Raw genomic sequence first — 72,089 nt, forward strand, 5'->3', positions numbered from 1 at the left:
TTTTTTATTTGTTTATTGTAGATAAAATATTGTATGAAACTGTGCGTGAAGTACTTTTTGCGAACTTACGCGATGTATAGCACTCGCTCCGTTGTCGCTCGTGCTTTAAAAATCGCGTGCGTTCGCAAAAAGCATACTTCACGAACTGTTTCATAAATAACTATTATCTACTCTACCATAAACAAATAAAAAAAATGTAACTCTTTATGTAGTTTATGTAGTAAAAATGTAAATAATTTATCTAACAGGGCCGACCATACAGCCTGGACTATACAACCGCGACCAATTCAAAATAATCGGAAATCATTCGGTCATTACGAACCATTACGAACTTGGGTCTCCAGTTACGTCATGACTCCCTTCTGTTGGAGATGCGCAATATATTATCTTGTTATTTATATTATCATGGCTCTCTACGCCTTCGAGCTAATAGGTTTTTTATCAGTAATTTTGCGGCACTCATACTAGTCACAGTTTGATGGGCTTTCACATTGGCATGCAACAATCATCTCTTCTATGTTAATAAGTCCAAAAATATAATATGAAAACTATTTGAAAAGGCAGTATAACCATTAACTAACTTTTTGTTTGTTGTTTCTCTTCCTACAAATTTTAAAACGCAACAACCATACATAACCAAACCACAGTCCCACAGCTGTGCCACAGCTGCCATATTGGATAATTTTTGTCATGTCATTTGAACATCCAATCAGAACAAAGTTGTAATGCGACTGCGCCGGGATCAAAGGTTTTAATCCTATTAAAATTCACCCTCATATCGCGCGTAAAGAAGTATAACTTCAAAAACTAACTCTTCGTCACTGGAATTCATTTCTATTCTACAATTTTTAGAACTTTGACATTTAAAAATTCTAACTTCTTTTAAACCACAAAATTGTCAAAACTTTTGTCGTAATTTATTGCTCATTATGTCATCACCATGACATCATATTTGATTATATGAAAGTGTGTTAAAAACAGTTCGAAAAAAAGTAAGAGTCATTTAAAATACATTGTTACTTCACGCACACTTTAAACACTTCACGCACTGCTATATCTATAATGACAGTTTTCACAAACTAAAAACTTACCCATAATATGACATAGAGTAGATAAAATTAATTTTTAATGAAGTAGTTCAAACGCAATTGATTCAATCCTACACAGAATTAAAAACGGAAAAAAATAAACGCTTCTTTAAAAAAAATTTGAATGGAAAAGTAATATAGAGGTACAAAATGAAAACTGCACTATCAACAGTGATAAAATACAGAAAAACCCGTAAGTTTGAAAGAAAATTCAGTAATAAAAAAAATTTCTGACCGCATAAGAAACATAATTTAGGGCATCTTAGAATCTAAAATAAACAGTAGAGTATGCCCTGAGAAAAATTGTGCAACCAAAAATAAAATAACAAAACAAAAAATATTCTTATGTAATAAGTACATTAAAGAATTTATCACTTCCTCAATTCCCTAGTCTTTTCTTTACAGGTCAATTTTACAAATCAGGCGTCGACAGCTGCAGCATTTATAGATGTAACTTCAGCGTTTGATAACATCAATTTAGACATTCTTTATAAAAAATTAGTAGATCTTGGAATGCCAGTTCAAATTTCAAATTTCATTGTATCCTTGTACAAGAATAGATGGACTTACTTAAAAATAAACGAGAACCTTTTACCAACAAGGTTAACGAGTATAGGTATACCACAGGGTAGTATTTTAAGTCCACTTCTCTTTTCATTGTACAATATAGATTTAGAACACATGGTACCTCCACACTCTAATATTTTACAATTTGCAGATGATGTTGTGTTGTACACCTCCGATTCTTCTCTAGACATTTGTAGACGTCAACTTGAATTTACATTAGATTATGTAAAAAATGATTACCATTCTCTAGGTTTATCCATATCAACGACAAAGACTGAAATTTGTTTTTTCTCCAAAAAACGCCAAATTCCTCAAGGCACCTTCAAATTAGGTAGAATAGAATTTCCGATAAAAAACTGTGTTAAATATCTTGGGACATATTTGGATCGTAAATTGTTATCGAAGGATCAAATTCATTATATTATAAAGAAATCAGAAAATTCTATGAATAACCTTACAGCTTTTTGTAGAACCGGTTGGGGAGCTGACCCGAATATTGCATTGCTATTCTATCGCTCAATGATTCGACCAATTTTCGACTATAGTTGTCATTTATATGGGTCTGCGTCAACAGGATATCTTAATAAAGTTGAAATCCAAAGGAATAAATGTTTGAGACTCTGTCTCGGTTACTTAAAATCTACTCCTATTACTATTATTGAGATTGAAGCTAAGGAACCACCACTTACTCTACGTAGACAGTTTTGTACAGATAAGTTTGTAGCTAGAGCTATCTCAAAAAGCGTCAGCTACTTAAGGACTATTCGTAACTTGAATATATTAGATTTAAGCCACAAATATTGGTGTAACTACTAAAAGAACCCCCATATACGTTGAAAGCTATAGGAAATTGACAATGTATGAAGACCAAATGTACAAAAATAAAATACCTCCAATTTACACTAAACCTCCTGAAACTCTCTTTTCCAAGGTAATACAAACAAATTACATGGATTCAAACCTTCCAGGCAGTATTATCAACAAAATAATTAAAGGCAGGTGGCCTATGTTTCAATATATTTTTACTGACGGCTCCAAAATTCAAAATAAAAGCGGAAGTGCAATATATCACTGGAATTCTGAATACAAAGAATCATGCCGATTGCCTAATGAAGCTTCAATATATACTGCCGAATTATCAGCTTCATTACTTGCGTTAAAATATATAGCCTCTCTTGGTATGGACAATTATATCATTTTCACCGATTGTAGAAATATTGTGGACAAACTCACTTCTATCCAATCGACAAAAAATCTAAACCGCATTGAGATAGAAATTAAGAGTCTATATTATGATATTACTTCAAAATTATTATGATATTACTTCCTCGGGAAGTTCAATTATTATTTGTTGGGTTAGAGGACATTCTGGAATATTTGGAAATGAAGAAATCGACAAATTAGCTAAATCTGCAGCTTTAACCAAACGAAACATAAACAACATACTTCTACCAGTAACCGATATAGATAATATCAGTAAAAACCATTGCAAACAAAATTGGCAACGTGTATATAACCAAAGTACAACGGGAATAAATTTTAGAAATTGCCAACCACTAATTCCCAATGAGAGATGGTTTAAACAAGAATCAAATAGGCTATTTATAAAAACAATAAACAGAATGAGGTCAAATCACGCACTAACCCCAGCATACAAACACAGCATAGGTATCAGTGATAACCCATATTGCTCCTGTGGTGGAATGGGAGATCTACAGCACCTCATATTGGAGTGTGGACAGTACAGACAAAATATTAAAGTAATGTATGAAAAGTTAATTGATCTAAATTGTCCTTTACCTGTCGATTTAAACGAAATTCTTTTTCCAAAAAATAAGCAGACGTTACAATGTCTTTACGAATATGTAACGTCCTGTAAATTTAAATTTTAAATAGGCTTAGATAATAAAATTAAAAATTGTAAAAATATCACACAAAATTGAAAAATGTATCAATTAATATATTATAACACCCTGTAAATTTAGATAATAAGTAGGCTTAGATATTAACTTAAAATTGTTATTGTAATACCATACAAAAAACAAACAAATAGTCTGGCTAATTGAATATGTCAAAGCCATTAATAAAAAAAAAATAAAAAAAAAGAATTTATATAAATAATTTATTCGTCTCAACCCCCAAAATTAAAGTAAGTTACAGTTTTTTTGTCTTTCACGTCCATTTTGGATTAAGCAAATGAGAGTAACTGACAGAGATACTTGTAAATGTGTAACTCATGCAAATATGGATCTTCTAGCTAGATCATGGCCTTTACCAGAATGATCTAATTTTTGGAAAAAAGACCGATGACGTAATTAAAGATATGTGTTGCTCAGTTCAAAGTGAGAGTTGTCTTTTACGTAAATGTGTAATGTGCAAAGACTCAAAGCCGTTGTATAAAGAGTACCACCAAGACATACTTCTTTTATATTTTCAGTGGATTCGTGTTAAGGAAAATTATTTTGATAAGAAAACTAAGCAGATAAAACAAACTAAGTGGTGGACGACCATGTAATCGAACAGGTAATGGATTGTAGATACTTGGGTGTGGAAATATCTAGAAACAGGCATCTGTGGCCAGAAACAAAACAGCAGGCAACGAAAGCAGCGAGAATATCTGGTTTCCTGAGAGATATAATCTGGCGGAATAAATATATGAGCACCGAAAGCAAAGTCCGCATTTATAACACATGTGTTAGACCCGTACTGACATACCCAACTGACACAAGGGCCGAGACAACAAAGACCAAACAAATAATGAGAACAACAGAGATGAAAACCCTAAGATCCATAAGAAGTATCACACTCAGAGATAGAATACGAAAAGAAGACACATTAAGAGAGCTATGCGACCAAGACGTAGTGAGATGGAAAAGAGCACGACGACGCATGTGAAGAGACCACGTAGGTCGGAATGTATGGCGGAATGGGCGAAGACACAGAAGCCCAACACCAAGCGACTAATAGCAAGACCCCAAAACCGATGGTACGAGAGCTGGAGCTCCGGATCGCAGCAGAGACTGTAACAGAAGAAGAAGAAGAAGGAGAAGAAGAAGAAGAAGAAGAAAAAGAAGAAGAAGAATTACTGGAGGGTTTTCTGAGGTCGCTAAACACGAATATTCCACCAGAACCGACTCACGGAGCACTTCCAAGGTCAATGAAAGGGGCTCCTGGAATTTCGAGGGTCTTCGGTACTACATTGATGCAAAAGGATTACTCATAGGTTTTTGGAGTTGCTGAACACGAATACCCCATCAGAACAGACATTGGAGTACCTGGTGCCTAAGACACGTCATGCTTTGGGGATTCGAGAGCTTTCGGTAGTAACTTAATGTAAACTGAATACTCACAGGTTTTTGGGGTTGCTGAACGTGAATACGCCATCAGATCCGACCCACGGAGCATCTGGTGCCTAAGGCAGGTCTTCTTCTGGAGTTGCGACAGGTTTCGGCACTAAATTGATGCAGATGGGTATTACTGAATTGAGGTTTTTGTGGCTGCTGAACACAAATACGCCAGCAGAACAGGCGCCGAGTTCCTGGTGTCTAAGGTACGGAATCTTCTGGGGTTTCGAAAGTTTTTAGTATTAATTTGGTGCAAGCGGATCATTCTTGTGTTTTTGGGGTTGCTGAACACGAATATGACTTAGATAAAAGACTCTGGATTATCTAGTGCTGGTGACCACGATGAATAACACTATCAAAATAGATAGTAGTAAATCCATATTTAAATAAATGAAGGAAAAACATTGTCAGACATAGATTGAGTTTATATTTATAAATAATTAAAACAATTGAATAGCACAACATAGTTATTTTAATTAAAAAACCAACAAATAGCAAAAACAAACTTTCACCAATTTGTACGCTTTCTTTGAACAGCAACTCAGAAAACGTCCGAGTACTCGGTGTGTACCCATCTGTTTGCATCAATTTAGTACCGAAAACTCTCGAAATTCCAGAAGATGACGTGCTTTAGGCGATAGGTGCTCCGGTGTCTGTTCTGATAGCGTATTCGTGTTCAGCAACTCCAAAAAGCCATGAGTAATCCATTCGTATCAATTTAATGCCGAAAACTCTCGAAACTCGAGAAAATAAATAACCTTAGGCACCAGGTGCTTTGTGAGTCGGATCTGATGTCGTATTAGCGTTCAGCGACCCCAAAATGCCTCGAGTAATGTGTTTTTATCAATTTAATGCCGAAAACCCTCGAAACTCCAGCAGATAACGTGCCGTAAGCACAATGTGATTCGTGGGTCGGATCTAATAGTGTATGCAAGTTCAGCAAAAACCAAAAACCTAAGAGTAATCCATTTGATTTCTCCATTTGATTCCTCCGAAACTCCAGAAGATAACCTGTCTTAGACACCAGGTGCTCCTGTGTCTGTGCTGATCACGTATTCGTGTTCAGCTACCCTAAAAACCTGTAACATCCGTTTGCATTAATTTGCATTAATATAGTACCGAAGATCCTCGAAACTCCAGGAGCCTCTTTTATTGACCTTGGAAACCAGGTGCTCCGGGAGTCGGTTCTGGTTGCATATTCGTCTTTAGCGGCCTCAAAAAACTCTCCAGTAATTCATTTGCATCAATTAAATACTGAGAACCATCGAAACTCTAGAAGATGACGTCCCTTGCAGTGACCCTGGCCACCACGTGCTCCGGAGGTCAATTCTGATGGCATATTCGTGTTTAGCGATACCAAAATCCCATGAGTAATCTGTTTATATCAATTTAATGCCGAAAACCCTCGAAACTCTAGAAGATGACGTCCGTTGAAAGTCAAGGTCAAAGTAAAGGTCGCCGTTGGATAGCCAGGAAAAAATCCTAGACTACTAGTACTTTTCTTTGATCCAAATTTCTACATGTTGCCAGATAACCAGTAACTCAGGGAATTGGAATACCAAGTAAATCTTATAATTTTCCGAGTTTGTGCCTTTATATCTTGAAAACCCTCCATATGATCAAGTTGTGCCCACAAGAACTTTTCATCACAATGCTTTAAAGAGTTTTTTCCCAAAGTATGAACTAAATCCACTGGGACCTATTTTCCATAAGGTTTGTGCGGGGCACTTTAAAGAAAAGAAGAAATCCCTTTAATAATGCATGCAGAACAAAACAAACACAACAAGCATACAACCATTATAAACGGATCAGAAATGAAACGAATTCATTAGTCAGACAAAATAAGAAGGGAACACTGTCACAGCTTCTCAAAAAAGATGGAACACGACTTCTACAGAACACAAAAAAAAAGTATGAAGAATGATCAGAGGACAAAGCAAAGAGATGAACGAACTAATAAAAACGAAACACATTCAAAAGGAAATATGGGCAGACTACTTCCGCTTCCGATCTCTATTTGCTAAAAGTGACGATAATGCACCACCAACACCTGAGAAAGAGGTAAAGAAAGCATTAAGGAAATTAAAAAATAGAAAATCACCAGGAGAGGACGGAATTTCGAACAAATTCCTAAAGTACAGAGGACAAAATCTGACCAAACAACTATTGAAATTAATCTAAAAAGTAATAGAACAAAACAGAATACCACAAAAATGGAAATCAAGCATCCTAATACCTTTCTTCAAAATGGAAGACAAATCGGACCCGAAGAATTGCATAGGAATTAACTTATTAAACACAAACATAAAAATTAGCACCAAAGCACAGATTAACCCAACGCAGATGCGAAACCCTGGCGATAACTCTGGTACCGAGTTTTGGTAAACTCCTCCTACTTTGAGTTACCAAAAGCGTAGTCGCTTGGTATCTCGCTTAGTATGTAGGCTTAAGCTTATTGTCAGTTCCTGAATAACCTCGACAGTACATGCGCTTGTTGTAGTGTTAAATTGACGGGCTGATTATTGGGAATTTTTTCTATTTATCAAGTGTGTTTAAATAGTTTTGTTATATTTTTAAAAATGGTTGGATATACGTGTATTTGTGAAGGGTGTTCATCTAAGACGGGTCAAGGAATATCATTTTTTAGATTGCCAAAGGATAAAATAAGGTATGTAGTGTCATTAATAAATTGATTTACTTTCTAAATACTGATTAAGCGGCATATTACTTATATCATATTAATTATATTAATCTCGAAACACACATAAAATGGTTACTCAAGCTATGTGTGTTAGAAATAGTTCCAATAGTATTTTTTCAAGAAATATTTTGATACGTCTGAAAAAAATCCTGTCTTGAAAACAGTAAATTTTAGTTACTAGTAAGAATTAATAACGCCCTGTTATTGAAGATAGTCAAAATAATCTTAAAAAATAAAAGAGATATTAACAAGACATTAAATTTTTATTAAAAAACATCTTATGTTATAGGAGTGAGCTATGGTTAAAAGCTACTAAAAGACAAGATTTGTTAGAGGAGAATTTAACTAGATACAGATTTTGCGAAAAGTATTTTGAAAATAAATTTTTATGCACATCTTCAAGACGAAAACTCTTGTATGACAATGCTTTGCCGTCAATTTTTACCGAATCTAAAGATATCTGCGCGAATACGTCTGAGGAGCCGCCGAAAAAAGTTCAAATATTGTCAGGTAAAAAATTAGGTAAATATCAATAATTTCAATAATAAAAAGATATGATTTTTCAGATAATAGAATAACGCCTGCGGCAGAAAATTTACAGTTAATATCCTCTGAACAAGTTTCTATCAGCCCCAATAAAAAAAACATGGACACATTACTACAAGAATTACAAAAGATGTTTCCCAGTCCCATCTTTTATGTATAACTTGCCACGTGAATCTAAACTGAAATATAAAATCAGGTTTTTAAAAAGAAAACTTTTGAATAGAAAAATATGTAAAAAACAAAACGGTACAAAACAAGAGAGAGCAGTTTAAAAAATTATGTGACAAATTTCTTAATAAATCATTGGCCGAAATTGTAAAAACTTAGGCACTGTTGCAGAAAAAAGTCCCAAAGGCCAGAAGATATTCTCAGGAATACAAACAATTCGCTCATTATACTTTTTTGGACCCAAAACTTATCACTTTCTGAAAAAAAAATCTTTATTTACCAACTAAACGTTGTTTATATAAGTAAATTTGATTATATAATTATTTGGAATTACCTGGAACTTGAAAATTATTATATTAGCAACACTTTATCTGGTTTTTTTCTGGAAGGTCATACCTGGAATTCACAAATTACTGTCACCAAACGACTGTCACTTTTCTAATACCTAGTTTACTTTCTCTTGTTTTATTAAGGAAAAACTTTGTTTTGTTTTGTTTTGCAGCTAGTTTACTTTCTCTTGTTTTGTACCTACCTAGAATTCCCAAATTACCCTATTATATTTATATCGTGTTCAATTCCAAGCAACTTTTTATTATTTTTCAATATACACAGAAATTTAATAAATGAACATTTATATATAAATCTTTAACGATTGTCATTTTTCTAACAGTTAGTTAACTTTCTCTTGTTTTGTTAAGGACATATGTACCTAGAATTTCCAAATTACCTATTGTATTTTTATTTCCTTTTTCGTTTAACACATAAATTTATTAAATGACCAATGTTTTGTTAAGTTTTGTTTGTCTTAATTTTAAGTGTAAATATAGTAAACATCAAATCAGGTGTAAAAGTAAGTATTATAGACCAAATGAACTATTTTGTAAGTTATCAATCGTATTGGTGCAAACACCGGCACAACAACTGTGCTCCTTAGTTTCAAGGTTACCAATTTTTGTACCGGCATCATAGCATAGCTTTCGCATCTGTGTTGGGTTAATCTGTGACCAAAGTGATAACAAACCAAGTGAAGAAAATTATAAAATTAGCAGAAGAACAACAAGGTTTTAGTTCGGGAATATTATTATATGCCATGCATATAATATATGCACCGACGCTATACAGTACAACCTGCCATATCCGGACCTGTCATATCCGGACTTCCCCATATCCGGACGGTTCTGCGCCGTCCGGATCTACCGAAATCTACCGAGAAAGGCAGTCCTGCTGTTGGACAACGCACTAAAAGAAGAACTAAAAGATGGCGAAATAATGTATTATAGAATCTATAAAACGTATCTATCGACGAAAGTTATTGACGGCGTTGATTACTGGAATGTACGAAGGAGAAAACATTTCAGAGACTATAAAAGAAGTAGTGGTCTTTATATCCGGATTTTTTCATATTCGGATCAGTATGTCGCCACATTGATCTGGATATGGCAGGTTTGACTGATTTATAATGAAATAAGTTCAAGAGAAATTATTAGAATACAACAAACCGCCATATTTTTGTTTCGTGGACATTAAGAAGGCATTTGACAGGGTCAAATTAAAGGACGTTATCCATTTGTTGTTCTCAACATAGGAACATATTTGTAGAGATACATCTAGTAATAATTAAAACGATCGAAAATATCTACCAGAACAACTAAATAGGTAAAAGTAAAAGTAGAAAAATGACCTAACTGACCTAATTTAAGCTGACAATGGGGTAAGACAAAGTGATTCCCTAAGTCTCTTATTGTTCAAGCTGATCATGGATGAAAATAGGTAAATAATTCTTCATTTTATGACCATGAAATTTGTCCGCCTATTCTTAACAAATTGTAATGAAATTCGTCCGAAAGAGTATAAAATAGTATAAATTAGAACAAATTTCATGAAATATGTACCTAGTACACGCACATTATAAAAAATATGAATATTTTATTGTACATACATAATATGTTATAAACATAGAAATACATATTATATGACATATTCTACACTTTATATCTAAGTATATGCTAATACATATTGTAACAAATTCCTTTCTGGTTTTGTTTACCGGCGTTATGCAAATCTATTTGTTTCTGTATATAATCAGAAATTTTAAGGATATCTGCTCTAATTGTAATAGAAGTTCTAACACTTTGAATTTTGATATAATAGGGGAGTGCAATTAGAACGAAAATATGCATTGTTTCGGAAAAATTCAAACAAGCTTATATTTTTCTAAAACTTTTTTTGTTAGTTTATATACATGTTAAAGTAAAAAGTTCTACTCGCGAACTTGGCCGCTAATGGTTTATTAATTGTTTAAACAATAGCGATTGTTTTCTATTAATAATTTTAAAAATATCGTTAAATTCATCATTTTACTTTGATCAAATATGTTTCTATTTTGTTTTTGATCATACTAAATCCGAATATGGCATTGCAAATTGAAAATTCTTATACAGAAGCTCTTATACAGTATGTCTGCGTAGCTGGGAACCACATGAAAAACTTTTTTATTATCAATTTTACGCAAAAAAGTTATTCTTCATAAAATGCTCTGGATAGTCCAAAATCTAAAACTCAACCATCAAATATAAAATTTTATCAATTTTATACGAGTTATGCCAAAAATATGAATTTCGTTAAAGAGTAAAGTACCTTTATATTTCAGAATATAAAAAAATGCTATTATGAAAAGTTGTTTGAAATTAAAAACTATGTTTAAATATACAGTTACATTATTGTAATCGAAAATTTTTTTTCAATTTTTTCTCAAATTACGGATACTCATCATCATTTTATTACAATTATGATAACTATTTTATTATCTTTTTTACGAAAAAAAGTTATCCTTCATAAAATGCTCTCCCTGGACTAAAATCTAAGATACAATCATCAGATATTAAACTTTTTTAATTTTATACGAGGTATGTAAAAAATATGAATTTTTCTTAGGAGTTAAGTGCCTTTATTATTCACAATATTTTAATTAGAAGGATGTAATTGAACACTAAAACAAATGTTTTAATTCCAAACAACTTTTCTTAATAACAATTTTCGATATTATGAAATTTAACGATACTTTACTCTTGAGTGAAATTCATATTTTTTGACATACCTCGTATAAAATTCATTAAATGTGATATTTGATGATTGAATCTTAGATTATATACGATACAGAGTATTTTATAAAGAATTACTTTTTTTCGTAAAACTGATAATAAAAAAGTTATCAATAGGTTCCAAGTTACGCAGACATACTGTATAAGAGCTAAAAAATTTTTTTTTGCTGAACATTTGTTATTGTTGAAGTTTATTATTAAATGCATTTTGGGTAAGTTTTACAGAAAAAAGTTTTGATCACTTTATATAAACATTTTTTTAGCTGGTAATTTTCGGTTTTTGTATTACATTTTTGTTATCTTTCTTAATTTTCTCAAAAATAAATAGTCTATTTCATTTTTAAAGTAAAATAATTTAGTGCATTTTAAAGATTACATCCTAAGCCTTAAAAAAGCACTTAGAAAACTGTAATAGATCTGTTCAAACTTGAGTAATACCGTCTAAAATTGGTGGTAATTCTATAATACTACGAAGATTTCAAAAATTACATTTTTTAAGATGTCTTATCATTTGAATTAAATTTTTGAGATTTTTTTTGAATGAATCATCATTTAGTACGATACTTGAAAGGTAAGTTGTGCAAAATTGAGGGTTTTATAAGAAAAATTGTATTAGTTACAGATTTTTAAATCATTTTTAAATAAAATTCATGTAAGGCTCACTTTCCGCCCCCACCGTACTTATGCCCATACCAGTGGCGTGCGGTGACTTTTTCGGAAGGGGAAGCGATTCAATAAGGATATAAAAATATTTTCTTAAGGGTCGAGGGTCGAGCCACTTCCCACCTGATAACACTCTGATGCGCTATAGGGGCTCTTTATCAGCAAAGTGCTTATGTGAGACGTCCTGGGTACAAGGACTTACACACTAAATCCTACCCTGATCAATGCGTGAGGCACTCTATTCCCGCTATTTCTAGTGACTAGTGACCTATCATTGATCTATATTGCTAGCTCGGGCCTTGAGTCCTCGCGCCGAGCTTTGTTTCCTAAAGAAGAGTTCTATTTAAAAAAATTATATTCCGAGGCATTTTCCACAACACACAACTTTCAACAATATGACACTTATTTATACTTGAGGTCTATTCTCCTATCAACTTCGGATAATTGTTGAATGCAGTCTTTTTCAATGGATAATAGGGCTAAATTTCGCTTGTTGAATTTCTTTTAAACTCTTAATTTGAAACTTTTAATGCATTTTAATAATGAAAAACTTCGTTCAACTGATGCAGTTGTGGCTGGGATAGTTAGTACCTACTATTTCACACAGTGACTTGTTTAAACCAGTAGTTATAAAGAATATAAAAACACCCAGATTTCTGGGTATTTCTTTATCACTAATGTCAGTTGTTTCATAAACGACACTTAACTGAGAATGCAAAGCTGGGATATCAAAAGATTTTCATTATTTAATCGTAGTGAAATAAATTCCTGTGGGAAATTTTGATGAATTATAATTAGAAATATTAACATTATTCTGAAGCTATTTTCTTGTGGCATTTTTACAATTTTAAATATTTATAATGGGAAATAAGTCACAATATTATTAAAAAATGATTTTATTAACGTTTCGACGCCCAAATCGGGTGCCGTTGTCAAAATACAAAATACTACTAACATAAACAAAAATGTTGTTGCTTAGTAAAAAAAATTCTTCTAATAATTTATTTAATCTGACTCATTTATATCGGCAATTCAGATACATATTATACATCTTAAAGTAGAAGACTTTAAAATGATATTGCCAATATTTATGAGTTGCGTTCCTGGGACGACTTTACTGAAAGATAATTAATTGGATTGCATGAAATCAACCCCAACTCAAGAATATCCGTCACAAAAAAAATATCATAGCATGTGATCTGTCTTTAAAAAGACAACCACATGCAACGGTGACATTAAAATTCTCGCGTTAGAGATCTCATAGTAAATCACGAGGGAAAACCAGGAAAAACCTCGTGATACTATCCCGACATCGTAAGTATTTGGTCTCACATTTAATTTACTCTCAAAATGAATACCAAATTCTGACTTTACTATAATTTTGTTTAAATTATAAATAATATTAATAATATATGGATATATAAGTAATACTAAAATATAAAATATGTACTAACTCGACTATTGACTTACTAATTGTGGTATTTTCTTTTTATTGACTTCCTCTTTCAGTATGGGTATCCACATCCTACTGCATTCTACCGAGGAATTTGCGAAATTCGTCGAAACGTTAATAAAACCATTTTTTAATAATATTGTGGCTTATTTCCCATTATAAATAGTTAAAATTAAGATTATATATAAATTCTACAAATTTTAAATCGTTAAAATTTTGAAAGTTAGAATTCATTTGTTATAGAATATTATCAAAAAGTCTCTCTGTTGCCGATATTATCAATCTTCATTATTTTTCTTTCATGTTCAAACCTCATATTTTCAGTTTTATCCCAAATATTTTTAAACTGCTCTCGTTTTTTAATTATCGTATTAATAAAGGCATCAATTTGTCTTATACAAAATGCAATGTCATTTGACTTCATCTGTAAAATGTCAAATAAAAGATCAATAAAAGGAAAAATATCTGCAAAAAATTTAAATCGAAATACATATTCTTTAAGCGAATGTACATGTACGTACCTAACCACCGCTGCAGCAGTAACAGTCGGAAGGAGCTAGGATGCGCTAGGACGATCGCTTCCAGAATACCAAAATTCGTGCGACTAGTGGGTTGCGGTCATTGAACCCGGACCAATTTTTAAACCGGACAACTGCTTGACAAGCGGCGATTTTAAGATGCGCTTCTGTCAGGAGTGGACCGAATATGTAGTTGAATTGTGTGCATATTGATTTCGTTCGTACGCGATTAATTTTTAATATTTTTCAATGCGTATGCCTAGGTAATATGTAGATTACTTGGATTAGGGAAAAATTTTTGTTATTAAATAGGTATTAATTAATAATAGATATATTTTCTTATATCGAAGTAGGTATAGGGAAGCGGCGCTTCTTCCGCTTCCATGGACCACACGCCACTGGCCCATACATTTCATTTCTTTTTATTATAACCATAAGATAGCTTAATTATTCTTCTTTTAGGTTCAATTTGTAAAATTTCATTGGATCCATTAGTTAAAGAATTACATTAACATAACTCAACCTTGCACTTCGCCGTACGCTAGTTTACAGTGCGCCAATGTTTGTGAGAAGGGTGACTTTAGCGTTATAAATAAAAAATTATAGAAGATACAAATTTAATTTTAGAAAATTCTTTATAAAAGTTTTTTTTGTAAAATTTTCTGAATTTTTCAATGGTTTTGTTCTAGAATTTATATTTTCGTAGTTATTTAAAAAAAACATCAAACTTCGTAGTTCATTTGTTTAATAAAAAATGAAGCACCCACTTCTCGAGTAGAACTTTTTGATATGTTGTTTATTAAACATTTCTTAGTGAAATTACAAAAAGTTCTATCTTGTTTGATTTTTTCCGAAGTGAAAATCTATATGCACTCCCCTATAAGTTTCTACCTGAAGTTAACGCGTCAACAAAATTAAAGATAGAGTGATGAACCCGATAAAAATAATTATTGTTAGAATGTGAATGAAAAGACTTACAATTATGTGTTGTATTTTGAAGCGACGAACATTTTTCTGCACAAAATGAAAGAGAAAATGAAGCATGTATATTTACCAATATATGTATCTACTATCTTTCTCTTAGGTCTTGGGAAAATTCTGCATTTTATTCACTTCAATTTACCTGTATAGGGTGGGGCAGATAATGGGCCTATTAGAAATATCTCGAGAACTAAATACAACAGAATAATGAACATTGGAATGAAGGAGTTTTGAAGAGTGATCTATTTAATGAAAATATTTTCATCTATTTGCTACTTCCGGTTATACCGGAAGATGCTTATAACTTCGTCGTTGTAAAAGGTATATTTTTACATTTTTAGATTCTACTCGATGTATCCTTTCTTAAAATATAGGGTTTTGTAATGTTATACAGGGTGGTTTAAAAAATAATTACGTTTTTTTTTATTAATTTCGTAGCAAATTTCACACTCTGTAGAATTGTAGTAGGTTGAGATCAAAAACTCTATTTATGTTCTAATGATTTTTAATATAGTCTACTAATGTTATAGTATAAGAGCTGTGAGACATTTTTGAGTAGGTATTTTAGGCAACCTGAAAATTTTTTAGGTGACTCTTCCATGATAGCCTAATACAAAAATGCCGGTCTGGCTGGAGGGTAGCGGTTATTTTCCCCAAAAATCCCCCCCAAAGTTAAAAAAAGGGTAAAAATTGTTATTACAAAAAATATCATTGACGTGACTTTAAAGTAAATTTAAATATTCAAATATAAAGAAAATAAACAGGCCAGGCGATTTGAGGGCGATTTTTAACTCTGCAAGATACTTGCATGGGCGCCCCAGGATTATTTTCAGGGGATGCATCTGAACTTCAGAAGATTTCATCTGAATCTGTACATACTATTAACGAGTATAAAATATACAACTATACATGAAAAGCTATGTACATTCCTTCCGGACAGGGAAGTACAATTATTATTTTGACAGGGTATTTTTTAATATTACAAATAATTATTCTAAAAAGACAGGTTTTTTTTGGTGAAATTTTCCAACTGCCATGTGATCGAACAAATTACGCGTGCATATAAATTAAAAGCGCTATAGGTAAGCAGGAGTGTGAGAAAGAGCGTATACCGATAGCTGTTTGCATCCTCTGTTGTACCTGAGCGAGTCCGTTCACTCGAGAAAAATCACGTGACCTGGCGATCCCATGTTGTTGTGCCTCGAAACGTCAGAGTAACTATTATATATTATAGTTTTTTAAGTAACTTTTTCTTAATTAAAGGAAAATAATAGGTACTATACAATAGATTTTGCAAATATGATAGAAAAAGACAGATATATTATTAAAAAAGTTATAGGTAGAAAAGTATAAAAGTATAAACTAAATTAATTCTGTGTGCGAATCTTGTACTTCTTCTTCAAACTCCTCATCTGAGCTTAAATATTCACTGTCTTCTTCTTCGTCAAACTCCCCTCGAAACTCAAATTCCTCTTCTACATGATCTGTAAATAGTTGTAATATGTATTTATAATTAATTAAAAATTAATTACTGATTAATTAATTGAGTTGCTACGTATTCTCTGTCCTTTTATACGAAGTCGAAGCCTGGACAATCACGGGCGCATCTGAAGATAGACTTGCCATTGTTGAGATGTGGTGTTATCGAATAATGTAAAAAAATATCATGGACGCAACACGTAACAAACACGGAAACATTAAGAAAGATAAAAAAAGGCAAAACAAACACTCAACACTATGAAAGAAAGAAAAATGAGCTACTTTATAATATAAGGAAAAGTATTAAGTATTAGTTATATAAGTAAGAATACGCAGCAACTCAATTAATTAATCACTAATTAATTTTTAATTAATTCTAAATACATATTTACAACTATTTACAGATCAGGTAGAAGAGGAATCTGAGTCTCGAGGGGAGACGAACGAAGAAGAAGAGAATGAATATTTATTTTGGCTCATTTTTCTTTCCTTTATAGTGTTGAGTATTTCTTTTGCGTTTTTCATCTTTCTTAATGTTTCCGTGTTTGTTACGTGTTGTGTTCATGATATTTTTTACATTATTCAATAACAGCACATCTTAACAATGGCAAGTCTTTCTTCAGATGCGCCCGTGATTGTCCAGGCTTCGACTCCGTATAAAAGGACAGAGAATACGTAGTAATTTAATTAAATTGTCGTTAATTAATTTTTAATTAATTCTAAATACATATTACAACTATTTACAGATCATGTAGAAGAGGAATCTGAGTCTCGAGGGGAGTCTGACGAAGAAGAAGACAGTGAATATTTAAGCTCAGATGAGGAGTTTGAAGAAGAAGTACAAGATTGGCACACAGAATTAATTTAGTTTATACTTTTATACTTTTCTACCTATATATTTATAATAATAAATCTGTCTTTTTCTATCATATTTGCAAAATCTATTGTATAGTACGTATTATTTTCCTTTGATTAAGAAAAAGTTACTTAAAAAATTATAATATATAATAATTACTCTAAAGTTTCGAGGCACAACAACATGGGATCGCCAGGTCACGTGATTTTTCTCGAGCGAACGGACTCGCTCAGGTACAACAGAGGACGCAAACAGCTATCGGTATAAGCTCTTTCTCACACTGCTGCTTACCTATAGCGCTTTTCATTTATATGTACGCGTAATTTGTTCGATCACATGGCAGTTGGAAAATTTCACCAAAAAAAAACCTGTCTTTTTTAGAATATTTATTTTTAATATTAAAAAATACCCTGTCAAAATAATAATTGTACTTCCCTGTCCGGAAGGAATGTACATAGATTTGCATGTAAAGTTGCATATTTTATACTCGTTAATAGTATGTACAGATTCAGATGAAATCTTCTGAAGTTCAGATGCATCCCCTGAAAATAATCCTGGGGCGCCCATGCAAGTATCTTGCAGAGTTAAAATCGCCCTCAAATCGCCTGGCCTGTTTATTTTCTTTATATTTGAATATTTAAATTTACGTTAAAGTCACGTCAATGATATTTTTTGTAATAACAATTTTTACCCCTTTTTTTAACTTTGGGGGGGATTTTTGGGGAAAATAACCGCTACCCTCCAGCCAGACCGGCATTTTTGTATTAGGCTATCATGGAAGAGTCACCTGAAAAATTTTCAGGTTGCCTAAAATACCTACTCAAAAATGTCTCACAGCTCTTGGACCATTAAAAATTATTAGTACAGCTTAATCTTAAATTTAAGTATACAGGGTAAAACACCCTGTATTTTAATATTGTAATGAAATGATATTTTATGGTACTTTTTCATTTCTTAAGCATTCCCTATATCTAACTGCTCTAATTTGGGCTTAATTGTTAATCGCACCAACAATCTTAACTACGTAGGTATTTTGACAACTAAACCATTATTGGTAATTTTAAGGATCAATCTAGATTAATATGTATTTATTTCCGAAAAATTATTTGTGATTGAATATTTTCACGGCCAACCTAATAAAATTTCACGTATTTTTTGTTGCAATTAATTTTTGTTTTGAATTACCAATAACTCACAAATTAAATCAGTTAGGTATAGGGAATGCTTAAGAAATAAAAAAGTACCAAAAAAGATCATTTCACTACAATGCTAAAATACAGGGTGTTCTATTTAAGAAAACTCAGAAAATACTCATGCCGACGTTCGACCAACTCTGTATACTAAAATTAAAAATTTAGCTATACATACTAACAATTCTTAACGATAGTAGACTATATTAAAAATCATTTAAACATAAACACAGTTTTTGTTGTCAAACTACTACATTTCTACAGGGTGTGAAAGTTGTTACGAAATTAATAAAAAAAACCTAATTATCTTTTAAACTACCCTGTATAACATTACAAAACCATATTTTAAGAAAGAAGACATCGAGGAGAATCCAAAAATGTTAAAATGTATAGGGTGTCCCATTTAACAAAACGTAGTTATAAGCAACTTCCGGTATAACCGGAAGTAGCAAATAGATAAAAATATTTTCAATAAATAGACCACTCTTCAAAACCCCTTCATTCCAATTTTCATGATTATGTTACCTTCAGTTCTCGAGATATTTCTAATAGGCCCTTTATTTGCCTCACCCTATATTAGTATACTACCCCCATAAAAACATTAATAGTTCAAAACAACAAATTAATACGTAGAGGTACTTTGCGACAACTAGCGCCATGAATGGTAACAATGAAGATTACAAACAAAGAACAATGAAGATTAATTTTACCTGGCAAAAGTAAACAATCAAATTTAAACAAAACCTCGGTTTTTCTAATAATTTTTTAATGCATTCATCTCTATTACATGATATATTATTAGATTATAAATACCGATAATAAAGATTTGGTTAAAATGAACAAAATTAAAATCGGACGAATTTCATGGTGGCATCGGACGAATTTCATGGTTACTCTTGAGGGCTAAAATAAATTCGGACCAATTTCATGATGTCATAAAATGAACCGGACGAATTTCATTTCGCCGCTTACTACACCTGTGAGGGTGATAATGAGATTCGAGAAAAAATAAGAAGCATATTTTTCTTAAAAAAATACAACCTATTTGGGATCAGTATTTCTAGAAATTTTATATTGATTTCGGCAGCAATAATATTCCTATCATTAGAACAATGTGCAAAACTAAATACTTTTTTTACACATTTATGTACTACTACATTTATGACTACCATTTACAAAAAAATTCCATAACAAAAGAAGTTTCTAATCTATTAGATTTCTATTAGATATCTATTTACCTGTATCAGCATATCCCTTATCATTAAAACCGGGTTTTCCAATAAAACAATAGTGGAATGTTTGTGCTTTAGATATTTGGAAACCCCCATGATAATCAATCCCCATATTTATGCAACTTAAAGAGATACCACCTCTTTGTCTTGTTTCCTCAAGGTACAAATTATTATGTCCAAAACTTTCGCCGCGGTTAGTCTATATAAAACACACAAAGAAACAAAGTTTAAGTGAACAATGTACTATAATATTTTAAATATTTCTGTGATAATTATATTAGTGGTAAACCATACTAAAACAGGTTGGTGTATTTTTGATTAGTTTTTGTTTAGGATAATTTGGATATGTAAATGTTTTAAAATTTTCAGTTGTTGACTAGAGAGTCATATTATTTTGTTTAAATAGTTGACAATATTAATTTTTGAAAGTTTTTTTTAATTTAAAATTGCTTATTTTTCCTATTAATCTAGATAATATTATTTTGTTATTTTTAAAAATTGGAGCATTTCCGACTTGTGAATCTCTATTCTCAACGTGTTGCTAAAGCTTTAATTTTAATAAAGAATTTTTTTGTGTGTAGAGCTCCATTTCTCTTTCGCGTTCTATAACCGTTTTAGTTGCTATCCAGCTCTATTATTTAATATTAAGATACAGTGATGAGCGCGCTAATAACCGGTAAAATAACGCAACAGATGGAAAACATAATACATTGTAAAGTAAAAAGAGATGAAACTAGTAGAGGTGGAAAATAACGATATGCACGTATAAATTAACATTATAATACATACATAGTTTCCCACCTTTAGACCATGATACAATAACCCAAGATACGACACGTAGCGTTCCTAATTTCGTTCAGGTCGCGCATGACGTCACGTTGTGAGTAGATCCTTTACATTTCGAATGCATTGCCATTATGATTTGGGGATTTTAACTTTTAATATCAGTTGTGAAATTTTCGAGATGTGCTGTTTTGTTTAGTATGATTAAATATAATTATTGAGAACATAATCTAATCATAGAAATCAATTACAAACAGGATTTTTTATTATTAGGCAAGATACGTCTCATTATATATTATACTGTATAATACACAGCGTTGCTCTCTACTGTTGTTCTGAAGCTATTTTCTTGTGGCATTTTTGTAATGAACTATTTTTAATGGGAAATAAGCCACAATTTTATCAAAAAAAAAAGATTTTATTAACGTTTCGACGTCCAAATCGGATGTCGTTCTTAAAATACAAAAAATATTAATGAATTAAACAAAAATGTTGTTGCTTAGCAAAAAATTCTTATAATAATTTATTTAATCTGGCTCATTTATATCGGCAATTCAGACATACCTTATACATTTTAAAGTAGAAAACTTTAAAATGATATTGCCAATTGTTCATTCGATTACATGAAATCAACCCCAACTCAAGAATATCCGTCACAAAAAAATCATAGCATGTGATCTGTCTTTAAAAAGACAACCAGATGCAACAGTGGCAGTAAAATTCTCGCATTAGAGATTCCATAGTAAATCACGAGGGAAAACCAGGAAAAAACCTCGTAATACTATCATGACATCGTAAGTATTAGGTCTTACTATTATTATCGTAAGTATTATATTAGAATCTGGTATTAGTTTTGAGAGTAAACTAAAGTAAGACCTAATAATGACGATGTCGGGATAGTATCACGAGGTTTTTTCCTGGTTTTCCCTCGTGATTTACTATGGAATCTCTAACGCGAGAATTTTACTGTCACCATTGCATGTGGTTGTATTTTTAAAGACAGATTACATGCTATGATTTTTTTCTGTGACGGATATTCTTGAGTTGGGGTTGATTTCATGTAATCAAATGAACAATAATTGGCAATATCATTTTAAGGTCTTCTACTTTAAAATGTATAATATATGTCTGAATTGTCGATATAAATGAGTCAGATTAAATAAATTATTAGAATAATTTTTTACTAAGTAACAACATTTTTCTTTAATTTATTAATATTTTTTGTATTTTCACAACGGCATCCGATTTAGACGTTCGAAACATTAATAAAATCATTTTTTAGTAAAATTGTGGCTTATTTCTCATTAAAAATAGTTAGTTGCTCTCTACCAGAATCCACTTTGCCTTTTCCCGCTTTCGCTAAATTTTGGGAGTCCTTTTTATCGAAAATTTTTAGGAGAATATCCAATCAGCTTGTGTTTGAGATTGCGTTCATAATCGTCGCTGTGACAATGTGTTGAACAGATACGAGCGTTGTTAACGTTAATATTGTCTGCACGTTTACGTTTACATAACTGTTTTCACACAAATCGCACTTTTTTGTCTTTTGGGAAACTAAAAAACTTGATATTCGTATCGAAACCTTGTGATTGATTGTCCACATTACAACCAAACACGGCACACCTCATTTTTAATAAAAGTTTAACAAATTATAAGTTAAATTCACCTTAAACAAAAAAATAAACACCGTTTACTATACGACAACACGGAATTTTATGCTGTTCTACTCACAGAGTGACGCAGTTGCATAGGCCCTGCCCACCGACTCCATGTCATATCTTCAGTTATTGTATCATGCCTTTAGACGTATCGGAGAAGTATGACAACTGTCACTGTGATAGGAGAATTTTATAAAATACTCCTGTTGCAGGCGTTTAAAGGTGGGAAACTATGTAATGGTAATTTATATGTTTATATCGATAATTTCCCCCTTTACTAGTTTCATCTCTTTTTATTTAATATTGCATTATGTTTTCCCTATTTTGCGTTATATTGTCGGTTATTAGCGCGCTCATAACTGTATTAGCTTAGTTCCATATTTTTATTGTTCCTCTTTTTTCTCTCTTCTTATCCATCTCTTATTCTTTGATCCTGCTTGTGGAATTTTAGATGCTTCTTCAATTCTATAATCAGTTATGTAAGGGGGACCATTAGTTTTATTATAGGTCAGTAATGTAAGGGGCTAAATGGAGTATGTATGTACATCTTCGTTTTAGTTTATGCTATGTATGTATTATAATCTCTGTCGAATTTTTTTCGTTCTGCTCTATTTCTTGATAATTTAATCCCTAATTTAATTCGTGATCATGATTGTGGTTAGCTTTTAGCAACCCTGCTCTCCTGAATTCTTCGATAGGCATATAAATATCGATTTTAACATTTCTTGGGTAATGATTCATGGGCAGATTTGATTGAATAACCCACCAAAATATCCAGAATATATTAATATATTAGCTTTAACTTTGTATATTTGGCCTAGCCCAGGCGATTTATTTTATTTACCTATTTATTTATTTAACAGGTCTTGTAGTCCGAGGGCTGAAACGTTTACATTTTATTTTACTCTTATAAATTTGATTTAATTTCACTTCAGTTTTTTATACACTCTTTCATCACTTCTCTCCATCTCTTATGTCTAATGTTAGTTCTTTCCATCTTTCAATGTTACTTTTCTTCCGGTCTTCGTACACATTGTCCTTCCATCTTTTTCTTGGTCTGCCCTTCCTTCTCTTTTGTATTGATCTTCGTAAGTGTCTCATTTTTTGGCATTCTTTTATTTCCCATTCTTTCGATGTTCCCCAAATATTGTCTTGTCTGTGCTTTAATTGTCGTCATATCGTTGACTCTTTATACAGTTCTTCTAATTTTTTATTTGTTCTTCTTCTACTCCTCCTCTATCTGTTCTCCTTCGTAAGGATGTAGTGGCGTCATGTAAGTCGTTTGACTATTTCTGTCCAATTCTCTCTCTCTCTCCTGTGCGTGTTATTTTGCTTCGAAGAATGAGTAACCAGTCATGTCCTTTATTTGGTCCGACCATCGTAATGGAGATCTTTCTCTGGATCTTCTACCCTCTACGTTGCCTTCAACTATCATTCGTTCCATGCCTTCTCTTCTTGTACTTATATGTCCAAAATATCTCAGTATATTTTGGTTGATAGTTGTGCTGAGTCTAGTTTTTATGTTAAGTTCGGCTAATATTGAATTATTTGTGCGATGTGCGGTCCATGGTATGAGCAACATTCTCTGGTAGACCCACATTTCAAATGCACTTCTTCTTCTACACTGACCATTTATTTTCAGTCCTCCATATATTGCTTTTTGGATTTTCCTCTCCCATTTTTTAAAAGGTCTCCTTCTGACTTTTTCAGCACCCATGCATGTTTCGATGTTTCGCATTCGTACCTTACTGTATGATAACTGTCTTGTAAATTCTGATTTTTGTTCTTCTGGAGACGTATTTGGATTTCATTAATGTTCGTAATGCTCCATACATTTTATTTCCTTTGACTATTCTTGCCTGTATCTTCTGCTCATGACCATTTTCATCTATTTTGTTTATCAGTTTACCAACTCTTACCTCGCTGTTCTGTTTATGTTTGAGTCTATTTCCAATTTTTTTTGTCACAGTAGAACAGAACGTCTTCGCTTTTATAATTTACGTTGCGCACTTGTTTTGTATTAAAATTTCTCTACACCACGCGATATTTTTGTGGAAAATGTAGGAGTAAAATCAAACACTTTATTTACGTTCGAATGCCACGTTGCCACCCAGTGCCGGATTAACCATTAGGCAAAGTAGGCAGTTGCCTAGGGGCCTCGAAAAGGAAAAATAATAATTAGAATTACCCATTAGAATTACAATTAGAATACAATTAGAATACCATAAAAGTGATGGTGGACGTATAAAATTACATTACAATTAACACTTTTGTTCACATAGAAAGTCGATGTTGTGAGAATAAATCTCTAATGAATGCCCTTTGGTAAAAGGAACGCTACTACAAATGAAAATAAGAAAAAAGGTTCGAGAGTGGAGCAGAAAAACACAAGAAAAAGCAGGAGAAAGAAAAGATTCTTAAGCAAGGTCTAAAGCAGAAGCAAAACTTATTTGAGTTTAAACTGAGTTTCACATGGAAATCCATAGCTAGTGAAGCTGCAACCAATGAAAATGCACATGATGAAATAGAAATAACTGCGGAAAACATAGCTTCCGTAACTGAAGTAGATGAAAAAATATATAACGACAGTTCTATTCCATTTCAAGAAGTTGGAACCAGAAACCAATAAAGAACCAGAAACAAAATCTAAGTTAGAAATTAAAGTTAAAAATAAATTGGGTCCTAAATTCGGAAAACGACATAGGATTTCGGAATACAATAACTAAAGAAGTAAGAAAATTTTGAATTGGGAAAGGTCTTCAGAATGTAAAAACCTTCATGAAAGTGTTTCAGCATCAAAAAGAAATTTTGAAGGCATTACAAGATTTTTACACAATCTATGGTTTTTCGAAAATAAATAAGTGGAACAAAAATTAAAAGAGATTGGCTGACGTATTCTCCCTCATATAATATCGTATTTTGGGTTTGTTTAGTCCGTGTACAACTTTTTTTCAGCCGCAACTCACCGCTGGGAAGTTATGATCAAATGCTTAAATGAAGCTCCACTAAGCGATCTCATTCGCCACGATCTAGTTCTTAAAAGAACAAGCAGCACAAGATGGACTGCAAGGGCACGTGCAACAAGACCTTTGTCTAAACATTACAACGCTTTCAAATCTATTCTTCATACTTTTGATGAAGACACAAATTAGAAAGCTGAAAGAGTTCATGAGGCTAAGTGTTTGTTGAAAGAAATGTCAAAATAAGAAACATTCATAATGAACGAGTTTTGGGCAACAATTTAAGAACGCATCAACACTGTCAGGGAATCATTACAGAGATACAGAGAGAAGAAATTGAACATCAAACTGCAGTTCAGCTTCTAAATTCATTTTTGGAGTTCTTAAAATTCCAAAGAGATCATTTAGCTTACTACGAGCAAGCAGAAGACCTGCGATCTAGAATACTCTTAATATTCCGACGCGAATAAACGACAACGAGCAAGAAAACTGCATTTTGATGATGCTAATTCCAATGAAGTTTTTCTACAGAGTGGACAAAAGTTAAGGTTATAACGTATCTACCAATGTTCGATAAGCTATACTGAGCTGAATCGTCGGTTGACAGTGTACGGGTCAGTGAACTCAATATTTGGTCTTTGATGTGTTTTTACAAAATTGAGTGATACTCAAATAAAGGAGTGTGCTTCAAAACTACATGAAAACTATCGGGATAATATTGAATCTGAAGTTAAAGATGAACTAGAGGAGTTCAAATATTTTATAGCCCAGCTTCAAGACTTGCAGAGAAAACAATTTATTCCTGCTTCACAGTCATTTTGGAATATTTCCCAACAGGCGAACGGATATTTTCAAAAATGAAAATTATTAAAAACATGGAAAGCCTAGGTTTCTTAAGGGGCTTTATAACTTGGGTTGCCTAGGGGTCTCAAAATTCTTAATCCGGGACTGTTGCCATCCCAGGAGATTTATTGGTTTTCATTAATCTAATTGCATGAATAACCTCGGCTTTAGTAATCTGTGGTAATAGGTTTCCGATTATTATGTTCATAAAAAATTTCCTTGTTTATGGTCTTGAAGTAATTCTTCTGTGCATTCCTTTTTTGTTTGATTTTTGATCTGTTTTCATAGAAATGTTTTCTATCTGTTTAGAAGTATATTTGTAATATTTCGTATTTTTTGTGTTGCTTATTCTTCTTAATACAGTCGAACCCGCTTATTAGAATACCTGTTAAAGGAATATCCCGCTTTAAGGAATAGAAATTTGAGGTCCCGAAACGTTTCTTCTAGCCACCCATGATCGGTTATTAGAATATCCCGGTTGTAGGAATACTTTTGCTTTGCACGAAGGCTATTCCAATAAACGGGTTCGACTGTATGCCTATTCATGACAAATATTGGAGATCATTATGGCAATTTTTGTCTTATCTGCAGCTTTGCGGAAAAGCTGCACATATGCTGTGTTGAATTCGATTCTGAAGTCCCCATCCGGTAAAAGGTGGATCTATCTTTACCGATGTTCGCTCTTATCTCTTGGGTGTTTTGTTCCATTCTTCAATTTAATCGGAGTAACCTAGTTGAGTCCCAGAATTTATAATCCGTATTTCTAATAGCCGAGTTGAGTCCCGAAGATGGGTAAATTGAGTCCCGTGTCTACCTGGGGCTTAGTCGGTGTACGTAATGATTTCTAGGAATTAGAAAACAATAATTTATTTTAGAGCATATAATTTTATTACAAAAATGTATACCTACAATATTTACAAAAAACAATATAAGCTAGAATTACATGCTAATTCATTTATTTAACTATTCTAAATTTTTCACCTACACTTTTGATGTAATCAAATTTTGATATTAATCTATTATTTAATTTTAAAATTTGTTCATCTACAAATTTTTTTGATGTAAGGGTTTGTACAGAATAATTTATTTTTTATTTTTTTGTACCCTTCTAATTTTAACATACGTTTCACTTTGAAAGTCTATTAAACCTGTTAAAAATTGGAAAAAATGAATATGAGCAAAATAAAATGACGAGTTAAACCTGGAATGAAAACTCTCACATGCGTTCGTCGTTCGTTGTAAACTGCTTGACATCTCCGCCCATATTTCTGGCGGAAACTTAGCCGATTCTGAGACATAATTATCGACCAGATAGTCCACAAATTCTACTATTCTATGATTTTGTTGCTGCATTGATGATAAAGCTTCAACAAAACAATCTCCTACATCTTCTGGGTTGAGAAATGGCATTCCAAAGCAGTATGTTAAATATTTTCCTACATCACTCTCTTTGTCTTTGTATAAGGATGTTAAACCTAGTGCCTGAATTTTGCGCCACCTGAAAAAAGAAAAAAACATCATTAGAATTACAACAGTATGACATATATGGAAAATAAGTAAAAACACCGGAAAACAAAAAGCATATATACACATCATCATATCATCATCAAAAATACAATTCAAATACTCGTATGTTGAATATGACTACTTATCAGGACCAGGAAAATTACAACAACGTGGCATATGGGAAATCAGTAAAAAACACCAAAAAACAAAAAGTTTACATACACATCATCATCACCATCATAAAAAAAAATTGAAATATGTCAAATATGACTCCTACTTATCAGGACCAGGAAAATTACAACAGCGTGGCATATGGGAAATCAGTACAAAAAAAAACAAAAAACAAAAAGCACACATACACATCATCATCATTCAAAAAAAGGATTCAAATATGACTACTTACCAGGATTGTCCTAAATGGAATCGGCAGGCAGCCCTTCAATGAAACATTAGTCCAAACTTCAGTGACACTTTGCTGAATTGCTGAATTTAAGTGCCAGTGTATATGTATGTTTTTGTTTATTTTGCAATAAGAAGAAAACCAAAGGTATATAATGATCTTCTTTTAGACCATGGATGGAGAACATTTGCTTAAAAAACTTTGGGCAATATTCAAAAGTTCCATCTATATAAATGGTGTCCAAATCTGCTAAAAATTCTAAATTGCTGCTACAGAAAAACATAATAATTTGGTTTTCTATGTCGTTCACCATTAGAAAATCCTCGTTTTTGTTGGTTTTCACTGGAAATGTTTTTAATATATCATGAGTTTCCTCCATACTTTTTGGTAATTTAGGCAGAAGAGATCGTCGGGCGTTATACATATTTTTTCGAACCAATGCCACGTCTTTGGTAGTCAAGGTACTAATATCTCCATTTCGTAATTCCTTTTGCAAAATTTTCATAGGTCTTTCACCGATGTCTTCTACGGCCTTTCGTTTTAAGGAGTTACTTAACATTTGACGGTTATGTAAGTGCATCTTCGTTTAATTCGCTATGGTTGTGTTCATCCCGAATTTCCGTCACTACGTTGTCACCTTGGGTTTTTAAAAATGCTTTACATTTTTCCCTCCACTGCGCACAACACATCCAACGCTTGTCGTTATTCTTTAAAGATTTGTAAAAACGATATTTGAAGCCATTTAACACAATCAATTGTTTTCCTTTTTCATTAAGAACAATTTTCACTGAACTCATTTTGGCAATCAACTTAACACCGTATCATATACAGATAGATCGCACCATACTAAATATTTTGTAGGATATTGCTTTTTTATATTTGATTACCATAAATGCATAACCAATAAAATCATTTCATTCCTCTATTGTTATTCCAGGTAATAACAATATTTCTAAATATGCTTAAGTACAAATTAGAAAGTATCATAATACTTACAAATTAGAAAGTATCATAATACTTACAAATTAGAAAGCTATTAAAAGGTAATTAGAAGGATTACGATGCCCGGGACTCAATTCGACCATCTAAATATTTTGACCCTTCTTAATTCAGGTATATGGGACTCAATTTACCTATGCCCTATTTAATATAGTGTTCAGATAGTTGTCTTCTTTACTTTTATATTGAGTCCATATTGTTGACTGTAATACGTCATTTTGTTCATAGGTACTTAGAGGTCTTCTAGGTTGTCCACAAATACTAAACTGCATATCTTATCTGGTTTAGTCGATACCTACCCGTTTAGTAGAATTCCTTTTTCAGTTTCGTGCAAAGCTTCGATAAATATTCTTTAAAAGTAGAGATTGACGATTAGAGGAGGCAAAATACAGCCTTGCCTCACTCCACGCATAGTTTTCACATATTCCTTGTGTCATCTTCAACTCTGAGATTTGCGGTCTGATTCCAGCATAGGTTAGGTTTTTAATTATTGATCTTAGCCCAAGTAGTTCCTTAATTTTTTTTATGCAAATTAACGTTGTGATATTTATTTTGCAAGTCTTTTTATTTCCTTCTATCTTTTTCAATATTCCGCATCCCTTGCACCGATTATTTTTCTGTTTATTTTATACTTTAGAACTTTTGGTATCACATCTTTTTATTCTTGAATTTTTTTCTTTTATTCATTAGCTTCAAAATCAAGCTTCAAGTTTTCCATCCTTTTTCCTTGTATCTTGTCGCCAAAAGTATTTTTTAACTAGGCTTCAATGTCCCTTATTTTAACAATTCGGTAGTTGATGCTCTCATATATCTATTATTAATTTTGTTACATAGGTTTTTACATTGTATTCTTCTTCTTTGGGTGCAGTCTTCTTAGCGAAGGTTGGCGATAACTTCTGCAAAGTCTTCTCTATTTTCGGCTTTTCTTATTAGACTTTGAAAGTCTAATCCTGTCCATTCTTTGATGTTGCGCAGCCAGGCCGCGTCTACTCGGGCCGCGTCTTCCTTGTATTTTCACTTCTATATTAAGTTGAAGGAAGTTATACCTGTTGTGTCTAAATATGTGTCCAAGATAAGATGTTTTACGTTTCTTGAGAATTTCTGTAAGTTCACGTTCTCTATTCATACGCCTTCTTCTCATAAAACTTCTTCATTTCTCACGCGGTCGGTCCATGGAATTTTCAGAGATTGTATTAAAAGAATTTGTATTCAATCACATTGTATTAAAATAATCAAAACTGTTAATACTAATACAGTACATAAATCATTCATTCCGTAATCATTTCAAACACTAAAAAGATTTTTCTTTGTTTTCTAGTTATGGGGAATGAAACGTGCAACTGCATTCCTATGAAGCAATGTTCATCTTTTCTAAAATATTTTAAAGGTTTAGAAAGACCGTTATCTGAAGCTTCGAAGGAACATCTCAAAAGTAAGCAATGCGAAGACTTCGATGGACAAGTGAAAGTTTGCTGTGATTTCGAGAGTACTACAGCTCCAACTCGAACTCATCATTCGAGATCATCATATAGTAAGTATTATACAAATATAGATATATTAAAAAATTGGCTACTATTATTAAAAAGATTGATATATAAAATTTGGTTTTGATTATAAGTATAAAACTATTACACTGTATTAAAAAATATTAGTGTTACATTTTATAAAAACTGTAATATCTACGTTAGTTTTTCATTCACTCAATATTTTTTCAATTTCTATGTCTTTTATTTCACTTTTCTCGTACCCACTCTAGCGTGACTGTCTAGTTCTTCTCTTCAAGATGTCATAGGTTGTCGATATTTTTCCTTATACCTATCAAGTTATTGTATTATCTACCTATTATTTTATGTTGTTAGTTCCCCTACACGTTCGTACCACTTTGATATTTACCTTTCAATGTAGGTATGTTATTATTGATTTTTATAGTTTATTTACTTATTCTGTTTTAGACCAGGACTAATCGGTAAAAAAACGTGTATTTTTGGATGGGAGAGGTGGCATTCGGATTTTTGCAGATAAAGTTAGGTGACACCTTCAGTAATAATAATTGACTTATGCTCCTTCTCAAATATGCCCGGAACATTATTAAAAAAAATTAAAATATTTAAAAATTTCTAAAAACATTGATTTTTTTCTGCCTTCTTTGCTTATAACTTTAAAACGGTTCGTTTTGGAACAAAGTCTTAGAGAAATAAAATAAAGATAATAATTGAATTTTGTATGATATACGACTGGTCAAAAATGTCTTAAGGTATTACCTTTTCTGCAATATAGCAATAAATACAAAATAAGGGGGCAAAATACGCCTGTTGTTATTCAATGTTTCTTAACCACTTTGGTGGCACTTAGAACGTTATTAATTCGCTTAGAAAATTCTTATAACTTACTTAAATGGTCTACCAAATTTCATTAAACTCGACCTAATAGATTTTGCATAATAAATTTGCAATGTAAATGTTTTTAAAAAAGTTCAAATTTTTTAAAATCTTTCTGAAGAAAAAGTAGACCATTTAGAAGTTGGCTAATTTTTTTACATATAAAGAGGTTCTATACCTATATAATACACTTTATAGAATTAAACCGGTATAATTTGACTTAAACTTTCAAATGCTGTCAGCAGAATTGCTATTTTATTTTTGAATCAAAAGTTATTCTCGTTCAAAAATTGCAATTTTTCGATTTTTTTAATGTTTCACCGCGTTTATCTCGAAAACTATGAATCCTACGAAAAAACTTGTAGGACCATTTTTTGCTTAGAATTACCCAAGAAATACAAAAAAATGTTGTATTTTGCGAAAAGTCGATGTTATGTAATTCCTCAAGTTCTTTGTTTTTAACAATCTTATCGACATCCGCAGCAACTGTTACCCAAAAAAATCGTGTTCTACGGGTCAAAATACATAAAAAAACTTGGGTAAGCCCATCTAAATAAAGGAGCCCGTAGGACCTCCTGGATACAGCACTAATTTGTTTATAAGCCAAAAAATTGTTTATAACTTTAAGACATTGCTGAGACTGCTTAAATAATCCGATTTCAATTCTGTAAAGTGCATTAGATAGGCAGAATGCTTCTTTATATGTGAAAAAATTGACAAATCTTTGTATGTTCTAGTTTTTGTTGTGCAAGATTTTAAAAAATTAAATTAAAAAAAAAAGTTTAGATTGCAAAATTATTATGCAAAATCTAGTAAGTCAATTTTAATGGAATTTGGTGGAAGGTTCCAAGTGTAACCTAAGTGATGGAAAAACATTGATTAAGGACAGGCTTGTTTTGCCCCCTTCTTTTATATTTATTGCTATTTTGCAGCAAGGGTGTTAAATTAAGACATTTTTAACCAATCGCATCTAATAGAAAATTTAATTATCTTTGTTTTATTCCTATACGACTTTGTTCCAAAATGAATCGTTTTAAAGTTATAAGCAAAGAAATTAGAAAAAAAAATGATTTTTTTTTTGAAATTTTTAAATATTTTATTTTTTTTATAAATGTTCCGGGCATATTTGGGAAGGAGCATAAGTCAATTATTATTAACGAAGTTATCACCTAACTTTATCCGCAAAAATCCGAATGCCACCTCTCACTTCCACCTAAAAACAGATCCTTCTTGGTCTATTTACGCTGTTTTCGTCACTGTGAATTCAAGGAACTTGTATTTCTTCTTGTTTAAGTGCCGTCTTCCAATCGGAGGTTAGATATCATCACCACTATCTTTACCCTATCTACCGCAGCTCTGAAGAGTTCTATGGAGCTGCATTTAAACCAGTATATTCAGTTCTTCTCTAGGGTACTCTCCTTCTTCCTATAAGTACTCTTTCCCTTCCTCCTTCCATCTTTTCCTGTATTATCAGTCTCAGTAGTTCATATCGCTGCCCCCTCATTACGTGTCCCAGATATTGTAACTTTCTTATTTTTATTGTGTTCGGGTTCCATTTCAAATCACTCAATTTTGGAGAAAAAAACATTTTGGACCTCCGATTTGTCTGAAAATTGGTATATAGCTTCTGCGGGACGTAAAAATAAGATATTTAAGGTCAAAAAAATCTTCTTCTTCTTTTTTTCTCAAAATGTTATGCGATTTTACAGTGATTTGGTGTTTATTTATACAAATTTGCATTTTCTATCGTAAAGTATCAATGGAAAACATAATATTTTAATAGAAGGGGCTCAAAAATGTCATTATATGGCATTATAACAAGTTACTTTGATTCAAAACAAGCTTTTGATTAAATTTTATAGTGTAGAAAACGTTAAAATACCATTTTTTACATTTTTCTCCATTCCCAAAATACACATAATCGATTTGGCTGACAATTTGCCCACAGATAGACAAAACATAGGACTTTAAGTGGTTAGAAGGATTTTAATTATATTACAATACCAAAAAAGTTACATGCAATATTATAGTCAGAAATATAGGCGTCTACTGTAAGTAGACCTCACGACAAAAATTGTTAAAAAGAAATTGTAATAATTGTAAATACGATTTATTTGGAACAATTTCAGTTCCTACCATTTTTGTCGAAAAGTTAAAAATGGCGGAGATATTGAGCAAAACAGGTTCTCCTTTAAAATCAAGATGGCGGCTAACGTAACGGAGGAATTCATTCGTGATTTTAAATTTAGGCTACTATTGACCTAAAAATACCCCTAAAGATCAGAAAAATAAAATTTTGGGCAGCTCGGCATTCAAGGTCAAATGCTATCCCGACTGGACTAATATATACTTTTGAGTCTGATATTACTGCATGGAACTTTTTTGGTATTGAAATGTAATTTAAATCCTTTTAACCACTTAAAGTCCTATCTTTTCGCTATCTGTGGGCAAATTTTCAGCCAAATCGATTTTAATGTATTTTGGGAATGGAGGAAAATGTAAAAAAACGGTATTTTAACGTTTTTTACACTATAAAATTTGATCAAAAACTTGTTTTGATTCAAAATAACTTGTTATAATGCCATATAATGACATTTTTGAGTTCTTTCTATTAAAATATTATGTTTTTCATTAATATTTTACGACAGAAAATGCAAATTTGTTTAAATAAACACCAAATCACTGTAAAATCGCATAAAATAACATTTTGAGAAAAAAAGAAGAAGAAGATTTTTTGACTTTAAATATCTTATTTTTACGTCCCGCAGAAGCTATATACCAATTTTCAGACAAATCGGAGATCCAAAATTGTTTGCCTGAGTGATTTGACATGGAATGTACCGTTCATTATTTCGTATTCTTTGCCCATTTCTCGCAATACTTCCATGTTAGTTTTCTTCTGTGTACATGCATGGTATTCTAAGCATCCTCCTGTAACACCACATTTTAAAAAGCTTATTTATGTGTTCTTGCTTCAACCCTAATAGCACAAGGACGTCCAATGGACGTCCATTGGACGTCCTTCACGGACTTTAGGGACGTCCTTTGGACGTCCGTTTTCGTCCGAGGAACGTCCTTTATACGTCCTATTTTGGTCCAAATGTCGCGCTACCGAACGTCCATTGGACGTCCATCTAAGGTCCGAGGGGACGTATATTGGAACTTAATCGGACGTAAATTGGACCTTAATCGGACGTAAATTGGACCTTAATCGGACATAAATTGGACCTTAATCGGACGTCCTAGGGGACGTAAATTGGACCTTAATCGGACGTAAATTGGACCTTAATCGGACGTAAATTGGACCTTAATCGGACATAAATTGGACCTTAATCGGACGTCCTAGGGGACGTAAATTGGACCTTAATCGGACGTAAATTGGACCTTAATCGGACGTAAATTGGACCTTAATCGGACGTAAATTGGACCTTAATCGGACATAAATGGGACCTTAATAGGACGTAAATTGGACCTTAATCGGACGTAAACTGGACCTTAATCGGACGTAAATTGGACATTAATCGGACGTAAATTGGACCTTAATCGGACGTAAATTGGACCTTAATCGGACGTCCAATTTTGGTCCAAAGGCCAAGTTGCCAAACGTCCAATGGAGGTCCACCTAACGTCGGAGGGGACGTTCGGTGGACGTCATTTGGGCATTCATAGGATGTCCCAGTTTGGTCCAATGTCTTGCTGCTGAACATCCATCTAACGTCCTGGAAGGTCATTCGGTGGACGTCTAGCGACGATATTTAGACCTGTGGAGAATGTACTGTGGGAAATAAAAAATATATTTTTTAAGGAACTTATATTTCATCTTATATCAAATTACAATTATTGGATATTACATTATTTACATTAAATTACAATACACTTCTCCAAGAAATTAACGCACCACCTTAAATATGGGGTATATTTGATGTCTCGTATTTCCTAAACCTGTTGTCCCATCTAAGTGATGTTTTTATATTATTCTAGGCTATAGGTTAGCTCCTTAAGCTTGTCATGCGCAGGGAGCTATGCTGTAATATATGTATATTATATCATATCGCTCTCTATAGTAATGTGATATAATATATATTACAGTATAGCTCCCTGTGCATGACAAGCATAAGGAGGTAACATATTCTAGGGCCTAGGCTAGAATATTATAAAAAAAATCACTTAGATGCAACAACAGGTTTAGGAAATTCGAGACATCAAAAATGCCCAATTTTTAAGGTGGTGCGTAATGGGCTGTATATACAGGGTGTAACAAAAATACAGGTCATAAATTAAATCACATATTCTGGGACCAAAAATAGTTCAAATGAACCTAACTTACCTTGTACAAATATGCACATAAAAAAAAGTTACAGCCCTTTGAAATTACAAAATGAAAATCGATTTTTTCGATTATATCGAAAACTATTAGCGATTTTTTATTGAAAATGGACATGTGACATGTGGCATTATTATGGCAGGAATATCTTAAAGAAAAATTATGGTGAAATTTGTGCACCCCATAAAAATTTTATGGGGGTTTTGATCCCTTAAATCCTCCCAAACTTTTGTGTATGTTCCAATTCAATTTTATTATTGTGGTACCATTAGTTAAATTCAATATTTTTGTTTCTTAGTATTTTTCAGATAAGGCAGTTTTTATCGAGTTGCGACTTCTTTTTTAATATGTCCACATAAAAATTTTATGGGGGTTTTGTTCCTTTAAACCCCCCAAATGTTTGTGTATGTTCCAATTAAACTATTACTGAGGTACCATTAGTTAAACAGAGTGTTTTCAAAACTTTTTTGCTTCTTTGTATTTTTTCGATAAGGCACGTTTTATCGAGTCTGGCTTCTTTTTTAATATGGTTCAAAATATACCTAAAAATGTAAAGCATAAATAAGTTTGCATATTATTACCAAGTCTCCATAATCGTACTTAACCATATACAAATATGTGGTGGATTTGACAAATATTCAAAATATTTCGATAAAAATTGACTTTTCGAAAAAGCAATAAGAGGCAAAAAAGTTTTTAAAACGTTGTTTAAATGGTAGGTACTACAATAATAATTAAATTGAAACGTGCACAAAAGCACATTGTTTTCGATACATTGGAAAAAATCACTTTTCATTTTGTAACTTCAAATGAGTGATAAAGGCACAGAGACTTAGATCACGAGGTCACATTGAAAGGATGCCAAAAACGAGGACTCCGAAAAGGGTACTAAACTACACTATAGCTTCAAGAAAGAGAAGCTTTCCGGAAGACCGGAAAATAGATGGAAGCAAGAGGTCGAAAAAGATTTGGAAAGAATGGTGTTACAGGGTCAGAAAAGAAAAATGAATAAGAGGAAGGAATGGAGAAAAATCACATATCAAGCCAGAGAAGATCTCAGTACATAAAGAAACGTGAAAATGAAGAAAAAAACAAACTTTTCAAGCCATGGGCCTCTAAGGCCCTTGGTGCTACTAATATATAACTTCAAAGGGCTGTAACTTTTCTTTTGTGCACATTTGTACTAAGGTAAGTTAGGTCCAATCAAACTATTTTTGGATATGTGATTAAATTTATGACCTGTATTTTTGTTACACCCTGTATATATATATAAAGGTTATATTTGGTTCTTGGGACATCAAAGTATATTTTTTAAAAATTCCCTGGATATAGTCACTGATGTGACATACCTCCGATTTGTTTTTTCATGAGTTTTGTAAGAGAGACTAAAAGCTTTTTTTATGGTCACCTCCTGTTTTCATATATTTTTTGACATGTTTTGTAGTAAATTCAACTATCTATTTACTACAAGACATGTCAAAATTTACATGTGAAAGCAGGAGATGATCCTAAAAATGGTTTTTCGTCTCCTACAAAATTCATGAAAAATCAGATAGGAGAATTTGTACATTACAATTCTCTGATGTTTGGGAAAAAGGGCTTAAGTCAGAAATGCACATCGATAATGTTTTGATGATTTCTGGACCAGAAAAATCGGCTCTTTTTATTGGTACATACAGTTTACGTCTGCAGCAGTTTTTTGCTGGTCCAGAAATCATCAAAACATTAGCAATGTGCAATTCTGACTTACGCCCTTTTTGCCAAACAAAAAAAAAACAATCTGGTCATAACTGACCAATGAGCAATTTTAATTTAACCTAAATTACTACTGTTTCTTAAAATGAAGAGCTTACCCCATAGCGTCTCTTATCTAATCTAACAAGATCGTGCACTATTCTAACATACACAGCCACATCACGCACTATGCTCTGCTTTTCACTATCACCTATCACTCAAACTAGTTCAAAAGGCTTTGTCCTCTTCAATCTTCTAGTTTGCCCAGTAGTATCGAGGAGCTGGATTTCCTCAATATTCTTGTACTTATTTAAGTTGTTTGTCGGGATTCCTGCTATTTTCTTGATGATTATATCCAGGTTCCATTCCTAGGTCTTAATATTTGTTTATAAAGTAATAACTTATTATGCATGGACAATGTTGAGTTTCTTCCAATTAGCCAATACACTTTTTATATCTTTATTTTGGTTATATCTGGTTTTTTGTAGACCACTTTTAGCTGATTCTAAAAAAAAATTAAAATGAACGGTAATTTTTCTATTCTTTACAATTAAAAATCAAAATATTTACAGGTAATACATGCATAAATGATTCGTTTCATAAAGAAAATTGAAAACGGATTTTATAATACTTACATAATTGTTTAAGAGATCCAGCCAGAGCCAAAACTAGCATACTAAACAGTACAGTTGAGTACAGCAAAAAAAGCCACTAATTTCCATTTTTCACCCCCTTATCGATGCATTTTTTTCCAATCAAAATTTTTACTAAATTTTTAGGTTATCTTATGATGAAAATGAAATAATTGATGACTTGATGACCAATGACCACGCGACGCTACATAGATACTCGCGCGGCAAATTTGAAAATGAACGCAAATTGAATAGTAAATGGCCTCTCTTTAGAGTATGGAAAATTTTACCCCTCCAGGAGGACATTGTACTCTTTTCATAGAATATCTTGTGGTAACTTTCCAGCCATAATTTAATCAGATGTTCACGGAATAGAACTTTGATAGTAGAATTCCTGGAATGTTTTGTTGTTAGGGGAAACTTTTATTTTCTTTATTCTTGAATATTTCCTGTTGTTAAACATTGTAACCAATAATTTACAAATAAGATTTTCATTACATTACATGAAATCAAAAACATGTTTTGGATATTAAACTATATAGTTTATAATTGTAATAATTTAATATACAATTTTGAATTAAGATTTAATCTTTTCGATTTAAACTACAGTAAAACTTGTGTTACCGGCCCCCTGCCAACACCGGCCACCTGTACTAACGGCCAGTCTAAAAATTCCCCACACTAATTACAGTAAAACCTGTCAGTAACGGCCGCTAAAAATGAAAAAGATATTGGCCGATATAGAAAGGTGACCGGTATTGCCTGTTTTTGTAGTCTAGATATAATTGGTTTGGGGAATTTTTAAACTGGCCGTTACTACAGGTGGCCAGTAACACAGGTTGTACTGTATATCTAGGCTACAAAAACTGGCAATAACGACCACTTTTTTATATCGGCCAATAGTTCTTTCATTTTAGTGGCCGTTAGTGACAGGTTTGACTGTATTTCATTAACGTAAAGTTAACGCAAGTTAATATTTTATTGAATTATTTTGCTATTTGATCCCGTAATTGGTATAATGTGTCCAATATAAGCGTTCATAAAACGTCCGTATTTCGTCCAGTATGGACGTCCAAAGGACGTTCAACGTCGGACGTCCAAAGGACGTCCATATTTATTCCGTCCGAAGGACGTCCAACGTCGGACGTCCAAAGGACGTCCATATTTATTCCTTCCGAAGGACGTCCAACATGGGACGTCCAAAGGACGTCCGTTTATAGTCCATGGACGTTAGGACCAAAAATGGACCTATTTTGGACGTCCAATGGACGTCGTGTGCTATTAGGGAATGTACTTGGGCTTCAGGTTACCGATCTATGTCAAAAATCCGGCGGGTTGAGCTTCATAAGGCACAAACACTGCTGAGAAGTGGTTGCACGATCATGTTTTTGGTCAATGATCAGCAATTCGCGCACCTTCACTTTACGATTAGACAAGGCGAAAATGGCGGATTCTTTGGAGAAAATACTACCATGAGATTTTCTTGCATAATCGCATTCGTGAGATATTCCAGAACAAGATTCAAGAAGTCACCCACGCGAAAAGTGGTCCAAATTTTTTTAACATTTTTTTAATCAAATCGCAAAAATCAATACTTTTGGATCGGACAATTTTTTTAGGTTTTTTGGACTATTCTGGATAAAAAAGGTCTCTTATAATTTTTCTCTAAAGCTGATAGTTTTCGAGATAAAAGTATTTTAAAATTGAAAAAACGAGAAATGGCTATTTTCAAGGCTTAATAACTTGGTTAAAAGTTATTACTATAAAAGTCAGAAAGTGACTATAGTCTGGGCTGATTATCGGAGAATAGGCCATTTTTGGGAAAAGTTATTTGCCAGCAATTTTATTGCTGGAATCGAAGCTTATGATTATACAGGGTGTTAGTAAATAAGTATGAAAAATTTTAAGGGCCAATTCTACATGAAAAAATAATGCCAATTTGCTCTATAAATATATGTCCGCAAATGCTTCGTTTGCGAGATACGGGGTGTTGAAATTTTTATTTCAAACTGTTAATTTATTTATTGCTCTAAGACCAGTTGAGCTATGAAAATAAAATTTGGTGAATTTTAGGAGGTAGTTATTGCGAATTTTTTGACATACAATTAAGAATTTTGTATTCATCATTGGCGAGCATACGGGTAATAGTCTGAATTTTTTTAAAGAAAAAAATAGTACGCCACTGAGATATTTCAAATTAAAAATTATTTTTAAATTCCACGTTTAATTTTTGATAAAAAACATTTCTTGCCTTTTTTTCATATGATGCATCGTTTTTATGCAGATAAATAAAACATCTTAGCGCGTATTTTTCATTTCTTAGTACATCATCAAGAACTATCCAATATAATAATACTAAACTAAAACAATAACAGAAAATATTACTAATAAGATTTCAACTAGGTGCAAAGCTGCAAAAAATGTTTAAAATGATCTCCTTTACACGTAACAGAAGAATTTTATATTCATCATTGGCGCGCGTACGGGTAATGGTCTGAACTTTTTGAAGAAAAAAATAGTACGCCACTGAGATGTGTCAAACTAAAAATCATTTTTGAATTCCTCGTTCAATTTACGACAAAAAATTTTTCTTACCTTTTTTTAATACGAGGCGCCGTTTTTATACAAAAAAATAAAACATACAAAAAGTATTTGAGGTAGTTTCCATATGCATAGAAACTTAGTTCAAATACTTTGTAAACGTTAAGATGTTTTATTTTTTTACATAAAAACGGCACCGCATATGAAAAAAGGCAAGAAAGATTTTTTGTTGAAAATTGAACCAGCAATTCAAAAATGATTTTTAATTTGACATATCTCAGTGGCGTACTATTTTTCTCTTAAAAAATTCAGACCATTACCCGTACGCGCTCCAATGATGAATATAAAATTCTTCTATAACCTCTAAAGGAGATCATTTTTAACATTTGTTGTAGCTCTGCACCTAGTTAAAATCTTATTAGTAATATTTTCTGATATTGTTCTAGTTTAGTATTATTATATTTGATATTTATTGATAATGTATTAAAAAAATGAAAAACACGCGTCAATATGTTTAATTTTTCTGCATAAAAACGGTGCACCATATGAAAAAAGGCAAGAAAGGTTTTTTATCATAAACTAGACGTGGAATTTAAAAATAATGTTTAATTCGAAATATCTCAGTGGCGTGCTATTTTTTTCTTTAAAAAAATTCAGACCATTACCCGTAGGAGCGCCAATGATGAATATAAAGTTCTTAATTATATGTCAAAAAATGCGTAATAACTACCTCCTAAAACTCACCAAATTTCATTTTCATAGCTCAACTGGTCTTAGAGCAATAAATAAATTGGAAGTTTGAAATAAAAATTTTAACACCCCGTATCTCGGAAACTAAGCATTTGCGGACATATGTTTATAGAGCAAACCGGGATTAATTTTTTATGCAGAATTAGCCCTTACAATTTTTCATACTTATTTACTAACACCCTGTATATATTAATAATATAGGTATGCAAAGTCCGCAGATAGTGTGCTACTTTTTTTATAAACAAAATGGCGCCCGAAAATCGTGTTTTTTTCAATTATTGCTCTATAACTCCGAAGATTTTAACTTTACAACAAAAACACTCAAATAAAAATTCACCGCAATTAAATTCTGCATAGAGATTAAAGTTGCACGAGTTTAACTTGAATGTTTGAACTTGACTTGAGTTTGACTTAATTTCAAGTCAAACTCAAGTCAATCCTTCTGACAAATATTTCAAGTCAAGTCAAACTGGTCAATCGTACAGGTTTGAAAATTCAAACTGTTTGTCAAACTAGTTTGAAAGAGTTTGAATAATAATTTATTTAGCAGATATACTTTTTTGTCGAGATAGACATGTTAGTTGCCAATTAAGATAAGAAAATTAGTAATACAATGAGTGCCACATAAAAGTCAAAATTTTCAATATGTTTTAATTTAAAACTTTTAAATGTAGATATTTATTTTTTTCGAATCCTGAGAAAACTAATAAGTATTTTTGAAAAATTTAAACGCAGAATGAAAGACTGCGTTATTATCGAGAGCCGAAAGTCTCTTCGAATAAATAAAAAGTTTGTTTTGAATAAAATATTTGCAATTAATAACAACACTAAATTTTCCTTTTTATGTTCACCCCTGTAACTTATTAAAATAAACATTATAGTTTCAAGGATGTCAGTGATGTTCGTTCCTCAGAAATAATGTAATCTTTCATGCTGCGTTTAATTTTTTTTTTAAATTCTTATTGGTTTTCTCAGGATTTGAAAAAAATTAATACATTTAAAACACATTGAACATTTTGATAAGCGACATGTTACGCCTATAGCCTTAAGGGTTACAATAAAATAAGACTATTTGGTTTTTCAATGGACAGCTCAAAATAAACTTATTTGGAATTTTTATGACTTTCTTTTATTAAAAAAGGCATTTATTTATCTTAGGGCCAGTACGAAAAAACATGTGGTACCAAGCTGCTAGTTCACTCGAAAATATGTACCACAATACAAAAGTAATAGTATTGCCAAAGAACAGTGGTCGTTGTTCTCGGTATTGCTCTGGTCGGTATTGCTGTATATTCGTTGGTATTTCTTTAAAATTCAAAACTAACCATAGAGTTATTAGACCTGGATCCCGCATACCAAAAAAAAGTTGATTAATAGCAAGCTGAAAATTTGTTAATAGCTTAACGGTGTCTAGTGACTAGCCTAGTCGGACAAACTTTGATGTACGGGAACACTGGAACAGGGGAAGTTTTAATTGTGGAACAGTGGAAAACGTCCCATGTATTTGTCGGTCAGAACATCCAATTGATTAGTTACCCTTTCATTAAACTCATGCAAAAATCAGACTGCTATTACTAACCAACATGATTCCTGTCATTTAACATGTTCTTCGTGTTCCAATCATTAAAATGCCCAGTTGGTGATAAACACCAGTCTGATTTTTGCATGAGAGTTTAATGAAATGGTAACAAATCAATTGGAAGGTCTGTCCGACAAAATACATGGACCGTTTACGTAGTCTGACGTTCCAAATTTTTAACCTTTTCCACAATTAAAACTTTTTCTGTTCCATTGTTCCCATACATCAAAGTTTGTCTGACTAGACACCGTTAAGCTATTAACGAATTTTCAGCTTGCTATTAATCAACTTTTTTTGGTACGCGGGATCCAGGTCTATATGGTTTTATATCTACAATTTAAATTTTTCTCGGATACAGGCTACAAATGTTGGGTTTAAATTAAAAAAAAAAATTTATGTATAAATATGCATTAAACTTTCTTAATAATTATCCTAAGTGGCGCGTTTATTGGGTTTTATTTGTCTGTCTGCGGTTTAAATATCGTATCAGCCAATAGTTACATTATTGCTATGTTTATTGAAATTTGTCAAAAAAAATTTTTTGGACCTTACTGGGAGGGGGAATTTCCCCTACCCCTCTCCCCACCCCCCGTTGATCCTCCAGTGAACAAATAAAAGCGTAGGTGGTCTCATTTAAAATTGAAAATAAACACGTTGCGTAATATTCAAACTTTTCAAACTGTTTGAAGATGTTTGAATTCAAGTCAAACCTAAAGATATCGAAATCAAGTCAAGTCAAACTATTTTATACAAAAAGTTTGATTTTCAAGTCAATTCAAGTTTGTTGAGTAAAATCAAACTAGTTTGACTTGATGCATCTCTAATAGAGATATGTTTTTCCAATCTGCTCCGACGAACATTTTCCTCGGAAAATCCGGGTTTTTCCAACAAAATCTTTAATTTTCGAATAAAGTTTTAGATAAGTAATTATCTACCAATAATTAAATAATTTGGTGACTTAAAAAGCCGTCTTGGTTTGAATTATAGTTCCAGAAGCTGGTGAAAGTTGAACGAATATTTTAGCAACAATTCAATTGTTAATTAATAATTTACGGTCGCAATAATAACCAAAATAATTATGATACACTGATCAAACTTTGAAATCTTATAAAGATGAGATGTCTATTTAACATTTTGTCGACAAAATATAAATTTTTTATTTTTTTGCATAATCTTTAAATGTTAAAAAAAATAGTTATAAACAAATTAACGTTTATCAGAAAGTTTTTATTATATTCTAATTTTAAAAAATAGTTACAATGCGTATTTCAAATATCTTGAAAATGAATGTTTTAAATTTTTTTTTTACAACCATTTGCAAAAAAGTTATGAAACAGCAAAGTTAACATACGATTACTGCGTTGTTTATAATTTTTTTAATTCTTTCAAAGCGTAAAAGTGAGTTTAAAGTACAAGCTAATTACTTACAAAAAATATCGATTATTAGTTTAACGGTTATATTTTAATTAAAGATTTTAAATATTTTTTTTTGTAATTTACACGCGCGAAAGTAGACTAATACAGTACCGTAGCTATGTATTATGTATTATACCCATCCACATACACAACTCGCGCGAGTTTAAAGCGTGTCAGTCGCTTCATGCGAACATCTCCGGCTCTGTACCAAGCCTACTTTCGCGCTAAAAATTACAAAAAAAAGTATTTTTAATCTTTGATTAAAATAGAACCATTGAACTAATATTTGATATTCTTTGTGAGTAATTAGATTGTACCACAGACTCACTTTCAAGCTTTGAAACAATTAAAACAAATTATAAACAACGGAACAATCGTATATTAACTTTGCTGTTTCATAACTTTTTTTGCAAATGGTTGGAAAAATTTTTTGAAGCATTCATTTTCAAGACCTTTGAAATACCCATTTTAAGTATTTTTTAAAATTACAATATAATAAACAATTTCTGAGAAATGTTAATTTGTTTATAACTATTTTTTTTTTAAACATTTAAAGATTATGCAAAAAAATAAAAAATTTATATTTTGTCGACAAAATATTAAATAGGCATCACATCTTTATAATCTTTCTAAGTTTGATCAATGTCTCATGATTATTTTGGTTTTTATTGCGACTGTAAATTGTTAATTAACAATTGAATTGTTGCTAAAATATTCGTTTAATTTTCACTGGCTTCTGCAGTTATAATCTATACCAATAAAGCTTTTATTTCACCAAGGTATTTAATTATTGATAAATCATTACTTGCCCAAAATATTTATTTGAAAATTCGAGATTTTGTTGGGAAAACTCACATTTTCCGAGGAAAATTTTCGTCGGAGCAAATCGGGAAAAACATGCCTATATGTAGAATTAAATTGGGGTGAATTTTTATTTGAGTATTTTGGTGTAAAGTTAAAATCTTCGGAGTTATAGACCAATAATTGAAAAAAACACGATTTGGGTGCGCCATTTTGTTAATAAAAAAAGTAGCACACTATCTGCGGACTTTGCATACCTATATTATTAATATATAGGATCATAATATTCGATTCCAGCAATGAAATTGCTGGTAAATAACCTTTCTTTGTACTTTACTAATTAGAACAGCGTATTATAACTTTTTTTTTTTTCAAAATTTAATAATTATGCAAAAAAAACGAAAAATTTATATTTTGTCGATAAAATATTAAATAAGCATCTCATCTTTATAATCTTTATAAGTTTGATTAATGTACCATGATTATTTTGGTTATTATTGCGATCGAAAATTGTTAATTAACAATTGAATTGTTGCTAAAATATTCATTTAATTTTCACCGGCTTCTGTAATTACAATCTCTACCAAGAAAGCTTTGATGTTACTAAGTTATTTAATTATTGATTAATAATTACTTACCTAAAACTTTATTTGAAAATTAGAGTTTTTGTTGGGAAAACCCGCATTTTTCGAGGAAAATTTTCGTCAGAGCAAATCGGGAAAAACATATCTCTATGCAAAATTTAATTGCGATGAATTTTTATTTGAGTGTTTTTGTTGTAATGTTAAAATCTTTGGAGTTATAGAGCAATAATTGAAAAAAATACGATTTGTCGGGGCCATTTTGTTTATAATAAAAGTAGCACACTATCTGCGGACTTTGCATACCTCTATTATTAATATATAGGATCTTATAATTCGATTCCAGCAATAAAATTGCTGGTAAATAACTTTCCCATGAATTTTGCTAATTAGCCCAGAGTACTATATCAAAGTTTAAAGCCCCCCTACAAGAACCTGAAGAAATTTTTGTCATTATTTAATTAGTAAGATGTTATTTTTAAGTAAAAATAATGAGCGCCATGCACGTATTAGGCGGCCGTCCATGATGAGTGCGAAAGAGATGCCATTCAGGCAATCCAATGGCGCATCTCACTCGCACTCACATTTACAGCCGCGTCAATACGATCTTACCGCTCATTATTAATAAATAAAAATAACAGCTTAGTAATAAATTAATGACACCAATTTCTTCAAGATCATGAAGGGGGCTTGAAATTTGATTTAGTCACTTTCTGACTTGTATAATAATAATCTTTAACCGAGTTATTAAGTCTAAATATGGCCATTTTCGCGTTTTTCTAATTTTAAATTGCTTATTACTCGAACACGATTAACTTTAGAGAAAAATTACAAGAGACCTATTCTGTCCAGAATGGTCCGAAAAATCAAAAAAAAATTGACAGGGCCAAAAATATTGATTTTTGCAATTTGATTAAAAAAATAAAAAAAAAATTGGACCACTTTTCGCGTGGGCGACTTCTTGAACCTTTGAACCGCCGTTTTCGCCTTGTCTAGATCAAATAGAACCATTTCATGGACGTTCTTCACATTTTTCGGTGTAATTACATCGGTGGGCCGTCTAGTACGTGGTTTATCCAATGTAGATATACTTTACTGCGTAGTCTGAAGGAACATTCTTCTTCTTATTGAGCAATTGCCATTTGGCAATTGTAGCTTTGGAAACTGCTGCACGAAACATTTATGCGGATAAGCGGTCAAACCATCTTCTCAGGTCTTTTACCACTATGGTTTGTTTTTAAACCAAGGGGAGTGATTCAAATTTACCGCGCTGTAATGCTTGTTTGTAATTGGTCTAACCGCAGGCAAGCTTACTTCACTATTATAAAATTGTGACACTAATGACATTTATCAAATTTTGACTATAGGGCTTTTCATCGATTATCATTTGTTTCGAGCTTCTGTCCTATGTTGTATAATCTGTGTACAGTATTAATATACACGGATTATGCCACATATGACAGAAGCTCGAAACAAATGACTGTGAATGAAAAGCCCTATATTGGCATTTCATAGGTTAATTAGTTTTCGTTTTTATTCCTTTAATTTTTAGATTTTTAGTGTGCTTTTATGTAAAAAGTAGTTGTTTTTAGAACTCTTTAGCGACGTAGTAATAAAATATAATATTTATGGATTAACGTTGAGGGCCGACATCTTCAACCAAAAAAATATGTATTTAGTTATTTTTCTAGTGGCTTTCTTGGGCGTGAATCTGTCTTTTTAATTTACTCCTCTTGGTAAAAAAATAAACTATAGTTCTAGGATCTTCCTAATGATCTTTTTCCCTTATACTTTACCTTCCAATACGATTTGAAGTACCTAGTTCATTTCCTCATTATTTATTTGTATTTGAAGGAGTATTAGTCCCATAATATTTATCGACCTTTACTTTTGTTTTGTTTAAATTTGACTTGTACGTCTAAAAATAGTTTATAGTTATAATTTCTAGAACTACCGGAGGGACCGCAGACGTTCGGATACAATTAGCGTCTCTTTGCAAAGACAATGACGTCGACTTTGCAAAGTAACAAGACACTTACTCAACACACACACTACACACTACACATTACACCTGAGATAGTGATAAGTTATACAATTACGTGGCTAAAGGTTCTAGTTCTAAACCAAGGCCAGAATCAGAGAAAAAAAATTTTTCTAGAACTAATGCTTTTTGAACACGCCAAAATCGGTGAAGTAGGTATCACACCACGACATAGGCTATATAGGTTTTTCTGTTTTGTTAAAATCATATTTTCTAATGATATAAAACTATTTTTTTTTTATATTTTATTTATAGAAGACGATTTAATAGTCATCAGCTTTTAATACCTTTATGAACTGCAATATCTATTTACTTCGTTACACTTTTTAGTAGCGCCCATTTTTCATCAAAATAAAAAATTTGGCTCCATATAATGATTTAATTTTGTTTTCAGAAAAACAATGTTATACGTCCCAATGTATGATGTTAAAAAGATGCCCATCTTTCATGCAGTTCATTGCTGGTGTAGAGAAGCCGTTAACTCCAGTTGTAGTAGATTTCTTAAGGAGCCAGCAGTGCGGATTTGAGGAAGGTTTCCCTATGGTGTGTTGTAGAGAATTGCCTAGAAACCTGAGAATTCACAGTAATCACCGACGAAAATCGATACCAATTAAACCTTTAAGTGTAAATATAGATGAAGAGGATGACAAGCTATATATTTATCAAAATCTCGTTCAGAAAACAGATAGAACTACAACGCCAATGATAGAAAGTACAACTCAGAAAGTTTTAGAAGATAGGAGAAAAAAATATGAGCGATTTAATAAAGCTTTTTACTCAAGTTATGATTACGATGAATTTGATTTAATTTTAAGACAAATAAGATCTGTAGATTCTAATAGCAATGAAGAACTAGAGATAGAAATTAGGTGACTAATATGTAATACATAATATATAGATAGTTATGAATAAATATATTTTAAATTAAACCATGTTTTTTATAATCTACTTGTCTTCGTAACAAAAAATCGAAGGATTTTTATACGTAACATTCCACCATTTTATAAATAAGTATCATTCACAACAAACTCGTGTGTTTTGGAATTTCAAACCAACGCGTTTCCATTTTGGAGATATTATTTTATAAGATAGTAAACAATTAATGATATAGTTTTTATAGTAGAGAGGAGGGTATTATGGAATAGTCGGGAAATGTGGAATACCGAGTTTACAGCTCTGTTAGATGTTGCCATCGTGTGAAAATACCATGAGTTACCGAATAATACTCCCATTATGTTATGCAGCCAGAGCTGACCGCTTGTTGTTGCTGTATAACGGCCTACAGAAAAAATTTGTTTTGTGGCCTTTAAAAGTTTTTGCAGGTCATTTTTTAAACATTTTAATCTACTACTATATACTTGATTCAAACATTGAGGTTAATCGTAATGTAAAGTAAAATAAGTGTAGTTTTACATAGCTTGGTCGTTTGTTAGCTAATATGTAGTGTTTTGTCCATCAGTTTAAAGGTTATTTTTCCAAGATGGCATGTCGGTTATTACGGAATAGTAGGTATTTCTAGAAGACTGGCTAGCTAAAGAACTAGAAAACAATGACTCTGAATGTATCTTCTCGAATGGAAAATTCTTCGAAGATAAACGAGGAGAGATTTGGATTTAATTCTTAAACAGTTTTTTTGAAGTTATACTTCTTTACCGGCGATAGAGGGTGATTTTTTTATATGTTAAAACCTATCAGCCCGGCGCATGCGCATTATAACTTTGTTCTGATTGGATGTTCAAATGACATGTCAAAAATTATCCGATATGGCAGCTGTGGTTTGGAGGTAAAGGTAAAGGTAAACAAATGTATAATATATTAGTTTTATTGTTGTGAGGACAGAAACAAAAAAGTTTATAATATTGTAGTGACTTTTAAATAGTTTTTAAAAGCAACAGGTACGTAATAATTGTTAATGTATTATGGGTATAAACCTGCCTATTTGATCTGCCAAAATACATAGTATGTAATATTTTTATTTATATAATTTGATTACCATCAAAATTTCTATCAATATTCACCTAATATATTGTTTTTTACTCTATGTTTTGTTGTATTTTTTCAATTCTAAATCATTTCAATTCAAAATTAAAATAATTTGATCAATTTTCCAAATATCAAAATATCACAAGTTTAATCCGTTTAGTTAGTCGATCTTCGTAAATAATGACACATAGTGTCTGTGGCTAAGCGGAGAAGGCGAATGAATTCCAATACCAACCGCTCTTATCAGCGCTGGTTCGAGTCCCAATAGAAACTTTCTTTTTTGTTTTTTTTAATACATTTTATGATTGTAAGTATATTTATTATATAATTGTATTTTCAGAAAATACGTACTTAGTTAAAAAAATTTTCGACAATTAATGTTCAGACATCATTTGTGGCTTGTTTAATGTGTTTGTGTGTGTTTTATTCTTTTATTATTTTAATTTTTGGCACTGTTCTAATAAAAATGTTTGTTGAAATCATATAATAGAAGTATAACTTCTTACGTGCGTACAAAGTACACACACATTCTTTTTTGTGAGCCCACCTTGACTGTACCGGAACAGAGAAAAAAGATTATGTTTGTGATTTTTGTGAATAGAGTAGAAGCAGTAATGATTAGCATATTATAATCTTAATAATACGTCTTTTAGAGTTGAAAATATTTCTTTTCAGTTAATGATTTATGAACTCTATTTTTTTTAAATGATTATAACATATATTCCATATTACCCGACTATTTCATATTAACCTCCATCTGTAACTTTTTTTTGTAATAAATATTAAAAAAAAAAACAAAATAAATATTTCATTTTTTACAAGTGATAGTTCATTACAATAAGTTGTAGTATGGAGTCATGATGATTTTGGGAATTTTTATTAAAAAAAGAATAAGTTATTTTTAAAAATTTAAATAGTATTCCATAATACCCTCCTCTCCTTTATATTTCACGAATTTGCGACTTTTTGGATTGTAGATGAAAGCGTTGACTTGAACTGTCTGCTATGCTGAGAAATTTCACAAAAAAATCTCCCTTAAAGCACTATCAGAAGACAAACAAAAAATACGGTTTTAACTGATAATGTAGTTTGAATTCATTTAGAGAAATATACAATTATTAGTGCAGAAATATAGAAAATAACAAATTCTGTTGTTTTTAAATTGTAGTTATAATTATTTACTGACAAAATAAACTAAGCATCAAAATTAACGCACAACCTTAAAAATAGGACATTTTGATGTCTTGTATTTCCTAAACCTGCTGTCCGATTTTAGTGATTTATTTAATATGTTATAGCTTTATTTTTCAAGAATATCGATGTAATAATATTGTTGCTAAACAGATAAGTGTCATTGTATACCGGGTGTAAGAATGATAGTGTGTTTTATCCTCAAAGTTTGGAACACCACCATGTGGAATATTCTGGCGTATATAAAATATTGAAATTAACCCTCCGTTAGTCGCGCGGTCTACAATCGTAGACCACTCTCCTTTAAGTGGTCGCTAATTGCAGAAAACTGCACATACGCTCCCATCCCGCTTAGTAGCTGTCACTAATACTCTTAACTTACTCTTCAGTGTGCTAAACGCCGCCGATCTGTTTGCATGATTTTTTTACCATTATTCAAAGAGCACTGGTCTACAACCGTAGACCGCGCGACTAAGCGCGTTCCAGTTATTAGTTGTATATATAAAGTTAATATATAAAGCTAATAACATAAATGAAAGAGTTTCAAGAAGCGACTTCACTGAAAACTTAGCATGGGAACTAATCAAACCGCAAATTGAATATGGATCAACTATACCTTCCCTGCTAAGAGAACATAGACGACGAGCTCGCGTACTGCTCGGAGACTGCACGAAGAAGTCGTACCCCCTCCCCCTAATATTCCAACAAATTACGTGGGACGATGTTGTATTTGTGCACGAATTTGCAATATGTCAACAAAAACGGCATGCCAAAAATGTGACAAAGGACATCGCACACATCTTATGGAAAAAATAATGTCACTCAAATTCAATAAAATTTATACGATTAGATTCGTTTTAAATTAACGGTCAATTCTTATCACTGCGCCAACTCTTAATTATGATTAATTACGGCGCAAATTGCAATTAAAATTTATCGAAATCACATTTTTGGAGTCCATAAAGTGTTAGTTACAATCACTATTGCTCTGAGTGCTATTCAAAACAGCATAAACCCCGCTGGGCCTAAGCGGATTAGTGAAACTAATCCGCTGATTTATGGAGTACCGATAATCTGGGTATTTTAAAATATTTTTTCTCTCTCTAACTTATTTACGTATCCATTTGATTTCAGATTTATTTATATCAATTTCTGCTCTTATTATTGAAAATACAGAGTTGGCGCAATGATAAGATTTGACCGTTAATTTAAAAAGAATCTATTCGTATAAATTTTATTGAATTTGAGTGACATTATATTTTCCATAAGATGTGTGCATGCAAGGATCATCTCAGGAATATTTGCATTGAATATTTGACGGACTAAAATGGTGCCACTTTCACCATTTAACGGTTTTGTTCTTTTTTAATTTTTAGTTCCATTCTTTATTATTCATCCCTATTGGTCATTCTAGAAGTTCAGAGATAAAAAATATTTGTGTTTTTTACTAAATTGATCTTATTTTTGTGACCATTTTCGTTTACTTGCGAATAAAGACCCAAAAAATCATGACCTCGTTTTTAATTTACCACTGTCAAAATGAGAAAAGCCAAGGAACAAAACATATCTAATATCAAAGTACGGACATAAATAAACATGTTATTAACCATTAATTTGTTAATTTTGTCAAAATCCGGTATTATACGACAAAAAACTATTGGCCTACAATCGTAGACCGCGCGACTAAGCTCGTCAGCAATAACCGCGCGCCTAACGTAGGGTTAAAACTCAACTGTAGCCTTAGGCTTTCTTAACATTATGCTTTTTGATTCATTCGCTTATGTTGGATAATAAAAAAGTTAGGTAATTTAACATCTAGCAACCTTCTTCATCAATACAGGGTGTTTCTAAATAAGTGCGACAAACTTTAAGGAGTAATTCTGCATAAAAAAATAATGACCGTTTGCTTTATAAACATATGCCAGCAAATGCTTTGTTTCCGAGATACGGGATGTTGAATTTTTTCTTACAAACTGACGATTTATTTATTGCTCCAAAACCGGTTGAGATATGCAAATGAAATGCGCATTTTGTGGCATAGAACTAAAAATTTTATATTCACCATTGGCGTGCATACGGGTAATATGACCGGGTAATAAGTATTGCACGCGAATGGTGAATATAAAATTCTGAATTGTATGTCAAGAAATGCGCCGTAACTACCTCTTAAAACCTACTAAATTTTATTTGCATATGTCAACCGGTTTTAGAGCAATAAATAAATCGACAGTTTGTAAGAAAAAATTCCACTTCCCGTATCTCGGCAACGAAGCATTTGCGGATATATGTTTATAAAGCAAATGGTCATTATTTTTTTATGTAGAATTACCCCTTAAAGTTTGTCGCACTTATTTAGAAACACCCTGTATTGATGAATAACATGGCTAGTTGTTAAAGTACCTAACTTTTTGAAGTTATACTTCTTTACGGGCGTAATGACGGTGAATTTTTATATGGTAAAACCTAGCGACCGGGCGCATGCGCATTATAACTTTGTTCTGATTGGATGTTCAAATGACATGTCAAAAATTATTCAATATGGCGGCTGTGGCACGTTAGATTATTTATGGTTGTTGCGTTTTAAAATTTGTGTGCAAAGAAACAACAAACAAAAGTTAGTTAATAGTTATACTGCCTTAAATAGTTTTCATATTATATTTTTGGACTTATTAACATGCTTGTTGCATGTCATTGTGGAAGCCCAAACTGTGCGAGTGCGATTTTCAATCGCAAAATTACTGATAAAAACCTATTCGCTCGAAGAGGTAGAGTGTAGAGAACTGTGGATAACATCAATCAACCGGGACGATTTACGATCTCACTTATTCAAAACTAAAGACTCGGAGAATCCAGTACTTGGAGTCTTTTATTACTGTCAATGATTACTGGTAAGTGTTTTAAAAATAAGTTAAACAAATTTTGTTCCTACATTTGTACATAGCCACTTTACACATTGCAAGTAATTGCGAAATTTATAGCACAAGTTCTTGCAGCAAAAACTTCTGCAATCAGTTGCAACTTGCAACTAGATTTCTGCAATAAAATGATTACAGGGTACAAGTAATTGCATAAGCTGACATGAAATAGACAGAAACTTTGACCTAACCATAAATTTTAGGTTATGTTGTTTTTATAAATTAAATGTGATTTTTTGAGTAGAGTTATCAGATATTAGATTAAAAATGTTAGATTATTGAGAAAATTATAATATGTGTTATATATAACAATTGCAGAAAAAATTGCATGAACATGTTCTATTTAGCTGCAACTTCTTGCAGCAAGAAGTTGCTGCAAGTAATTGCACCTTTTCTGTGCAATTCTCGTGTGACACGATGCAATTTCAATTCCTGCAAGAAATTGCGCAATTAGTTGCATCGTGTAAAGTGGCTATCTCATACATTCACATAACAATATTTTACATAAATCTATTAATTTTAGACGAACCTGCTTATTTAGAGGACGAAAATCATCCTGATCAAGTTCCATCACAGGAAATGGTAGGAAAGCCTCAAAAAAGTGCGTAGGTAATATGATGTTGAAAGAATGATGAGATTGGAAAAGAAAGAAGTAAATTGAGAGTGAGTAAATCCAATAAACACATTTATCTTATGCTTTTTCAAGTGGATATAACAACTAAAAAATAAATAATGGAGAATAATTTAATATTTTGATTTTTTGTTAAAAAATATTCTCAGCTGAGTACAGTGCGTTGGTAACAGACTGTCTCCTTATATGCAATACACCATTAGCTCATGTGATGCTCCAGCTACAATTTGCTTAATCCATATTTTATAACTTTTCCTCAGCTTTTTGCTTTCATGTATCACATTGTTGTTAGCATTAATGGTTCTGATTTAAGTCGAGCTGCAATGCCACTTTTTTTGAATAGCGTAGTTAACCATATATTATCTGGTAAAGTATCCAAAAATGTTTCTTACGAACTTGGTGCCAGTGTTCTGCTAACTGCCAATTATATTCATATTTGCCAGTTTTACGTGGACTCATTTAACTTTTCTCTATTGTTTGAGAATAGTCCGTCCGCTATAACTTTTCCCATGCGGTACGATTCATTTTCAATCAAATTAAGTCAAAACAGAAAGTGAAGCGTATGCCGATGTGTGTAGTATATAGTATACAGTATACAAAATGTATATACACATCGACGTTCGTTTCAATTTATGTTTTGATTTAGTTTGATTGAAAATGATTCGTACCGTATGGGAAAAGTTATAGCGGACGGACTATATCTGCATAAGTATGCTCTACAAACTCTACATAAATCACTTTGTTTATAATGATCAGCTATTGCCCAAAAATTATTAAATGAATTGAGTCATTCTTTTTTTATATAATTTCGATTTACATTAAATGTTACATTTATCATTACATCGAGGTCCCAATTCTCTCATTTACGTTAATTTTACAGTTTTTCTAGTGTATTCTTGGTCAGAGTTCCTCAGTTTCTTCAAAAAATTAATTTTGGAAACACTTGGATCTCTTTGTCTCTCCTTTCCAAGATTTTTCTTCTTTGGGAATTTTTTCTTAGCAGACGTATCTAATAATAAACTAATGCCTTTGATGCAGGAAGGGGTTTCCGCTGTTGATGCTTCTTGAACATGTAATCCACTGTGAACATCAGATATAACAGTGGAAGTTAGTTCACTCGTAAATTATATAGATGTTACAATGTGTTTATAAAAATATTCATCAATAATAGAAATTTATAGTATTGTAACATTGGTTACAAAGTTTCTTCCACCGAGTGATTCAAAATTTGCACTTACAATGAGGTTATTTTATTAAAAAACTTTATATTTAGGTACATAAGATAGGATAAAAGTTTTTAGATCAAAATGAAAGTTGTCCTTTATAGATATCATTTAAGAAATAGTTGAAAAACATTATAAGTGGAGTTACAATGTTATTCATATCAGGTGTAGTTGTGATCTAAAATTTAAATTGGATTAATTGTTTTTGTAGGCTATACAAATAAATCAAAAAGTAAACATAGAGGACAATGATGCATTAGAGACTGGCATATCATCTCATACGGACAACACCGCAGGAGAGTTTTTTATATTTGAACAATTCAGCTTCGCTTCAAAGAAAGTTGGACGCCTTGAAAAAAAAATTTAAACTCACCGTTTGGACTACGGAAGATATTGAAAATGCTATAAAGTAGGGATATTATACGGGATTTGTATATACTTTTGTAAATAATATATTGTATGATATTTTAAAAGAAAATAATGAGTACCACCAGTGTTACTACAAATGGCTAGTGAATTTAGTAAGTAATTTTGCCAATTTTATAAAATTGGCAAGAAAATAATTACTAAATAGTTAGTAATTTTGCCAATTTTCGCAAAATTGGCCAAAAACAAAAAAAATCTACTAAAAACACTAGCCAGTTGTGTCTGAGTTTAGCGAACCGACTATAACTCTTGTTAAATTAAGGTTGAGTTTACACTTTTGACTTGCCTACAGATTTAAAAATATTTTTGTCATAATATGCAGTATGTAAGTTGGAGCCATAATATGGAAAACTTTTTTATTATTCATTTTACGAAAAATAGTTGTTCTATATAAAAGGTTCTGCAATATCTAGAATCTCTGATTCAACCATCAGATAGTAAATTTTTATGGGTATTACACAGGGTATGTCAAAAAATATGAATTTCACTCAAGAGAAAAGTAGCTTTATTTTTACAATATTAAACATTGTTATTATGAACAGTTAATTGGAATTAGAACTATATTCTAATATGCAATTACATCCTTCTAATTGAAAAAGAAATTAAAAATTTTTCTCAACATATTAATCAACATTATTTTCTGTTATTTCAATTATGATAACTTTCGTTATTAATTTTACGAAAGAAAAGTTATAGAATGTTCTGCATGATCTAAAACCTAAAATATAACCATCTTATATCAAATATTATCGATTTTGTATGAGGTATATAAAAAAACTGTTTTTTATGATGACAAAGAAGTATAACTTCTTACGTGCGTACACAAGTACACACACTCTTTTTTTTATTATCCCACATAAGCGAATGAATCGGAAAGCAAAATGTTAAGAAAGCCTAAGGCTACAGTCGAGTTTTAATTTAAATATTTTATATACGCTAGAATATTCCACAGGGTGTTCCAAACTTTGAGGAAAAAACATACTATCATTGTTACACCCGATATACAATGACACTTACCTGTTTAGAAATAATATTATTACATCGATATTTTTGAAGAATAAAGCTATAATATACTGAAAATATCACTCAAATCGGACAACAGGTTTAGGAAATACGAGACATCAAAAATGTCCCATTTTTAAGATGGTGCGTTAATTTTGATGCTTAGTGTAATAACAATAACACTCAAAATTTTTCTTAACGAGAAAATAAAAACATTACCTTCCAGTGTATTCAATCAAGAACCAGATCCATACTCATAATTACTATCGTCGATATCTTCATTTGGATTGTAAATGATGACTGGGTTAATTACTTCGATGCGATTTTCACGCATCCAACAATATTTTACCTATTACCTTTTAACAACTCCGTACACTTTTTTCCCAAATTTCAGGACTAGCAGTATTCAATATGCTTCTTGCCATGTTTCCAAAACGGCTGCAAAGTTTTACCATCGTTGAGCTACCCTCTCCCTCACTTGCAGAAATTAAAAAACAAAAAGCGCTGATTTACGATTACAATTTTTAACTTCAGTGACTGCACTATACAAAAGAAATTAAAAGTTAATGATCGAAATGCGCATATTTTGCGAGCTGATAAATTATTATTAAACGATACGTAGTCACAAAATAATTCATTTTATTCTTTTTGAGTTCTCTTAAGGCCATCGGTACATAATTAACAAATATTTTACGGCTATCCCTACTTTTTGAAGTTATACTTCTTTACCGGCGATAGAGGGTGATTTTTTTAAATGTTAAAACCTATCAGCCCGGCGCATGCGCATTATAACTTTGTTCTGATTGGATGTTCAAATGACTTGTCAAAAATTATCCGATATGGCAGCTGTGGTTTGGAGGTAAAGGTAAAGGTAAACAAATGTATAATATATTAGTTTTATTGTTGTGAGGACAGAAACAAAAAAGTTTATAATATTGTAGTGACTCTTAAATAGTTTTTAAAAGCAACAGGTACGTAATAATTGTTAATGTATCATGGGTATAAACCTACCTATTTGATCTGCCAAAATACATAGTATGTAATACTTTTATTTATATCTATAATTTGATTACCATCAAAATTTCTATCAATATTCACCTAATATATTGCTTTTTTACTCTATGTTTTGTTGTATTTTTTCAATTCTAAATCATTTCAATTCAAAATTAAAATAATTTGATCAATTTTCAAAATATCAAAATATCACAAGTTTAATCCGTTTAGTTAGTCGATCTTCGTAAATAATGACACATAGTGCCCGTGGCTAAGCGGAGAAGGCGAATGAATTCCAATACCAACCGCTCTTATTAGCGCTGGTTCGAGTCCCAATAGAAACTTTCTTTTTTGTTTTTTTAATACATTTTATGATTGTAAGTATATTTATTATATAATTGTATTTTCAGAAAATACGTATTTAGTTAAAAAATTTTTCGACAATTAATGTTCAGACATCATTTGTGGCTTGTTTAATGTGTTTGTGTGTGTTTTATTCTTTTATTATTTTAATTTTTGGCACTGTTCTAATAAAAATGTTTGAGAAGTAGTAAGTATAAATTAGTTTAATATTTAAACAAAATATAAATAAAAAGTATATTCATTTCGTTTAAATCATATAATAGAAGTATAACTTCTTACGTGCGTACAAAGTACACACACATTCTTTTTCGGTCTTTACACGGCAAATTACGTGTAGTAAAATTCCCACTGGTATGAATATGTAAACATTACTAGAATGTCATTCTACTTGACAATGTCATCATTAACTTTAAAGAGATGGCTTTTGAATGTTCTTGGATAACTGTTATTTGTATAATTGCAAATTATTAATTTTGTTAATAATAAATGTGATAATTTTTTCACTATGTATTCAGTGATTGTAATAATTTATATGTACAACAAAAACTAATACTCAATCGAGAAAAGAGGAAAAGTGTTAAAGTGATTTTGTAATAATATGTTGTTACTATGGAACGCTTACAATTTTGAATAAATAAATAACATAAATAATAAACAATAAATAACTTTTTATTAAGTTCACGTCTTAAGAGGAAACAGTAGCGATCAACAGGTGGCGAAAACGCGTTCCAAGATTGCGGCTGTAATTTTGAATATTTTTTCGAGATATTTGGCACACGTATTCGTAATATAATAAAGAATGGCGGTACAGAGCCCAATTTGAAAAATATATTAATATGTGGAAATTACTCTATAATTAAATACAATATTAAAAAACCGAGCCTGTACCGCCATTAAGAAGAACAAAAAAATACACTTTCTTTAAATAAACTTTTTTATCCGATGCCTAGATTTTGTGTCATTTTGGAACTACTAAAATTTTTTATTTCATTAGTAGTTCCAAAATGACACAAAATCTAGGCATCAGATAAAAAAGTTTATTTGAAGAAAGTGTATTTTTTTGTTCTTCTTAATGGCGGTACAGGCTCGATTTTTTAATATTGTATTTAATTACAGAGTAATTTCCACATATTAATATATTTTTCAAATTGGGCTCTGTACCGCCATTCTTTATTATATTACGAATACGTGTGCCAAATATCTCAAAAAAATATTCAAAATTACAGCCGCAATCTTGGAACGCGTTTTGGCTACCTGTTGATTGCTACTGTATCACCTTAAATCAATTATTTATCAAATACATTATCAATATTATTTAATCAACAACTCAAAATATTTCCGATGCCATGTCAAATATTTAAAACTGTCACTATTTTGTCATCATATTCTATTTGACTCAGTGCGTTGTATGACAAAGATAGCGAATGTTCGATTTGGAAAATATCACCACGGACATGGTGTCCATTTTTTTCGAATCCTGAAAAACTAATAAATATTTTAAAAAAATTTAAACGCAGAATGAAAGACCAAATGATTATCGAGGCCCGAAAGTCCCTTAGAATAAATAAAAAGTTTCTTTTGATTGAGATATTTGAAATTAAAAATCACACTACATTTTCTCTTAGTTTTTCACCCCTGTAATTTATTAAAATAAACATTATAGAAGTTTTAAGAGATTTTCGGCCCTCGGTAAGAACGTAATCTTTTATTTTGTGTTTAAACTTTTCAAAAATACTTATTAGTTTCCTCAGTTCGAAAAAAATGAATCCCCATTTGAATAGTATTGCAGCCGAAAATACGCACCCATCCCTTAAGCCGGGAAGATGGGGAGGTTTTCTTGCGAAGGGGCTGTAGCTCAATAATCTACATGCGTGTGTTTTAAAAGTTTACTCTTATAAAATAAAAATGTATACCATTTTTATTCAGTTGCAATGCGAAGGCAAAACAATCTTACGTCTCAATTAGAATACGGAGTGCAGTCCAGTCCCTTGAATCGCGATTTTCGGCTCTTCTTGGAGCCTTCATCGGAAGGAACGTAGGCACCGTATCCGTCTCCATGTATGGAGAACAGTGCCTACGTTCCTTCCGATGAAGGCTCCAATAAGAGCCGAAAATCGCGATTCAAGGGACTGGACTGCACTCCGTATTCTAATTGAGAAGTAAGATTGTTTTGCCTTCGCATTGCAACTGAATAAAAATGGTATACATTTTTATTTTATAGTCGTATTACTCCGTAGAGTAAGGCGTAGGGACGTGACGACCCCATCGCCCGGTGCTCGAGAAATTGGGCATCGCAATCAGTCCCCAAGCCAAGGTGTAGCATCGTGCCGATGGCTGAATGGCGCCGGGGAATGGCGTCGCGAACGGGACCTTGGGGCACCAGGGGGCACCCCATTGTATGAACCCCTTACTGCGTCATGCGGGGCTCTGGCGTAGCGGACCTTTGTTCCCTAGCTACTCGTGGGAATTCGTATGGAGAAAACAAACCAGATGAACCCAAACCCGACTGGTTCGGATAGAGGGGTAGGCGAAAGTCACACCCCCCTGAAGAGCCAGGAAGGAAAAAAGCAGTATTCAGAACTGGGGAAAGGTGAAAGCCACGCCCCCGGCAATGGAACTGACACGGTGTTGCCCTTACTTGAGGCCCTAAACCTCAAGAGGAAGCACATGTCTGGTGCTGGAAAGCGCAGAATAGCCCGTGAAAAGGCGAGGGAGATGGGGCTACCCATAAAACCTCGGAAAAGCGGGCTGATAAAACCAAACCCCCTGCCGTCGCCTCAACCAGTGCGGGCAAGGCCATGCCTATACCTGCTGGGGGCAGCAGTGGAGGGGCAGGTAAATCCGTGGACGGTAAGGCTCAGGAGGATGGGAAAGCCAAGGCTACACCCGCCTCAAAGAGAACACCGGCCACTAAGAGACCACGGGAATCTGGCAGCAACCCGCCTTCGGCGGAAAGCAGACCACCCCGCGGGAAGAAGAAGAAGGGGGCGGCGGGAGATGCCGTCACTCCCCCTCCTGCAGATTGGACCGGGCCGAGCTATAGCAAGGCGGTTTCCACTCTAAGGATGGCGGTTGTCTTAAGGGGCTTCCCTGAGCAACTGCTGACCGAGGAGCAAGGGGCAACGGTCCTCAAAGCGATCAACCGGGCGGTCTTTGCGGCGGACCCGGATCCTGATCGCCAATTTGACGGAGCAAGTCAGAGGGATGGGGCTGTCCTCGTCACCTGCTGCTCTGAAAAGGCATCCAAGTGGCTTGTGGACACGGTGAGGAGCCTTGAACTCGAGGGGATTGGACAACTTCGCGCTGGCAGCGTGAAGGAAGTCCTTAACCGCCCCCCGAGTTTCGGTTCTGATCCCCACGGCCTACATGGACGTAGAAGACCACGAGTCGATTTTTAGGATTCTGGGCCACCTTAACCCAGGCCTCAAAACCGACTCGTGGAGATTGTTTGCAGAAAAGAGGGAGGCCAAGAGCATCCTCTTATTCTGCGAAATACCAGAAGCCGACTTGGTGATGCTGCGTAAGATGGGGCTGCGTGTCAGCTTCGGACTACACAAAGTCACCTTCGTCGTGCTTAAGGAAGGGGGGGGGGGCAAAACCTGCAAATGTTGAGGGTGGTGCAAATCAACCTACAGCATAGTAGGGCAGCCTCCGCTGCGTTCTGTCGGTGGTTCAGTACTAGTGCGGTTGACGTGGCCCTAATCCAGGAACCATGGCTTGTCTGTGGCCGGGTTGCGGGCCTAGCTAACTGCCGGGGAACAATCATCGCAGACCATAGTGCAGAGAGAATCCGGGCGTGCATTGTTGTGCGTTCCGATCTCAAAGCACTTACATTAAATGAGCTGTGTTCGCAAGACATAGCTACAATAATGGTAAAACATCACTTGTTGGGTGGAACAAGGGAGCTAGTACTGGCCTCTGTTTACCTACCATATGATTCACCCGATCCACCTCCATCTGTGGAGTTGGATAAATTAATCAGCCACTGTGGGCGGAAGTACCTGCAAATGCTGATAGGAGCTGACTCTAACTCTCATAACGAGGTGTGGGGCAGCACTGATACGAACAAAAGAGGGGAGCACCTGTTGGAATTTATTGGCTCATCTGGGCTAGTTATTCTAAATCAGGGCAAAGAACCTACCTTTGTTACCAGTAGGAGGAGGGAGGTAATTGATATTACTTTAGCATCTCCCCTAGTAACCAATAACGTGGCACGGTGGTATGTGTCTGAGGAACCAAGTTTCTCGGACCATAGATACGTGGTAACGGAGTTTTTGGGCTCGGAGAGGGAGGTTACCACTTACCGTGATCCGCGTAAAACAGACTGGGACAGCTATGGGGAGGAGCTTTGTCTTAGGGTCGGGCAACTGGCCACTGAGATTAAGAGCCCCCCAATGCTGGAACACGTCTCGAAGGCTCTGCAGGAGGCCATCTTAACCTCCTATCAGATGAACTGTCCGCTGACCAGCCGCCCCGCTACCAAGAACAGGTGGTGGATTCGTGAACTGGGCAAATTGCGGAAAAAGACTCGGCGCCTCTTTAAAGAGGCGAAAAGAACAGATGACTGGGCCGGATATGCCCGGGCTCTGACCGAGTTTAACAAAGCTGTGAGAAAGGCTAGGAGAAAAGATTGGAGAAAGCAATGTGAGGAGATCGCCACTGCTCCCGCTGCTGCTAAACTCCAACGGATACTCTCCAAACAGCCGGCTAACCCACTGGGGACCCTCAAGACCCCCGGGGGTGGCTTTACAGCAGATGGCAAGGAGACACTGGAGCTTATGCTCCAGACACATCTCCCTGACTCGGTGGTAACCAATGAGCCGGATGCTCGGCTGGGTCAGGAGGGACTGGAAAACAGAACCTCTAGAGCTAGCTGGGAAACGGCAAAAAAGGCTGTCACATACGCTAGGGTGGAATGGGCCATACACTCATTTTTACCCTATAAATCCCCCGGACCAGACGGGATATATCCTGTATTACTGCAACAGGGGTGGGACATTATTGGACCGCTCATGTGCAGGATTTTCCGGGCGAGCGTGGCATTTGGGTATGTCCCGCGTGACTGGAAACTGGCCAGGGTGGTCTTTATACCTAAGCCGGGCAAGAATCCTCTAGACCCCAAGGCATATAGACCTATTACTCTCTCGTCCTTTATTTTAAAAGCACTAGAGAAATTGATGGGGATGCATGTGCGGCAAACATTTCTCAAAGAAAGGCCACTGCACTGCAATCAACATGCTTACCGGGTGGGCAGATCGTGCGACTCAGCCTTGCACCATTTGGTGTCTAGGATAGAGGAGACGATTGAACACAAAGAAATGGCGCTTGGTACCTTCCTTGATATCGAGGGAGCGTTTAACAACACCACGTATGATGACATGCTTAAGGCGGCAGAGAGGCATGGCATAGATGAAACCTGTCGCAGGTGGATTAGCTCCACACTGCATGGCCGACAGGCACAGGCTTCACTATTTGGGGAAACCATGAGGGTCACTGCTACAAGGGGAACAGCGCAGGGGGAGTAATATCCCCGCTGCTATGGAACCTAGTGGTAGAGGAACTTCTGGTAGAACTGAATAACTTGGGATTCTACACCCAGGGTTATGCAGATGATATCTGTATTTTAATCCGGGGGAAGATTCCACACGTAGTTTCGGAGCTAACGCTGCGGGCTATAAAAGTGGTAGAAAGCTGGTGCGAGAGGGTCAGCTTAAGTGTTAACCCAAAAACGGTTACTATACCGTTCACACAGAGGAGGAAATTGGAGGGCCTCACGCCCCCCAAACTCATGGGTGTGCAACTCAATCTGGCTACAGAGGTGCGCTACCTGGGCCTTATGCTTGATACCAAGCTAACCTGGAATGCGCAACTAGCAGCGACCGTTGCCAAGGGCAAGAAAACCCTCATGATTGCTCGTAGGGCAATTGGCAAAACTTGGGGCTTAAGCCCGGGAATCACTAAGTGGATTTATACTGCTATAGTGAGGCCCTCCCTCACATATGCTAGTGCTGTGTGGTGGACAAAAATGAACCAAAGTTGTGCAGCCAAAGAACTTGGGAAAGTTCAGAGGCTAGCACTACTTTGTGTTACCGGGGTAATGAAAAGTACCCCGACGGCAGCCATGGAGGTACTCATGGGACTCCCTCCCCTGCACCTTCTGGTGATGGCCGAGGCGAGGCTAGGGGCCTACAGGCTGCAGTTAAATGGTGTCTGGAGGCAAAGATCATACGGGCACACCAGGATTGTGGGGCACATTCGTGACCCCATCCTGGATATGGTGAGTGACTGGAGTCCGGTCACTCACAAATTTGATCCTCCCTTCAAGCTGGGGTTAAAACCCCCGGTGGAGGGGGATAAAAGACCACAGAGTGAGCTAACATGGTTCACGGACGGTTCAGTGATGGGCGGGCGCTCTGGAGCTGGAGTGTATGGTGTAGAACCCGAGGTGTGCATATCTATGCCTCTTGGGCAGTACACCACTATATTCCAGGCGGAGGTGGCTGCTATCACGACTTGCGTCGTAGAGAATATTCGAATGGGCCTTGAGAATAGGACCATACGTATTCTCTCGGACAGTCAGGCAGCACTTAAGGCCATTGCCAGCTGGAGAATTAACTCTAAGCTTGTGCTGGAATGCCGACACCACCTGGAAACCCTGGCCTACCGAAACCGAGTGGAACTCGGGTGGGTGCCGGGACATACGGGGGTTGAAGGAAACGAAAGAGCCGACTCACTTGCGAGAGAGGGTTCGGCTGTCCCCCTTACTGGGCCTGAGCCTGGCCTAGGGGTGACCAAATCGGCTGTCAAAGGAGCTGTTGCTAAATGGATCCTTGCGCAGCACACCCGACACTGGAACGATATTTAGGGACAGCGGCACAGCAAGTTAATGATGGGGCGGCCAAACCCCTCGTTAACCGACGAGGCCCTACGACTCGGAAGGAAAAAGCTTAGGGCGGTAACTGGCTTACTAACCGGACACTGCACCCTAAGAAAACACCTGCACAACATGGGGATCTTTCACGGAGGCCCTGTTTGCAGGAGATGTGGGGAGGCAGATGAAACTGCCTCAAATGTCATATTTGACTGTCCAGCCCAAACCCGATGGCGACTGCAATACGGGGTCGAAAACTCGAACCTAAGTGTCAGAAGTCAGGTAAAGAACCTAATAAAGGGTCTTGTCCTGCTAGCTGGGAAATGGACCTCTTATAGGTAACAGACGACTTAACTTCAAGTTATGTAATCCCGAACCCATTGGGGACAAAAACCCAATGATGGTTAACCCGAGACCGAACGGTGTGCAATAAGCCTACTCAGGCTGCAGTACGGGCCCCATGGCCACCCGGTTCGATCTAACAATAAAAAAAAACTCCGTAGAGTAACTAGGTGCATTTTTCCGTTGGAACTTTACCAGCTGCAGACGGGGGATCTGAATTGCATAGTGTAGAATTCCTTCCCTCTCGTCTTCACTGCAGCATCCATTTGACTTGCAAATTGTAGAAGTCTTGGAGGTGTCACCAGGAAAGTGTACCAATAAGTTTTCAATTTAAAAATCTTTTAGTAATATTTTTAATATTTTCAATATTAATAATTTACTATTAGGATTGAAAACTACTTCGTCTTTACTCTTATAATTTATACGCTATACGAATTAAATTCGTGATACGATATATTCTAATTTTTCTCAGTATGTATTTTTCTCTTAAGCTGAATCAATTAAAGGGTGGTTTGGGGGTTAAGGCAAAAATCGAAAATATATATGTAAATTCGAAAGCTCATAAATAGTCCGTAATTCTGCCGCAAAGATTGATTCAATATCTCTATTTTTAAGTAGTGGGGGGAGCTGAGTCAGCACTCCCCACTAAAATATTAAATTTCTGCGCAGTGTAACGAGCTCAAAATTTTTAATTTGCGGGATATGAAAGCTCATAAATAGCTCGTAAATTAGCGCTATTGGTTCTTTAATTTCTGCAAGTGAGGGGGAGGGTAGGTCAACAGGGTTGAAAGTTTAACATATTCCTCAAATATGTTCAATGGTATTGAATTCTAATTTTTACAATGGGAAATAAGCCACAATATTATTAAATAATATTGTGGCTTATTTCCCATTGTAAAAATTAAAATTGTAAAAATGCCACAAGAAAATAGCTTCAGAACGGTATTGAATTCATAATGATAAGGGGAACACTATAAATATCCAAAAATTGTATAATCTTGTCTGCTATTTAAATACTGAGGAAGTGAAATCATTTCAAAAATATTTCCGTATTCATATTATCGTGAAAATCAACCGATTTTGATTTTGATAAAAACACAAGATCTGCTCCATCAATAAAACCATATTTTCCACCGGCATGCAATATATGTAATATGCCACTTTCCCTCAGTATCGCTGAGTTTTATGGATTTTATACTTTCGTCCTGTCGTCGTTCCACTATCTACAATCTAGAACGTCCTATTTTCCTCCTTCTTTATTGGTTTTTATTTCTAAGCACTTAGCGCTATTTTTGTCTCATTTTTTCTTCGCATATATCCATACCAAAGTAATTTTAGTTTTTCTATTTTATCATTTAGTGTCTCCTTCACATTCATCAGTTCTCTAATTCGTTCATTTCCCACTTTTTTCATTTGTTTTAATCTACAGTTTCTCCTCCAAAGCATCATTTCTATTGCATTTATTCTGTTTCCCATTCTTTTATTATGTATTTGTCACCCACGCCTGTTTGCGTTACAGTGAGCAGCTTTCCATTATTGCTTTAAATATTTGCTGTTTAGTTTTGCTTGTAATATCGTCACTGCATATAATCGAGTGTAATTGTGGGATTATTGGCTTTCTATTTTTATTTTACTTATTATTATATCAATTTAATATAATTCCGTATTTGTTAAAGTTACCCCCAAGTGCATATTTATATTCAGCTGTTTATTTTATGGAGTTGTTATTTATCTCTAGACCTTTTGAACTTTTTCCAATGACCATGTATTGTGTTTTATCATATTAGTTTTCAAATCCCAGCTCTTCTTGCATTTTTCTTATGTAGACGATACGTATTGTTAGTATTGTATTTTTTGTCTTCTGCTAAAATTACTTGATCATCGGCAACAAAAAGCTATAGATATAGAAGTCGTCAATTTTTACTCCCATCTATCCAAATGTCTTGTTTCAATTTTTTAGTGTTTTATTCTGTAAAATTTATATAAGGTCGTTCTAAGGGATTTTCTAAGGGACATCTAAGGGACTTTAGGCTCTCAGCAATAACGTAATCTTTCATTATGTGTTTAAATTTTTCAAAAATGCTTATTAGTTTCCTCAGGATTCGAAAAAAATTAATACATTTAAAACACATTGAAAATTTTCATAGACGATATTTTGCGCCTTTCCTCTTAAGAGGATCGGTACGTATTTTCGGCTGCAATGCTATTCAAATGGGGATTCATTTTTTTCGAATCCTGAGAAAACTAATAAGTATTTTTGAAAAATTTAAACGCAGAATGAAAGATCACGTTATTAGCGAGGGCCGAAAGTCCCTGAAAACTTCTATAATGTTTATTTTAATAAGTTACAGGGGTGAAAAACTAAGAGAAAATTTAGTGTGATTTTTAATTTCAAATATATCATTCAAAATAAACTTTTTATTTATTCTAAGGGACTTTCGGCCCTCGGTAATAATTTAGTCTTTCATTCTGCGTTTAAATTTTTCAAAAATATTTATTGTTTTTTTCAGGATTCGAAAAAAATAAACACAATGCCGTGGTAATATTTTCCAAATCTATCTTTGTCTTACAACGCACTCAGCCGAATATAATATTGTCAGCATATATTGTCAGTCAGACACTGACAATGAGTGACAATTTTAAATATTTGACATTGCATCGGGAATATGTTGAGTTATTGATTAAATATTATTGAAATATAGTGTATTTGATAAATAATTGATTTGAGACATGAACTTAATAAAAAGTTATTTATTGTGTATTTTTTGTGGAAGATCCAAGCAGAGAATACATCAGGATAATATATTCTGTGATCCAAGTATTTTGTTGTTAAAGATGTTCAAAATTGTAAGCGTTCCATAACAATATATTATTAAAACATCACTTTAACACTTTTCTTCTTTTCTCGATTGAGTATTAGTCTTTGTTGTACAAATAAATTATTACAATCACTGAATACATAGTTAGTGAAAAAATTATCACATTTATTAACTGAATTAATAATTTCCAATTATAAAAATAACAGTTATCCAAGAACATTCAAAACCCATCTCTTTAAATTAATGATGACATTTTCAAGTAGAATGGCATTCTAGTAATGTTTACATATCCATACCAGTGTGAATTTTACTACACGTAATTTGCCGTGTAAAGACAGAAAAAGTAGGGATACACGTAAAATATTTGCGAATTATGTACCCATAGCCTTAACAATTTATAAAAAAAAACATGGAGTGCCCGATCTAATTATGTTCTGACTATCATTACTTATTACTTACTTACTTAGTCCTAAGCCTTTCTACCTTTAGGTGTAAGGCTGGCAGAGTTAAGTTTGGCATTGTAGTCTCCATGCTTTCCGATATTGTGTTAGGTTTCTTGTACTTTCCAATGTCAATCCTTTCTTCTCGACTTCTTTCTTGATTTCACCTACCCACATAACTCTTGGTCTTCCTCTTTTATTTTTCCTCTGCACTCTCGTTTCGAACACTCGTTTTGTTAGTCTCTAATTTGACATTCTACACACATGCCTGAACCATCTAAGTTGTCCCACTACTATCTTTTCATTGACTGGTTCTAGTTTTAGATTTTGTCTGATTGTTTTGTTTCGTATTTTGTCTGTCCCCTTTCCGTTTGCTATTTTCATCAGAAACCTCATTTTCATAGTATTTACTCTGGATTTTTGTCTCCCCGTCAATGTAAATGTCTCGCTGCTATACATGATTGTTGGTCTAACTATTGATTTAACGACTGCCGTTTTTGCTTTCTCCGGTATCTCTTTTTTCCCCAAAAATGTTGTTTTCATAGTGTTAAATAAGCTTCTTGTTCGTCTCATTCTCTCGTTTATTTCCATGTCTTGTTTACCATTTGATTCAATTATTACTCCTAGGTATTTAAAATATTCTACTTGCTCTAGTTGTTTCCTGTCTAGTTCTATTGCGTGTGTCTTCCTCGTATTTGAAATTATCATTTTTTTTTTGTTTTCTCTGTATTAATTTTCATATTTATGTTTGATAGTTCTTCTTCTAGGATTTCAAGATTGTTCTGTAAGTATTTTCTGTTTTCTGCTATCAATACCATGTCGTCTGCAAATGGTAGCTTAGATAGTTGAGTCTGTTTCTGTTTCATTTACCAGTATCCGAATGTTAGTTTTCTCATTCTTCTCCTGGCTTTCTTTATTGCTTCATCCAGTACCACAGAGAATAGCACGCATCCCTGTTTGTCGCCTTGACTTGTAGTAAATTCTCTGGATTCCTCGTTATTGGTTCTTACTGTATTTGTATTATTTTTGTACATATCCTTTATTACTTCTATTATGTGTCTGTCGACTCTCCTTTCTTTTAGTGTCTCCCATACGTCCTTTCTTCGAATTCTGTCAAACGTCTTTTCCAGGTCAATTAAGCATATATGTATTTCTCTATTCTTATTGATTACCTTTGCACTTACTTGTCTTATTGTGAATATTAAGTCTTGCGTGCTTCTGTCCTTCCTGAATCCACACTGTGTTTCTTCCATAGTTGTTTCTATTTGGGTTTTTATTCTTGTCTATTATTCTTGCAAATACATTTCCAAGGATACTTGATATGGTGATGCATCCGTAATTATTATCAGTTTCTCTTGTCTCCCTTTATGTGTATTGGTAATATAATGTCTTTCTTCCGGTCCTTTGGCATTTCTGCTCTATTTATGATATCATTCATTAGTTCTTTCATGCTGCCATTCCCTGTATTCCAATGAATTTTTTATTATTTATTTATATTTATTATTTCCGGGGTGATATGATCCTTGCCCAATTTTACTCTTTCTATTGCTTTCTTTAACTCCTCTCTTGTTATGGATTCCACTTGTTGTTCTTCATTCCTTTCTTGTATCTCCCCTACGTTGTGATTATTATTTGTTTTTGTTCTGTTAGTACCTTCGTTTCCATTCTTATCTTTTATATTCTGCATTGTATGCTCTCTCTTTTGTCTGAGTTTCTTTAATGCGCCGTAGAAGAGCTTTTGGTTTTCCCTATAATTTTTTGTCATTTTTTGTCCAAACCTCTCCCATGACCTTCCCTTTCCTGCTTTCTCCGCTATTTTAGCCTCTTTATTTTTCCTTTATATGCCTCGTAATCTTCCGGGTGCTTTGCGATTAGGTATGTCTTCCATTTGTCTTTGTTGTTCTTTATTTTGTGTCGTATTTCTTTCGTTCACCATTCCGTTCTCCTCATGTTAGTATTTGCTATTTTTGCTTTCCCGCAAGTTCCCTCAGCTGCTTTGATTATGCTGGTTTTTAGATATTCCCATTTTTCTTCTATATCTGTATTTTTCTACTTCCGATCTCTATTTGCTAAAGGCGACGATAATGAACCTCCAACACCTGAAGTTACAACAAACGAACAAATAAACATCGAGGAGGGAGAGACATTATTAAGAAAATTCAAAAATAGAAAATCTCCAGGAGAGGACAGAATATCGAACGAACTCCTCAAGTACGCAGGAAAATATCTAACTAAACAACTATAGTACATTCTTTCACGGTTTTTGCTCTAAATTTTAAAGAACCGTTTGGATTGACATGAAATTTGGCATACGTATAGCTTACATGTCAAAGAAAAAAAGTGATATTGTGCCGATGTGTGCTTTTGCCCTGGGGGTGACTTTCACCCCCTTTTGGGGGTGAAAAATATACGTCCAAAATAAGTCCGGAAATGGGTAAACTGACTAATTTTAAGTAACTTTTGTTCTATAGAGATTTTTCGCCAAGTCAACACTTTTCGAGTTATTTGCGAGTGAATATGTTTATTTTTCAACAAAATAACCACATTTTTAGACGGTTTTTCGCAAATAACTCAAAAAGTAAGTATTTTGTCGAAAAAACGTTCTTAGCAAAAATATAGCCAATAAAAAAGTAAAAAAAATGGTGTACGCGTTAGGTCTCTGGATCTCGTAGAACCAGAGTTATAGCCAATGAAAAATAGATTCATATTCACCAAATTTCAAATAGAATATTTTGACGTGAAATATCCAAAAAACTAAACACTTTTTGGGGAAAACCCTTTTTAACTTTTTTAAAGTGTTTTAAAACAGCTTTATTTCTGTTTTTACAAAAAGTTTCTAGCATTAAACTTAAGCAAGTTACGCTCAAAATGAAGTTGGCCCCTTTTGTTTTGGCAAAAAAAAATCGGGAAGACCACCCCCTAATTAGCATCTTAAATGAAATTAATCGTTACCGCTCCACAAATTATTTTACTATGTTGTGTTTATATGATCTGTAAGTTTCATTGATTCAAAGTGCTTATTTTTGAAAAATATTGGTTTCAAAGTAAAATTTTTAAAAATTTTAATTTTGAAAAAT

The 72,089-nt window shown here is 33.3% G+C and overlaps 1 protein-coding gene across 1 annotated transcript; it reads left to right on the forward strand.

Moving 5' to 3' along the window:
* The first annotated feature begins 20,048 nt into the window (after positions 1–20,048).
* LOC114339160 (uncharacterized) lies at positions 20,049–48,742 on the forward strand. The gene is made up of 3 exons (XM_028289792.2): positions 20,049–20,189; positions 30,355–30,567; positions 48,208–48,742. The coding sequence occupies exons 1-3, from the start codon at positions 20,126–20,128 to the stop codon at positions 48,684–48,686; spliced, it is 756 nt and encodes a 251-aa protein (XP_028145593.1). The 5' UTR covers positions 20,049–20,125; the 3' UTR covers positions 48,687–48,742.
* Positions 48,743–72,089: the final 23,347 nt, after the last annotated feature.

This window comes from Diabrotica virgifera, chromosome 6 (genome assembly GCF_917563875.1).
Source record: "Diabrotica virgifera virgifera chromosome 6, PGI_DIABVI_V3a".
In the NCBI taxonomy this organism is placed as follows: Eukaryota; Metazoa; Arthropoda; class Insecta; order Coleoptera; family Chrysomelidae; genus Diabrotica; species Diabrotica virgifera.

Coding starts and splice junctions, on each gene's coding strand:
- LOC114339160 (XM_028289792.2), top strand. CDS start 20,126: ATGTACTATAATATTTTAAATATTTCTGTGATAATTATATTAGTGGTA. Junction 20,190..30,354: donor GGTAAACCATACTAAAACAG/GTTGGTGTATTT, acceptor TTTGTTTTCTAG/TTATGGGGAATGAAACGTGC. Junction 30,568..48,207: donor TCATTCGAGATCATCATATA/GTAAGTATTATA, acceptor TTTTGTTTTCAG/AAAAACAATGTTATACGTCC.